At 39.9% G+C, this 72089-nt stretch overlaps 2 protein-coding genes across 2 annotated transcripts; both read right to left on the bottom strand.

Annotated features, from left to right (window-relative positions):
• Positions 1 to 18025: 18025 nt before the first annotated feature.
• Positions 18026 to 45779, bottom strand: nt5c1aa (5'-nucleotidase, cytosolic IAa). Its single transcript, XM_085346851.1, has 7 exons — positions 45147 to 45779; positions 41108 to 41152; positions 33514 to 33681; positions 33286 to 33415; positions 27374 to 27496; positions 21528 to 21712; positions 18026 to 20557 (listed from the first exon to the last, which is right to left on the bottom strand). The coding sequence occupies exons 1-7, from the start codon at positions 45300 to 45302 to the stop codon at positions 20201 to 20203; spliced, it is 1164 nt and encodes a 387-aa protein (XP_085202977.1). The 5' UTR covers positions 45303 to 45779; the 3' UTR covers positions 18026 to 20200.
• A 10713-nt stretch (positions 45780 to 56492) lies between these two features.
• Positions 56493 to 60048, bottom strand: LOC146610134 (visinin-like protein 1). The gene is made up of 3 exons (XM_085345806.1): positions 59887 to 60048; positions 56771 to 56986; positions 56493 to 56690 (listed from the first exon to the last, which is right to left on the bottom strand). Exons 1-3 carry the CDS (start codon positions 60046 to 60048, stop codon positions 56493 to 56495), a joined length of 576 nt encoding a protein of 191 aa, XP_085201932.1.
• Positions 60049 to 72089: the final 12041 nt, after the last annotated feature.

Below are 72089 nucleotides of genomic sequence, written 5' to 3'. Positions count from 1 at the left end.
TCAGAGGGTAGGGGACTGTTTCCTGCACCACTACAGTAAAACCTTTGGCATTCAACTGGCAAGACGGTGAATGGGCAAAGAATTTCACTTTCTGTCTGACAAACCAGCTGATAGTGAAAAGCATAGAGTGTAATTAGCCTGACTTATACGCCAGTGTTTTAGCACCAGATGGTATCTTGCTCTTTTTTTCTCTCAGTAAAGGAGGTGTTGATTGACTCCATACTACTGCAAGTCATTCTAACTGGTTCCCTTAAGGACTGCACATTTAGATTTTGTAGCTATAATTGCAGCTGTGGTTTGCAATCAACAGTTCCACACACAGAAGGGACCTGCATTCATTTATTATGTTTAACCTGATTAATTTGGGATGTTGTAGTGCAGGTACTGTGGGTACAACCCAGAAACCAAAGGAGTTTCTTTCACAACTTCACCTGCTTCTAAGGTGTACAGAGAAGATGATCATATCTGAACAAGTTAAAGCTGTAACATCTTGCAGTGTATAGAACGACTTTATTGCTTGACCAAGTGTTTTGGCTTGTGGCCTTCATCAGTGTCATCATAAGGCATATGAAAACATCAATCATATGACTGCACATACACTTCTACCAGTGAAGCACCATTTAGGATGGGCCGGGCATGTGAATGTGTGGTTCAGGGTCATTCATTGTCCCTGGCAATATGGAGTACTCACTTTGGTGGTAGCTTGCACAGCCTACACTGGAGGTGTGTCTGAGGTGTGTATAGTTTAAGTTTTCCCCCAACCCACACCGGAAAAAGAACATGTTGGATTTACTTAATTTAATAGTGGAAATGGGTTGCACACAAGCGTTTTTCTTTGGCAGAAACTTAAATAACTGAGTTAAATCAATCAACACAACTTATTCATGTGCAATATACCTGTGCATATTTTGTTGGTAAAACATGATGGAAACATGTTTAAATGAAGTAAGTTGAGCTCTTGGAATTTTTTAATCCTTCACGATTTTGTCACTTTATTCCAACACTATTCAATAATTTTACCTCAATACTACTTGGTCACTTAAATACTACATTTTGTCTTCATATTACATAATATTCAACAAAGTCTAGAGTCTGGTTAACATAAAAAATTTAATGGCTTTACAACTAGGGATAGTAGGCGGGCCCAGGTACATACGTTCTTTTAGAGCAGAGCTACAGATTAAAAATGCCCAAGGCCAAGCAGTCAAAAGTCTGGCTGTACTTCACAGCAAAAGATGCAAACTCAGTAATCTGCAACAAGTGCTTTAAGGTGATACTGTGCAAAGGAGATAACACCTCGAATCTGATGAAACACCTGGCGACGCATAGTGTTTTTTTAAAAGCCGAGAAATGCACGGCATTTGATAGCTTGCTGCAAGACCGAGCACCGAGTGAGGGTGTGGTGTCTGTTATCGGACTCGGAGTTAGCAACATCCCCCAAGACCCCGAAGAGTAGAGTCCTGGCCCCTAACCCTGCCAGTGTAGCAGAAATGATGATGGATGATGATGCGTGAGTAGCTTAATGTTGTTCGTGTGTAATTTATGTTGAGTAGGCTAGCCACGTTATTAAATTAATGATTTAAGATGAACTAGCAAACATCGTCGTAGTTACATGCAGCTGTCTTCTTGTTTGATGGCAGATACTCCCTTCACCCTGGCAAAAAAGGCTAAAATAACCAAAGAAAAAGTGGAAAACAGCTCAACATGAGAGGTTTTTGGACAAAGTTTGTGTTCTCCATTCTTTAAGCACCGGTTCGAGCACCATTTAAGCACCGGAGATCGCATGAGATGTCAAACTGCAGGAAAATCACTGGAGTTATAAGAGGCAGACAACTACACACACACCACGTGTATGCTATCACTATTTATTGTGGTTTAACCTGTCAAGGACAAAAACATACAAAAAATTCTGCATCAAGCCTTGAAATCATAGCTTTCCTACCTTTGTTAAGTCTGGATTGGTGGCATGGTGGTTAGTTAGTGCTGCTGCTTTACAGTAAGCAGGTCCTGGGTTCAAATCCACAATCTGGCTAGTTTGCACTGCAGTTGTTAGAGTTCGGTTAATTGGTGATTCTAAATTACCTGTCAATGTAAGTGCAAACGGTTGTTTGTGATAGGCTTGTGAGCTGTCCAGGGTGTACCCTGCCTTGTAACCTATCTTTTCAGGGTTATTTCCCAGCCACCCTGCAACCAGGATAAAGATAGGAGGGTGGCAGTTGCTGTTTCATGGTAACCAGACTTTAGACTTTGTTGAACATTATGTAATATGAAGACAACATGTACCAATACTACTTGGTATTTAAGTGACCAAGTATTATTGGGGTAAAAGTTTTTTACCCCAAGAGCTCAACTTACTTCATCTAAACATGTTTCAATCGCATTTTATGAACACAAAATGCACATGTTTATTGAATATGAAAAAGTTCTGTTGATTTAACTGTGTTGTTTAAGTTTCTGCCAAAAGCAAAACATTTGTGTGCAACCAATGTCCACTATTGAATCAAGTAAATCCAACATGGCCTTTTTTTCAGTGCACAACAACAGTCGCCTCAAGGCGCTTTATGTTGTAAGGTAAACCCTACAATAATAGATACAGAGGAAAAACCCAACAATCACATGACCCCCTGTGAGCAAGCACTTTGGCAACAGTTGGGAATAAAAACTCTCTTTTAACAGGAAGAAACCTCCAGCAGAATCAGGCTCAGGGCGCAGGGCCATCTGCCGCAACCAGTTTGGGTGAAAGAAGGAAGAGAGGATAAAAGACATGCAGAGGAAGAGAGCCAGAGATTAATAACAAGTATGATTTAATGCAGAGAGGTCTATTAACACACAGTGAGTGAGAAAGGTGACTAACAAGGGAGCTACCAGGAAGGGTAAACTGGCCAAATTTATCTTTACAACCAATCAATCCATTTTTAATTAAATTTCTAATTTCTAATCAATTTTTAAAAAAAAACACTTCTAACCAGGGGCGATTCCAGGATCAAACATGTAGAGGGGCTCAGCCCTCTACATAATGTCATCCAAACAGTTCCTTGCAATTAACATTAATAACAAGTGCTGCTTGCAGATGAAACCTTTTATAATACAATTAGTTGGATGATCTATTGTAGTGTCTAAGGCTAATTCAGAATGAATTATCTCATCGTTTTTAGGTTGGAACATTTCGTTGTCAAAGCTAAGGCAAAGGCTCATTCATGTTGACCACAGTTATCCAAAGCAAGTTAAAGAAAAATTGGGACCAAAGCAGATAAGAGCACAGCATTGTTCCAGTCTTTTAAACATCAAGCAATTAAAGCAGCATTATTCAGTGCATCACTGAATAATCGCACTGCTGCTCCGTACACCTGGACAAGAAGCAAACGGATAGAAGAGTTGCCTTAACTTTAAAGTTTTCAAGTTCATACTAACACTAATTTTATTGTGAAAACTCAACACAGGGCATCACGTACCTCAGTTTCAACAGTGGAGAACTGCTTTTGTTGATAGTTACAGCAAAGAGTGACAGGAAGGGGGAAGATAAGTGGCAAAGGACCGTAGTTCCGATTCAGATCCGGGCCAGCCTCTTTCAGCCTAACAGCATATGGTTGCCTGCTCGTCCCAGAAAACCCGGAAAACTTCAGTATAGTGACACCCCATTTAGAGTTGTATGAATCCTGTAATATGCTGTCATTCATGTCACTGAATGATTATAATGTAAGTAGTTATAAGAGGAAGTTGGGGAGAATTCACATTTGATAACAGCATAACTCTTATTTATATGAAATCATCATCAGTAAAGGTTGGAAAAGCAGAAGCTATCTTGGCATTGACACTGTGACTTTGACTACATGTCCACCTGTTTCCTTTTGCTCTTTGCCTTTTTGTGCGGTACAAATGTCACAAAACACATAAAACTTTATTCCAAATTCGGACCAAAGTTTTATTGCAGTCCAGAGCTTAAGTCTTTACCCAATTAAAGCCAATAATTGAAATATGCAGCTCTCAGATTTGTAAATGTTGCCTCTTATGGCTAATATGGTTATGGATGCTGAATGAACAGACTGTTACAGGAGGCTGGGGACATGTAATCAGCTAAGGGATGAGGGCTGACTGGTGAAAACTACGCTGCCACAGCACAATTATGAAATCAAATCAACCATAAAAGAAGATTTGGAAAAGGGCCATCTAATAGACCCAGAATGAAACAAAACCATAATTAATAGGAGAAGAATTGTCACGGCGGGGTGCGCCGGTGTGTAATGGAAACAGGACCCAAAAGCAGATGATGACGAGGAATTGTAATGATTAACAGAAAAGTGAACCTTTATTGCGATGACGGCAGGGAATGAACCAAGAGACCAAAACAAACAGGCAAAACACTAAGAAACAAAATACTAAACGGTACTGAGACCAAAACCTAAACTATGACTGTGGTGGAAAATAACAAGCAAAGACCATGACTAAGACTAATAATACATAACAGACGAAAACTAGAACTATGACTGAGGTGAGGTAAACAGGCTAAGACCATGACTATAACTGTAACTCTGGTGAGATTAAACAGTGCCAAGCCGCACATGTGTATTTGTTTGGGAAGCAACCACCGCCGTGCCAACGAGGTAATGGAGGAAATGAGTGTGCTGACTAGAGAAAAATCAACCGAGAGCGTGACCGAAGGTTACCGAAGAGAAAACAGATGATGGTTCCAATGCCGGCGAGATTGTCGAACGGAAGAGCCATAGAAGTTCCGTAGTGTAAAGGTATTTCGGCTATTTCAAGTCTGACAAAAAACAGAGTAGCGCGCACTGTAAATTGTGCCGAAAGTAAGTCTGGAAATACAATAAATCGCTTTCTGACAGGAAGCGCTAATTCATCATTCGGCTTTTGTCAGACTAAAGTAACTGTTAAAACGGTTTGAAAAGCTAAGCTATACAACAAGGAGAGATTGAGAATTTTCTTTTAGTTCTCAGTTTATTTGATATTGACAAAAGTTAGTCAATTTTGACTGTTCTTCTGTAAAACAAACTAAGATTTATTTTTAGAATAAATATTTTGTTTCTAAGTGGAATTGACAATTTAGTAGTCTGTTTTGTTTGTTCTATTTTGAAACTTAAACGATTTAGCGGCTGTCTTTTGTGTAGTTTGCAATATTTGCCTTTATTTATCTGAAAAAGTCTCATGTTCCTTAAGTACATCTACCCTGTTGAACTTATTATGGGAAATAAATATTTAAATCAAAACAAGCTGCTGATTATTTCACATTTTACTTGTGAGCAACGGCACATTTAAATCTTACAAATATAGTTATTTGGCTTATATCGTGATATATATCGTTATCGCCTGAAATGAAAAAAACATATCGTGATATGAAAAAATCTCATATCGCCCAGCTTTATTGTGCAGCCAAGATGGAAGAAAACACTGTCAGAGTATCAGAACAACCTGTGCCGGAGTGGACAGGCATTGAGTGATAAACCGCTGCATTTTCTATTCCCTTTGGTTTCTCTTCAGGTGCTGTTCTTTTGTTACTTTGGGTCTCAGTGCAGGATTTGATGACAAAAAGCCAGAATATTACCATTGAGTATAAGTTAGTCAGATCATGCACTCTCCACAATGGTTCTAGATATACAGTCGTGTGCAAAGGTCTTTAGTCACCCCTGATTTATTTACATTGTGTTTCTTTTTAGCTTCTTCTTCCTAAATGTATCTTTTGCTTTTTGTAAAAGCACTTTTCTAAAGCTAAGTGAGGTTCATGGTTTTTCATATTTTGTAGCTTAAATGGGGCAGTTTTTGGAAGTTGTGACACACACCTTTCAAAATGTTGAAAATAGCTATTTGGAAAAGAACCCACTGAATACCTCATTGTATTATATGGTGCGTGTTGAACCTGGTGCCTGATTTGTATGTTTTGCTTCAGATAGTTGTATGCATGTACATGTATGCATATATATATATGCAGGACATTGCACTGTTTCATCTTCTATGTAACAAACATGAAGCCAAAAACAGCAAAAAAACACTAATCACATGCACTTGATTAACTAATCATCAGCAACTGTGGGCACCTCTATAAAAGCAGACGTTTCAAAAGACTGCAAATCCAAAGCATTCGGGTGTGTTAACACATTTCCAAGGAAGACAGACTGATCTTGGACCGATTTCTGCTTCCTATAAGTCGGTGTGTGTTCATCTCCATCTCCGAACAATTTGAAGTCCATCATTCTACAGTGAGAAAGATTATTCTGAAATAGGGCTGCCACGATTAGTCGACTAGTCACGATTACGTCGACTATCAACATCGTCGACGACTGATTTAATAGTCGACGCGTCGTTTGAAGCTTTGTTAGATCCCAAAAGACGCAGGGATAAGTAGTAGGATTTAAGAGTATAATAACGGACTGAAACAGAAGATGGCAGCACTGCATGTAGAAGGATGCCAGCTGCCGTTATACCCCGAAGAAGAAGAAGCTGTGTCCCAGAATTCATAGCGCAGCCCAGCTCAGTTTCCAACAATGGCGGCAGCTAGTTAGTTCTAATATTACTCTTATTATTCTTTTTGGGTCGCAAAATAAACGTTGAACATACTTTCAGGCGAGAATGTAACTGTGTAAACCTCAAATATCTGCTCAGTTTATCAAGACACCACATATTTTCAAAAGCGCTCTGACATTTTCGGAGACGTCGTTACCCACTAGCTCGATAGCTAGCCGGGGGCAAGGCTCACTAGAGCCCGTGAGAACACCGGACACCCGGCAAATCGTTTTCAAACCCACTGCCGTCTTTTGCTACTCAGGTTAAACACATATAAGTCACTTAGATAACTTAGAAATGTTATTGTTTGGCTTTTTTTTAGTATTTTATTTGTTCCTGAGTAAATCGGTTTGGCTGATATTAAAGTTATAGTTTTTACACAGCTGAATAAACGTCAAGCAGACAACTAATTATCAGAAATGTGAGATGCTCGAGAATATACTCCAGTGTCCTGTTATATTTTAGATAGCAAGGAGTTTATTAAACTTCACCGAAACATTCTGCAAATGTCATTAAAATTTAATAAACTATCATCTTGTCTTTATTTTTAGTTAGCACATACCTTAAACACTTAAAGCTGTAAGCTAATGATAGATATATAAGAGAAGAGGCATGCTGGTGCAATAAGTTGTACGTCCAATGGATGCATGATCTGATTAGTCGACTAATCGCAAAAATAATCGTTTGTGGCAGCCCTATTCTGAAATGCAAAATATTCAAGACAGCTGTGAATCTTCCCATGAGTTAGCGTCCCATCAAGGTCAGACCATGCAATGCTCAGAGAAAAAACTAAGAGCTACATCTCAGAATCTACTGGCCTCAAATAGCATGTTAAATGTTAAGGTCTGTGACGGTACGATTTGAGAATGACGAAAAATGTGTGGTTTCTTTGGAAAGGTCACCAGGAGGAAGCCTTTTGTCTCTAAAAACAACATGGCAGCATAGCTTAGAATGGAAAGTCACATCTGAATCACAAAACTTCTGGAATAATGTCCTTTGGACAACATCAGGATTGGTGAATACCAAACAACATACCAGCAGAAACATCTCAGACCAACCATCAAGCATGATGGTGGGAGTGTGATGATTTGGGCTTGTTTTACAGCCACAGGACCTGAGCAACTTGCAGTCACTGAACAATGAACTGCACTCCAAAGTAAATGTGAGGCCATCTGTTTGACAGCTCAAGCTTGGCTAAAATTGGGTCATGTAACAGAACAATGATCGATGTAGGCAGTAGCATCGGTGCGCTGCAATGACTCAAAGTCTTGACCTCAACGCTGTGGTGAACCTTCCATAAATGAACACCTGCAAACCTCGATGAAGGTGTGTCGCGTCCCTTTGAGGCTACAGGTATTTGTTATTGTTTTTTCCATCTTTCTCGCGCTCTCTCTTCTCCTGGGCAGAGCTCATTGTGGGCTCCCGCTTTCGGCCAACACACCTGAAAGTGGTTACCCATCATCCTGCTACTCCTGGGCACTGTTTAAGGCAGCGGCTCAGTTCTTCTCATCGCTGGAACATTGTACTACTCATGTCAGTGTAGCCCTGATTCAACCTCATCTCGTGTTTCCCTTAGCTTTTCCTTGTTTTGATCTCTCGTCTCCTTTTGACGGTCACATCCTCAATTCCTTCCCTTCGATTTCCCGAATGTGAGTGAGTTTGCAGAGTGGACTGGAGTGAAGAGGAGTGTAGTGCGTGGCCGAAGAGGAGTGAGGAGAGTGGTCCAAAATTCCTTCCCAGCCATGTGACAGACGGATGAAGTCATAGAGAAAACAATTCCTTCAAGTTATTGCTGTTAAAAAGTGGTACAATGCTATTAAATCATGGAGAGTATTTAGTTTTTCACACGCTGTGTCTGTAGGCTTCATTTTAATACCATGACCTAAGACCTAAGAAACAGCTGACTTTTAGTATGTACTTGTAGGCAAAACCTTAGACTTGAAGGAAGGCGCACTGTCTTTTTACCAAAACTGTAAAATAAAGTCATTTCTACCATGAACTGATACAAAAGTGACCATTGTGGATTGGTTCAAGATATAGCAGTTGACTTGAGCACCTGACTATTCTGACTTCCTCTGGATGCTCGCATATCCATTTGATGTACCAAAATAAAGATAGTATAAACTCACTAAAAAAATAAAGACCAAAATCCTGTAAGTGGAATACAGTAGTATCCTGACATTATTACATTTGATCATTTCTGAATCCATGATGTTCCAAGACTTTTCATTTTAGCCACATTAGTTGAATTTCCCCCGACATAGCTACTACTAATGCAAGTCATGCAGTGCCTTAAATAGAGCTTCAGTAAAGTGGCAGCTTTTCATGGTGAATGCGTCTCACTGTGATTTATTCATATTATGTTCATTTCCCATGTATTTTGGATCTACCTTTTATCAGACTCAGTCATTTGTGTCACTCTGGTGCATTTGAGAGCGGACAGGCCAAAAAATACGACAGAAGCTCTGACTCTGGAATTTCTTTCTTTCCACAGACTTGTTTTCCCGCTGTTGCCATCACCTCTGTGACTGAGCTGCATCCAGGGTTCACGCATTAATCAGAAGACACACTTCTTAAAAAGCCAAAAATCAGCTGTGCATAATTGACGCACAATTGGAAAGTAAAGCAGATATTATAAAGCAAATACAAACAGCACTCTTTTACTCCCGGGTTGTCACATTCAGTTTCCTCTGTGCACATCAGAGAGAAACAAAGTAGGGCAGACGTGATTTGATTTCATGACATCTGCTTCACTAATTGCAGCAGTATGTGTCTACAATTAATGCTGTGCTCTTCTTATTGTCATGCAGAGTATTTGTGCTTTTAATTTAGTTTTAAATTTGGTAAAACACACTTGGTTTTTAAGTCTTTTTGCTGTGGTGATAGAGCTGCGAGTCTATATACGATTAGCTACACATACAGTTTCAAGAAAGAGAAAGAAACCCTAAATTAAGACTTCTACACTGATTTTTCATGTTCTGGCGTACATCGAGGTCTAATTACAGTCAAAAATAAAAAGTTGTAAATGTGTAAAATTTAAAATCAGGAGATTCATCAGTATAAAAATCAAGAAGTACAAATGAAGAAATATATATATATATATATATATATATATATATATATATACATACAAATACATACATATTAAGTAAGACTGGGACTAAATATTTTACGGTTGGAAGATATCCATCCATCCATCCGCTTATCCTTTTCAGGGTCACGGGGGGCGCTGGAGCCTATCCCAGCTGTCATAGGGCGAAAGGCGGGGTACACCCTGGACAGGTCGCCAGTCTGTCGCAGGGCTAACACATAGGGACAGACAACCATTCAGACTCACATTCACTCGCACATTCACACCTAGTGGCAATTTGGATTATCCAATTAACCTATCCCCACAAGCTGCATGTCTTTGGACGGTGGGAGGAAGCCGGAGTACCCGGAGAGAACCCACGCAAACACGGGGAGAACATGCAAACTCCACACAGAAAGACCCCAGCCTGATGGTGGAATTGAACTCAGGACCTTCTTGCTGTGAGGCAACAGTACTAACCACCGTGCCACCGTGCTGCCTATGGTTGGAAGATATTGGTGAGTTATTTACAGGCTATGTGTATGTAATGTATCTACCTGAGGTTTGTAATTGTGTGAAGCTGAGCAGTCAAAGCCGAGCACTTTACATGAGTTATTTTGCATATTATTAAATGTACATAAGGAAGTATGAGAGATCGAGTTCAGCAGAGTTACAGCTTTAGGGAAGCTGTGTTTCAGTAACTGCACTGGTTCTCATAAAGCTCTTTTCTACTGCTTAAGTGTTTTCTATCTAACATCCACGCACATTCATAATTCGATGGATGCATCAGAGAGATCCCTGGGCTGAGTATCTTGCAAAGGATATTTGGCATGTGGACTAGAGCAGCCAGGGATCAAACAGATGGTGTCGTAAGCTTCAAACTTTTTTTAAAATGAAGCTTATATGTGTCAGGTGAACCTACACCAATCCTTAGTTAAACTACTATAGGTTTATTGTACTTGGCTATCGGTTGCAGCAGATGGCTGCCTCTTCCTGAGTATAGTCACTTTCCTGTTAAAATAGAGTTATTCCTTCCCACTGTCACCAACTGCTTGCTTGTGAGGAACCGTGTGTTTCTCAGTTTTTAAATTTTTTTTTTTTTTTTGGTGAACACATTTGCAACTATTAAAAGACAAATTTGCTTTTATAAAATATTTAAATGGTCTAAAACCTTGAGTGTAGTTGGAAACATTTATAGAAATGTTTGTTGCGGTACTTGGCTGTAAGCTCTGCTCATATGTTCGATGAGGAAAAATCCATCTGTGTGATGAAGCGCTCTGAAATAAAACATCTCTGGCAGCCATCTACTCACGATCTCCCCCTCCAACTGTCTTCCCTCTTTCATCCCTTCAGCCCCTCTTTTCGTTCACACTTCCACTGCCTTTATCTCTGAGGGTCCGTCGGTGCTTAGCAACATGCTTCACCTCGCGATCACGAAAGTGTTCCTCACTGGTGCGCACACACTTCATGTGACACTTCTTTTTGCCTTGTTGTGTTTGAATTCCCTCAGCTGTCTGCAGACAGAGCATGTCTTTGGTGGATTTTGCATGAATGTAAGTACAAACAGTGTGTTAGTAACAGCTGTTTTTTCCTAAATACTATCTCTGCATATCTGCTATTTCTTGGCTCCCTTAGCCCTTTTATTCATCTTCACCTGCTTTCACTCTCCTTTTTCTGGTGCACAAATACATCCACTTTTCCCTCTCTTTCTCCTGGCTTCATCGACATCCCAGATATGGTAGCCATGGAAACGCATTTGAGGTGTGTTATTGAATAGATTTTGTAAAAGCAAATCCAAGCCTACCTGATGTAAGCACACACACACTAGAACTTTCTGGTTGCCATCTCTTTTGTTATCGCCACTCATGGTTAGATTTAATCAGTTTTTATAGATGTCTTCATGTCAACTATAAATCAACAATTAAGTGACTTAAGAATCATAGTGAAAGCAATTTAAAGTCAGTTCCAGTCTTCTCTGCTGCTCAGGCCAAGTGCAAAGCTGAGGGAATGGCACAAGCGGTCACATCAGAAGCACTCCCAACTTGTCACTGCTGATTGTGAAAAGGTCATCACATATTTCCAGCCAGCGGTTACCTCTCTCTTTAAGTGTTATATTTGGACATACGTGTTGCTTGATATCCAGTGATTTACTAGGATTTTTTATTTTTAATGAAACAGAACGAGGAGAAAGTGTGTGGGCTTCACAGATTGCACTGTTCCCTCAACATACCTCTGATGATTTGATATAAAATTGTGTAGCTAAGGTGATAAAACAGCTTGTTCATAAAACAAATGATCCATGAAATATTTTATTTTTGAGTTTTTAATAGATTTTATAACCAAAATGATGTTATTAACAAATCCTGTGCAGTTTTACAAAATAATTACACCAGTAGGTCTGGTCACTAAATTGCACTGTCAGTGCTTTCTTGACAGCTCTGAAACGTGATTAAAGCATATTGTGGTGTTTTTTTAAATGTATAGTTATACTGGGATTTGGCAGGTGAGTGGACCCAAAGATTAGGCATAGGGGTTGTTAAGGTTCAAAGATTGAGGAGGAGAGTACAAACAACCATTGGTCCAGAAGATCTTGGTCAAACAATTGATTTTAATGAATACACGCGTGGGAAGACCACTCTGTACGCAGACAGGGATTGATCTTCGACTTAATCAAAGCATACACAGATTTTTATAGCATCAGGGTTTGAATTAATGACGCCCCTTCATATGTCACAGACAGAATATATACACACATCAAATCAAAACCACAATGACTTTTAACACGGTTTAAAAGAACATTGTCTTCTATCTCATCTGGAACACGAGCCCCACATCCTGCCAGACGCTGTTCCTCTTTCCAGAGGCAAACATGACCAACTTCTCACCTATAAATGAGTCTAACTAATGTGTGTGTGTGTTGACCTTACATGCTCTCTCATCTCACCCGTTGCACTTCTGACCTTTTACCAGAACTGAGGCTCATCCTTAGGTACAATAACCTAACTGAAACTATATGTACTATGTTGAATAAATGTTTTAATCAAGAACCTCTACTAAAAGCTTAATAAAAGAATATAAAAGTATAACAGACAATTTGAATAACCTAGTAATTCAAATAGCCTCATCTAACCTGCTCCTCAGAATAACTTAGACTCTGCTTTCACTTCTGCTTTCACTTCTGCAAACTCTCTGCAACTTCCTGTCAACTCCTGCCTGCAACTTAGTCTTTCTGAAAGACTGCACTGTTTAAACCTCTGAATACAATATCAATACTGTAAATTATATTATTAATGCAATGGTAATGATGATGATTATTTACCAATAGCAGTAAAATAATTTCCCTGATCCACAGGGTGCAACACAAGGAAACTAATTACTTAGACATCAGTCCAGTAGCTCATTCTTTGTAAAGAGACTGAAGAACTGATTTCCAGCCCGTAGACACTACAAAGCTAAGATAAAGAGTAAAAGTCAGTGAGTAAATCTAATCATCATCTTAAAAATAACCTATCAGTAGATGTAACCATAGTGCATCACTGTAAACTTTGTCACAGTACTGCAAACTAACCAGTTTGAACTGCCCGGTGTTTTCATGCAACCTTTGAATAACTAAAGAAGTCTCTGCACGCTCATAAAAGGAAACAACAGAAAATATAACATGACCTAAAGCTGAGCTCAGTGGTATAAAACAGGCAACATTCGTTCTAAATGAAATTAAATGAAACCAAACAGCTGCAGTATCCTTAATGTCGGTCCTTGCATTAAGACGATCCATTAAAAAAGCATTAAAGTCCATACTGTCAAAAGCTGGGCTGCTGTCTAAGAGAATGCAAAATGTGGTATAATGCATACAGCATAAATTGTTCCTCCATCATGTTATGTTGTATGCAGTTTATGTCATCGATGTTGAAACAGGAGGATGTGCTTGACAATGTGGAACATTATAGAAGGTACTTTTTTGAATCAGAAGCAGTTTTTCTTCATTAATATGATACTTAATGTCAGCTGTTTTCTCATGACAGAATAAGTTGCCTTGCTGCCTCGCAGTTAGCACAGTGAAACCGGTGTTTATACTCATTACACTTTGACTGTTCAATACCTGACTGGCAACCTCTCACATTATCTTCATTCCTATCCCCAGCTGCTGCTCATGCAGGAAATAGCAGGCTCTGTGAAATGCAGCTTGCGAGTTAATGAATACTCAGTTACTGAGGCCACACAGACTCACAGACTCACATTCTGAAGCAGCAGACTATTGATTTCACCAAGGATGCTACGCATTACAAATCTGATAGAGATTTAAATAAATCAGCTTACTATCCACTGACTCCCTATTCAGTTTTATGAAGTGGCACTGTGCAATAGTGCTTGCCAAATGTGAAAGATTAAATATTTTTAATGGCTTCTTTTCCTAGTTTGATAGGAGCTGAGTCAGCCACCAAGAAATAACGATAACACCATATAAAGTCCAACACTGGAAAAAGCTTTCAACTTCTCTCTCCTACCCTGTGTAATGTTACCAAATGTAAAGTCATCCATCTCAGTGAAACTCACAAAAGTACTGAGTTCTTGCTTTAAGAAGTGCAGGGAGATGTATGCTGCAAGGACCAAACTAAAGAGGCCAGAGGAAGCCCGCAAGAATTCAGTGTAGAATCTAAGGTCTGTGGATCTTCCAGTGGTTAAGTACGTGAGACAAAGACGGATGATGTGTTGCTTAAATGTAATGAGTTGATCCAGAGTGAAGTTACAGGATAAGGTGGTGCTCCTGAACAAACTGTGTTGGAGTGTTTCAGACCAGTACCGGTCCGTGAGTCGTGTGGTACGGGCCGCGAGAGTTGAGGCTCGGTTGTGAAATTTATGGTTTTCAGGGTTTTGCTGTTAACTCGGTTTCCCTGGGTTTTCCGTGTTGTAGTTGTGTCTCTTATTTTAAAAGAAATATTTACGCATTACCATAGTGACCAGGGAGTATTAAGGGGCAGAGAGGAGGATGTTACTCTTAATGTTGTTGGCACATTTCAGGAGGACGCTGCTAATAAAGTTACACAATTACACAGTGAATTTGTGTTTGTTATTATATTTACTATATTTATAAATACCACAGTTTTTGTCTTGGTCGTATCATTTTATTTTGTTGTATTTATCCGCGACACCTTAAAGGCGCTCCGTGAAAATATTCTCTGACAATAAACCGGTCCGTGGTGCAAAAAAGGTTGGGGGCCGCTGTTTTAGAGGGTTGAGCATGGTAGGCATAATGAGAATATCGGTGACGTAGTAGCTCAACCGGCTCACGATCCATCACAGCCCGCAAGTTATCGTAAGAGTGTGAAGTACATAAAGAAAGTTTTCTTGTCATTGGTTGAATTCAAATCCACTGAGAAGTCAAAGAGGCTTGCAAGCAGTTGTATCAAATCTGACCACTAGAACTCTGGGAGGAGTGGAGATTCCATAAAACAACAAATATGACCTTTGCCTCGAGCACACTTTGGGTGAGACCCATTATGTGATGATTATGAGAAAACTTCACAAAAATCTAACACTACTCTAGGAGGAGGAGTGATTGTTGTGAACAGGCAGACACCTCACCGTTGCATAAACACACTGCTTATTCAGCCCTGTCAGCTAATAGTTGAAAGACAAGAGAGGAGACACAGGGTTGGAAAAGATAGTCACTGAGTCTACAATCTAGCAGTGAGAACAGCTTTACAAGTTGCAAGAGGTTGCAAGGGATTAGATGGCAGCAGAGTCTGACCCCTAGTGCACCTGAAACCACCTCTGTAATCAAAGGCACAGAGAAAGTGCAGGGAAGAGAGTGCTTAAATGCACTTAGGCATGGAAAAAAAGCACTTGTATGAATGTTTGTGTGAACAGGTGAATGAGGTTTGTAGTAAAGAAGTGCTTCAAGTGCTCAAATAGAGTAGAAAAATGCAATACAAGTTCTATTTGCTGCTTCAGCTTTCAGTATGTTGTGCATTTAGAGATGCTCTCCTCCATACCTTGATGGTAAAGAGTGATAATTTGACTTGCTGTTGCCTTCCTATCAGCTTGAAGCAATCTAGTTATCAACAAGGCATTTTCACCCAAATAACTTCTTTTTAATTCAGTGTAAACAGTGTAGAAGTTTCTAAAATACCCAGACCAGCCAGTCTGGTGCCAACCATGGTACATTCAAAGTCACTTAAATCATCTTTCTTTTTCATTCTGATGTTCAGTTTGAAGTTCAGCTGGCAATAAGAAGAAATGCAAGTTTAAAGACTTCTGGAGGAGGCAAAAAGTACATTCCAAAAACAGTTTCATTGCTGAGACCCAGTCTAACTAAACTGAAAATACAAACAATAACTAAACAGGAGGGAAACACAGCTGGGACAAATCAGGGCTAATGAGACAAGGAAAGCAAAACCAGATACATTAACATGAGACACAGACTTTCAAAGTAAAACAGGAAACATAACACAGAGACGCAGACTTGACACGGGGATACAGCTGACAGGAGAGACAGCAACTATGGAACACAGACAGAAACCAGAAGACTAAAAATCTAACATTAGCCACACAGAGAACCTAAACTTAGAACAATCATATAACCCATTAGACAAAGAAAGCTAGAATATAATGAAATAAACAAAGTCAAAGAACCAAAAACACAAAACACTGGATTGATGACCCAGGCACCCTAACAGGTTTGATTTTTTAGATTCATTCATCTTTTATTTACAGTCTATGGAAGTAATCTAAAAGTAGCTGGAAACATTCCAGTAATTCCCAAGGAGGGAAAATCAGTCAAATCTGAATAAAGTATGTTAAGTTTCGACACTCTTTATATTTAGAGGGCACAGTTTCACTATACAGTGAAGAGCACAATGACTCTCCTGGAAATAGCACACAGTGAAAAGAGCTTCCTGTTTTCACTTTCATTCCTATTTTAAGTATTTGCAGCACTTTTAGAAAAGTCTCTATTTTAAGAATTGAACAGAATATTTTTTTAAAGCTACAAAGACAACAGAGACATAAAGAAGCGTGTTAGAGGAGATCGAAAACACTTTATGGAGTGGTCTCTCACTGCAGACTCCCTCTGTGTCTGACCGGCATCTCAGCCAAGACAGAGTGACTCACGCATCCTTTCTCTCCATGGGTGCCTGCTCTGCTTTGTAACCAAGCAGAAGGAAAACAACACTCTTAATATCTGTGTCTTTGATGCAAGTGCTGCTTTCCACTCCATCTGTTTCTATCTTTAATGCTGAGATTTTTTTCCTGTCATTGTCATAGTTTTTTGCGTTGTTATTTGAGTATGATAAAAGCAGTCTGCACCCACCCAGGTTCCTCCTGCTCAGCCTCTCTGCAGGAGGTCACATCTGACTATAAGACAGCTTATATTTGAGCTTAAGGGCTGTTAAGCTCTACATTTGGTCACCCCTAGTAGTGAATGGTATCCCTGTTTGAAACAGCAGTCTTCTCCACTCCGATCGTTTCTTTTCCTTACATTTACATCTGCATGATTGTCCTCCCATCACTGCACTGCTGAGCATCTCAAATGAAAATATATATCCTGGCAAGTTCTCTTTACACTCAACTTGAGTGCCTCCCAGAAGTTACCTATAAGGTACAGGACGTCAGGTCGTTATGGTCATTTTAGTCCACAGCCATGATCTCAGTCAGGCACAGCAGAGCACAGAGTCATCCTCTTTCACTCGTCTCCTTCCACGCTGATGGTTATTGTCTGTTTATGAATACAGCTGGCAGCCTTACACATGTGTCATTAAATGTGCATAGACTTTGCAGTGTGTGCCAGCTGGCCAGAGAAATCTGTCTGATCTATCTGTCCCTACTATCTCACCAAAAAGGTTGCCAACAACATTGTCTCATAGCTGATTTGGAGCTTATAAAATCCATGTCGATGTCAATCCGTCAGCGTTCACCTGAGCCCATCCCTGTGGAGCTGTTAGCGATATAGTGCCAGGTAGTCCAGTGCTGGATGTTGGCTCTCTGTGGCTTTTATCACTCTGCTGGAAAGATCAAATTCAGCTGGGTATGAACCATATTGGGAATATTAGCACATTTATCATAGATATGTGGATGAAAGTGTGGGTCGTAATGTGATTCTGCTCAGTGTGAAGACTGATAAATTAGATGGAGAAAGGGAGGATTTGTCACAAAAAGATAATAATAAAGGATGCAAAGATTAAAAAACTGACATAAATTAGGATAACTTTTATGTGCATGGAGCTGTTAAATCAAAGCGAAGTGGTCGCTTCTTTCCATCTTCATCATTACGCTGAGTGAAGAGCGGTTGCTGCTGCAGCTCATCAATCATTCCACCGTGGTGCGATGCTGCCACTCCATGGTGGACTGAAGGAGTGCATGCCACTGAACAAACAGATCCATGTAATCTATATCAGTTTTCACAAACAAATGAAAATAAAGCCAATACTTCAATTGTAATCTTTATTTATTGTCCATTTACATTTTCTTAATCTTGCAAATCCTTCAATAAAGCAGTTATCAAAGTGCTGTTGAATCTGTTCAAGCTGAAACCGAATGTCACCCTGAAGCCCAGAGTTCCCTGATTAGCTTGTCGTGCTGAAACTTTATCTGCTCACAAGTCAGCAGTTGTTTTAGTTTGCCAAGAGACACATCTGTTTAATTACTGTATGTGTGTTGCCTGTGAGGTTAAACCTGCGGGTTGCTTGTCACTTTTCTGAACCCCGTGGTACTCAGAAGACTGATTGAGCGTAATGATGCGTCTCTAATTATACACTGGTTACAAGTAGAGTCATGTGAAGTAGACTGGCATTTTCTAAAGGTCACTGCAGGGATTTTGTCTATAATAGAAACATTTATATTTTTCTATCAAACATTAGCAAGATTCTCTAACTACAATTTAGAAATGGATTTATGATGGTGAAACTTTACACCATTAAACAAAGTCACCTGGGTATACAAGACAGAGAATTCAACCCAAGATTGACGGCTTATGTCTACCTATAACGTGTGTGCTCTAGTTGGAATATTAGCAAAAGATCTAGCTTTCAAAAATCTCTTAGGTTAGCAAACCTGTAAAAATATGACACTTGCTCCACTGGTTAAATATGAAGGTAAAACGCAGGTTCATTCAGTTAAGTCAGTGTTTTGTTAGACTAAGACCTCCTTAGGATCACATATTTGTGGGAACATTAGCATGCTAGCACAGTAAACTTTAGCATGCTAGCATGGTAAACTTTAGCATGCTACATATCAGCTAAAACGGATCAAAATTCCATTTAGCTATGCCATGAACTGTGAAAGCCTTAACAAGCTTAGGTTTTAACATGTAATTGCCAAGTTTTACTTTGGTTTTCTGTCGTTTATGGGATTGCATAAAACGTCATGGAAGCCATACAACATAACTGGCTGTAAGTTATACATTCATTGAAACTAAAGGCAACTTCTAGAGCATACAGCCATAGTTTGCAACTAGAAATGTAAATAACGTGGTTTCTTCGCTACAGTAATATATTTATAACACTGTGTGGTCACTATTGGTTAAGTTGCATACCACATACATTACTTGTGACCTGTCTGATTGCAAGCAGGGGAAACTTGTTGCATATCTCATCCATCTCTCTTTTCCATTGTTCTTTTCTCTCTCCAAAAAAAAAGTTTAAAAAAAAAGACACAAATCTTTAAGAAAAAAAAGAAAAGAAATCAATCAATATAGCATGCTAATTACGTACCATTTGAACCGCTCTGAGCTGCGAAGCATCATGCAAAGCCAAAGCTCCCACGAGTTTCTCGTATCACTCCACATTACAGTAGTTCAAATATTGTTATAGTTAAAATACTTCCAAATACAAAGGAGTGGAGGGTATTTTGGATAAAAACACATCACAGTGTCTAAGATCCTGTCAGGTGCCACGTGGGGTTAAAACGGTTAGAAACATATTTCACTGAAGTATAAAACAAACCGTCTGTGCCCTCCTGCCTGTGTTCACCCAAGAGAACTATAATTCCACTCCTAAGGCACCAAATGGCTTTCTATATTTGATTTGGATTTTGGAACACAAGAACAGATGGCATTGAATGCTTCAGTAATATACAACACATTTTGTACAGCTGCATCCTAATCTTTTTACATTTGTGTGTAATCAAACTATAAAATGTTTGACAAAACTTTAAATTATTACTTTCATGCTATAGTACATCACCATAATGGTTAACAATATAATATCTCTGCATTGTGCTCACAGTTCATTTATTAACATTCAGTGCACTGTTACATATATATATAAACAATTCAGTTGTTCACTCCTTGTCTTCGCTATGAAGACAAGGAGTAGTAAGAGAAATACTTAGTCAAGAACCAAAGCATGATTTAATGAAACACTTGTTTTTGGACACCTTGGTTATTGGGTCATCTCAGGTTCCAGACCTCTTGTTGACCTTTATCCAGATTTCTTATCTGACTCCTAAAGTAGTAGCACTAAGCCGAGGCAGTAGATACTGTGGTCAAGCAAACATGTACTTCCATACAGTTAAAAAATAGAAAAAGTTCATCATCTGAATTTTACTTTAACAACTTTTTGTTTTGTCCTAAGATAATATCCCCTCCCTCTACCAGGTCACCAACATCCAAAGACCTTTTGTCTACTTCCCTGCGCTGGTGTTGTGCTTGGAGTTATGTTTCTGTGCAATGCCATAGGGAACATGTGCAGCGATGGTACCCATCTCTGCCGCTCCCTCTATGTGAAACATTTGATCATCGAAGTAGATGTGTGGCCTTATCTTCTCAAGCATAGGGCCCTTTGGTGCTCCTGCAAGGAACAAGGCCTCATCGATCTCCAGCCCCCAGGCCCGAAGTGTCTTGAGAGCCCGAATCCCAGAACTTGCTGCACTACGAGCTGTGACCAGGTAGGTGCGGATAGGGCAGTCCAGACGCTGGCCTTTAGCGTAAAACTTTTTCTGGAGCTTCCCCAGTGCCTCTAGGAAGCCCTTCAGGGGACCCTGCCAAAGAGGAAAAGCTAGTGAGGACCTGCTATCTGTTTTCTTGTATATATGTTAAGATTTGACTCATCTTTGACTTGTCACGCATCAGCTTTATGTGTATGTAACACATACAAACCCTGATTGAGCTAGCACCATTTTATTGTAATGTAGCACAGCGTGAGGTATGCACTGCTAATTTCCGAAATTGCTGGTTGTCAAGGAGAATGACATGTCAACTGACAGTCTTTAGAAACAATTTATTATTTCATTTAATTTTGCATAATATATTCATAGAATAATCAGTTACTGAAATGGATTTCATGTGGAGACCATATGCACGCTCATCATTGAGGCTGCTTGGAAAAGATAATATTAGGAAGAATATAATGTTTTTAAGGATTGCTACACTCTTTGGAGTCATCTCAGTATGGGATATTGTGTGTGTAATCTGCAGTTAGTTTTTCTTTTCTTTTTCTTTGAAATTTAGCCTCAGGTATTAACCTTCTAAGCTCCAAGCTAATTGCTAATCTTATTTTAAAGAAAGGCAAAACTGAATTTTCAAGGAAGAAAATGTGAAATATTTTTTGTTGTGTCACCTGAAATTTTTTTTCTTTCTTCTCTGATTGCCTTGAAAGAACAATTTAACAAAAACAAACAACCCTATTCTGATAGGGTTATGGGTTGTGACCAATGACCTCGGAGGGTTAGGGTGCAGGATGTACTTTATGTTGTCACCAACACCACGGATCCTGTTAAGAGAAACGTATTAACAAAACACCCTGCCTGTCTTCTTGTTAAAAGGAAGTTTTTCTTTCCCTCTGTCACTAAAGTGCTAGTTTAAACTGTTGTTGATGTTTTCTCTCTGTTATTGTAGGGTCTTTACAATAGAAAGCACCTTGAGGTCACTGTTGTTGTGATTTGGTGCGCTATAAATAAAACTGAATAGAATAAAAATCAATGCAAAGAAATTCAATTAAAGAATACCAACATGGTCCAGTAGCCTGTCCTCATTTTCCTTCTCATGTTCGAAGAATTTGTCCAGCCCATGGGCCTTGAAGATGCGTTCTGACTCATCTGAGAAGAGGACAGCATCGCCATCAAATGCCACTCTTAGCTGGGACTCGGATACCTCTGTCATCTTCTCCGGCATGAACATTGTGGCTGCTGCGATGCCTGAACACAAATGCATAAGACAATAAAGGGCTCAACTATCACTTAGCTAATTACAGCTAAAGAGAAGTTGTGTTTGTACACTTCATTTGTTTTTAACATTAGTACATTATGATTAATTCCTTCACTTCCTGCACTTAATTCTGAACTGCATTCTCTGCATTTCTTCTTTAGAGGGAGTCAGGAGTTGCGTTCCCTATCAGATATTTTGCCCTGCTTCCTTTACTTCATGTTTCAGTTCATGGCTAGTCCGTTTTCCTTTCATTGCAGCAGCTCAAACTGGTACTGAATAGTGTGTATGGTCCCCACAGGCTCATGGGGGATGTTGCTAATAATATGATGGATGGTGTCCTGGAGGATCTCCCCCAAGATCTGGATCAGAGCATCAAAGAGCTCCTGGACAATTTGAGGTAAACTGGGGGCCAGTCAAGGATATCAATTTCTTAATCTTTCAGGAACCTCCTGCATACTCTCACCACATGAGAGCAGGCATTGTCATTTGCACCTTGAGGAACCCAGGACCTAGTGTACCAGTGTAGGGCCTGACAAAGATCCAAGGGTTTCATCCTAATATTAATGGCAGCCAGTCTGCAATTACCTAGCCAGTATACCTGCCATGGATATCTCTCTGCAGACCATCACTGAAAGACCAACGATGTTACAGACAGTATAACGTTTTCCACAGTTTTTCCAGACTCTTTAATGTCTGTCACATGTGCTCAGGGTGAACTTGTTCTCTCTCTGTGAAAAGCACAGGGTGCCAGCGGTAAACCTGCTAATTCTGATATTCTACAGCAAATGCCCACTGGGCTCCGCGGTGCCAGGCAATGAGCACAGGATCCACTGGCTATCAGGGCACCCTCATAAAGTCTGTTTCTGATTGTTTGGTCAGAGACATTCAAACCAGTGTCCTGCTGGAGGTCATTTTGTAGCTCTGGCAGTGCTCATCCAGTTCCTTCTTGCACACAGAAGCAAATAACAGTCTTGCTGGTGGGTTAAGGGCCCTAAAGTAACTGTCTGTCTCCAGGAATCTTCCCCATGCTCTTGAGACTGTGCTGGGAGACACAGCAAGGCATCTTAATTTAGTTGGTGCTACACTCGGATTAAAAAAAGTGTTCCTTTAATTTTTCTAAACAGTGTTTTTTCATATTGAGTGGTTGAGAATCAAGTAAACAGAGACATCACTTGTTTAGATAAAATCAGCTTTTAAACGTCACTTCAGTTCACAAATAAATCTTTAGATTTTCTAAGGTGCAAAAAAGCATCTTTCACTTCATTCAGTGCTCTCTTTCATTTCCTGCCAGAAACAGAACAAATCAGGAAGGTTTTAACTGTCACCTTCATAGCCGCAGTCCTTAAAAACATGCTCTAACACTCAGAGGAAGTATTAACAAATGGATTTACAGCTAATTAAGAGCTTTCAAGTAAAATGTCAGAACCACTTCCTTTGCTTCACTGCTTATGTGCTCTGTGTTTTTGAGGAGCTGCCTCCCACAGAGGTGCGGCATTACTGGCACGAAGCTTGTAAATGACATGAAGAAAGTCCCTGGAGATGCCTTGACAGCTACAGATGGTTGACAGTTAAAGGAAACCCTTGATCCCTTTAGGTTGTATTGTTCTGTGGCCTTCCCAGTCATCAACGTGGCATGCCCTAAGTAGCATGTGTGTGCACATGAAGAGGGTGACGTTTGCAACAAATGACCAATCACAAGCATGCACAGGTCTCCTGGGAAGCAGAGCGGATATTTTACAAACAAAACGAAAATTATAACGTGAGGTTAAACACAATACAGCTGAAAGCTCTACACCTTGTGAAAACCTGCTGTATTAATATGTGAATGTGACTGTAGTGCAAAGTGCTTCAAGAGGTCAGAAAGACTGCAAAAGTGGTGCATAAACGCAGTCCATTTACAGACAGCCCATAATTAAGTCTCAGATAAAATTCATGAATTCTTTCAGCTGTAACCCAGCAGGGTTAAAACTATGTGAGAGCAAACAAAGAGCAAAGATAAAAACAGAATTCAAACCAGTAAGTGGGTTTATCTGCAAATTTTATATAAGGTCATAAAGTGCATGGCTTAGACCGTCCTGTGTTGGGATTACATTTCTATGTTAAGGCTGATAGAAAAATAAAACTGATTTGCTACTTGAGGCCAACGGGGAAAAACAAGCTATGAGTAATGTTGCTCCTGAGCTATTATATTTCCTCTCAGTGCTTGTCGGGAAAGAAAAACGTCTCACTATCTTCCAGAAATGGTGATGCGATTTTCTGGCAAACTGATTGGTCAGTAGTAGGGATGGGTATCGTTTAGGTTTTATCCGATACCGGTGCCAAATCGGTACTTTTGAAACGGTGCCGGTGCTCAAACGGTGCTCAAACCGGTGCTTAAAGAATGGAGAACACAAAATTGGTCCAAAAACCTCTCATGTTCAGCTGTTTTTTGTAAAAATATAACAATGTTAGCCTTTTCTGCAGCTATGGGGCATATATGGTATCACTCTTGGCTGGAAGCAGTGCTTAAACAATGGAAAAAACACAAACTTTGTCCTAAACCTCTCATGTTTAACTGTTTTCCACTTTTTCTTTAGTCATTTTAGCCTTTTTAGCCAGGGTGAAGGGAGTATCTGCCATCAAACAAGAGGACAGCCGCATGTAGCTATGATGATGTTTGCTAGTTCACCTTACATGCATTAATGTAATAACGTGGTTAGCCTACTCAACGTAAATTAGCTACTCACGCAGAGAAGAACGGCTGCTGCCACCATCATCCGTCATCATTTCTGCTACACTGGCAGGGCTAGGGGCCAGGACTCTCCTCTTCGTGTTTTTGGGGGATGTTGCATAACAGGCAACCCACCCGCAGTAGATGTGCTCGGTGTGAGGTCTCGCAGCAAGCTATCAAATACGGCGCATTTCTGGGCTTTTAAAAAAAACGCTATGCGTCGCCAGGTGTTTCATCGGATTTGAGGTGTTACCTCCTTTGACAGTATCACAGTATCAGCTTAAAGCACTTGTTGCAGGCTGCTGAGTTTGCATATTTTGCTATGAAGTAAAGCCAGACTTTTGACCGCTTCGCCTTGGACATTTTTAATCTGTAGCTCTGCTCTAACAGCCCCGCCTACTATCCTCGGAAACGTAAAATGATTGGCTAGAATCTAAAGTGTATCACAGCTCAGGGAAAAAAAGCACCGAAATAAAGCACCGAAATGTGCGCTGCTTTTCGGTCTGGTTACTACCGTTTATGTCAGAACCGGTGCCATCATGGCACCGGACACCGGTACCCATCCCTAGTCAGTAGGCACTCATTTTGCACTTGTGGATTTCTTACGTGCTCCAGAGCAGGTTTACTGTGCGACAGAACTTAAACCATAGCCACTTGAAGCTTTACACAGCCAGTTAATTTTCCTTAAATTTGTCTCAAGTTTATACACCCAGTGACACAGATTGTGTCACAAAAACCTCCTCTGTGTTGGCTGCAGTAATAATGCAGCATGAAATTCGCTGCACAGAAGGGATTTAAATCGTTGGATGTGGTTGTCACCTCAAGTCCCACAAATTTTCCATCGTTGCATTTTAATGGATCTTATTTCTTTGGCAGAAAATGACCAGTGACTTCAAATTGTGACACAAATTAGCCAAAGCTACAACAAATAGGATGTTGGTAACCCCTCACGGTGCCATGGCACCATGGAAACCATCAAATAGAGTGCAAAGACTAAAGTCACAGCAGCACTGCAGAAGATGTCATTGCTACTTCTTATGCAAATACACACACATTACACAATGTACACTCCTAGCACAGTGTGTGTGTGTGTGTGTGTGTGTGTGTGTGTGTGTGTGTGTGTGTGTGTGTGTGTGCAGGCTGCTTTGTAGTTTTTCTATGTATGACATGGCATATATTTGGGGATTTATGATTTAGGGATTAGATCAGTTTTTTATTGCTATGAATTTCAAATCATACTTGAACCTGTATATTTCAAAACATTTCTATCTGTGTCTGAAAAAAAGGAAAGACTTTCAAAAACTAGTTTTTGTTATCCAGCTTGGAAAAGGTCAAGTGTGCTGAAACTACATGTAAATAAAATGCATGCAAATAGGCCAAAACAACTAGTGCGGTTACATGACGCGTGCTTTGAAAAGAATTCAAGATCAAGCTTCCTCAGAAGGACGATTTAATTAAATGTGAGGCACGAAAGCTTCCTGAAGGCATTCCTTCGGACACATTTCCCTGATCAAAATAAAGCTGAAGTAACGGAGTGTGTGAGGGCCGTGTATGACTTGATGCTACTGGTTTGCCTTTAATTTGTATGCTAAACTGCTTCTGTGAGACTTTCTAAATGTCTAAAACATATAACTGGATTACTCCATTTAAATTACTCCGATCTCTAGGAGGACACCAGGATACTAGCATGCATAAATATATTTTTTTATTGTGGCAATGCACCCCATATTTGGAGGCAAATACGAGCACGATCACTGCCATCTACTGTTCTCAGATCTGAATTCTTTTGTCTTCCACTATAGTCGGATGGTAATTATATGAACATAAACCAAATGCTGTACTAATGTAATCCTCTCTGGTGATTAGTGGTTATTCAGTAACCCATCCTCAGGAGATTCCTCAATTTTCTATTCCTGTTTTAGTTGTTCCTAGTTTTTCTGGTAAACCAATCATCCCACGCTCTACGACTGGAAAATTAGGTTAATGCTGAGGTGACAAAATCTGCAGTTAATCTAAGGACTACAAGAGGCCCCGTTCCAAAAGCCATTTAATCCCCAATAAATCCCATCTTAAAATGCAAAAATAAAAAAGCATGTTGATAGTCCTGTGTATTGGTCTCTGGTCCAATCACTGTTTATTAGACCTCATTTTACTTTAATTCGAGTTTAATTTTTGTGCTGTTTGCACTTTTTAATGGAATTTAGAATATTAATTCCAATATGATCTGCTGTGTGGTCCAGCAAGACGTTTGTGCTTTAATATTTGCAAGAGAATTTTCTAGTCTTTTCTTTATCCATCACTTACTACCAGTTAGCAGCCATCTTTGTGTGTTGCACTCGTACATTTTATGGTTTATGTTTAGGTGGTTGGTTAGGCCCTTTGCCCCTCCTGGAGCAAAGGTCAACTGTTTACTAACACTTCCACCATTTATGGATGCCGCTTGCTCACCAAGCTGACAAGCTTTAGCTGTCAAGCTGGTTCTCCGTTTCATGCAAAACTTCTGACACACACACACACACACACACACACACACACACACACACACACACACACACACACACACACACAGAGAGACACAAAAAAATGGCGGGGGAAAAAAGCTAGCATTAACGCTTCAAAATGAGCAATCCAAAACTAATAAAGTACGACACAATGGCCATCTTTTATATACAGTCAATGAAAGACAGCAGGTTTAGAACTGTGCAAAATACAGAGTTACGAGGTAACGATATACTTCAATAACACTGTGTAAACTCTTTTTTTAAAATGCTAATAAACAGATAATTATTAGCTTGTAAAAGTCCTGTGCTACAGCTTTCAATCATTATTATATAAGAGTCACATAATGCAAAAAAAAAAAATCTGGTGTGAAACATAGAAAAAGCTGTAAACTTTAGTAACTTCTAAGTATTTTTCAGCTTTGTGGCAGGACTGGCCTTACCTTCAGTCAGCGCCTCCCTAACCTTGTTGGCATCAGCAGACAAGTAGAGGTTGGTTTGCCAGGCCTTCAGGTAGCCAATAGGACTGCTCCCCCCCGTCATACAAAACCTCTCAATGAACAAGTCTGTGGATGAGAGGAACAAATAGCAACAAGGTTTTTAATTTCAGTACATCATCTGGTGTTAAATGTCAGCATTCAGTCCATCATCAGCATTACAGATCCATTACAGTGTTGATAAATGCATCTATTTGCATGTTAGCATACCAGCAAACACCGCATGACTTCAAAGAGTCGCTTATATAATCTATATTTGCACTAGAAGCTGGGGCTCTGACTGTCAGGGAGTTCACGAAAGGGTCACTTCGGGGGCCGTGGACGGCAAAAAGGAGCGAAGATGTTCTAAAGACATGGTGAGAGGATAAACTTACAAGTACTTAAAACATGGAGAGGGTCCAGAGAGGGGGTTAATAGAAGGGCGGGAAGACGGAGGCTGTGCAGATGAGAGGAGGAAGCGAAAAGACTTGGTGGGAAAGTGTCTGTTTACATTTTGGCTTGGGAGGCCTTTTAATTCGCTGCTGTCGACTGATCCACCGAGCAGTGGACAGTCGGTATGTGGAAAATGAGAAGAGACTGATATTAGGTAATTAGATCCACGAGTACAGATCTGCGGATTATATCTGTGTCCTTGGGTAAAATGAGCTGGTATTTATGAGGGAAAAGAGGATGGGGGGCTATTAGAAAGGGCACGGGAGTAAAATAGAGTAATATCTGGTGATGGATTGAGTTTGATTAGAGTTGAAGGTCATAATAGAATGAAAAGGTAGGCGACACCTAAGATATATGGAGATGAAGTAAGAGGAGGAGGTTAGTGTGGACGGGAGATTTATAAAAAGAGAAATGTGAAGGTTATTCCAATTATTTAAAGCTGCAATCGCCGAGGCATGAATTTATCTTCATCCACAATAAAGGTCCACTGGCCTTTTTTAGCACAGGGCTTCCACAACGTTTGGGAACTTAAAAGAGGCAAATAAAATATCAGAGTACATTAAAACTCCTACTCCATGTAATTTGCTTCTATATGTTGTAAAATTGTCATTTTAGAGCCTAAACTGCAGCAGCTAATGACCTTCTGAGACTGTAACGCTGCAAAGCTAACTGTTATTCCAGTCTACGCTGTACTCACTGACCTTTAGTGTAAAAAGTCAGCTGCAAGTGAAAACACACATTTGATTTGCTCTAAAGCAGATGATATGGATACAGTAATTGGACAGCTTGAATATTAACTGAGTTTGTGTTATACTCTGATTAGAGAGTTTCCCTTACTTTTTTTTTCCAAGCAGGGTATAATCTAAATGCTTATATGTTGTAACCGCTCCAAAAATAACAAAAGATGGCTTAAAATGTTCTCGGTACATGCTGCAGCAGGGAAGACCCGAACTCTTTCGTAGCAAGCATTTTTAATTTCTCTTTGCTGTTTGGGCTGATTGGGACCTCATGAATGTAAAAACAAAGAATGATGTTTTTACCTGATTTTACTCTACAAGGGCTTGATATCCACATTTGAGGACATTCGTTTTAAATTTTGATAGAACAATGGCATTATAATGTCCCCGTAAGTGCATATCAGGCCCAAGTAGAGCAAAATTTAGTAATCTGGTCTAGACAACCCAAAATGTGATGTCCACATATATGGACGCCAGGTCCTAGGAGGTTAAAGCTGTGCTAAGTCTAAGGCAGCTGTGTCCATCACCAGGTCCGGGTGCCAGAAACGTCCTATGAAGACTTGGACTTTTAATTGTATTTTCACAAGTTTTTTACCTTTTCTTACTGATAAAGACCTCCCTCTTGGATATTCATACAGCAAAGTAATTAGGTATCAATTAAACAATTTGATGACAGAAAAGTCTCTGGGTTTTTTCTCTACAAAAATTTCTATTGGTGTTTTTTGACTATCTACATGGCCCACGATGCTAAATGAGTTTGCCATCCCTGGTCTAAGGCCTCAGTCACACAGACCTACAGATCAGTTGATAACACCTGGGCAACTTCTATTTTCTAGGTAAAAACATGTATCCCCCAATAGGTTGGCAAGTGGTTGCTGGAGGTTCCTCGCTCTCAGGTGAAAATTGGGCACAAAACAGGTGGCAGATCAAAAACATTTTTGGATTTGTTATAGATGCTAGTAGACTGATGCAACACTCTCAAACTACTCTCCAAGCAGTCGTTAAACTGTGAAAAGTGCAAAGCAACGGTGAACATTCTCCCTTTCTGGTTTGCTTGTAAACCTTTCTTTTTAAATAAATTTTGCTTGGAGACTGCCAGCAACCATCAGCAACCATCTGCCAACCTGAGGTTAAAGGATATCACCGATCCATCTCCGGGCCTGTGGAACTGAGACCTTACAAAAACACAAAACAACTGACGTCCATGTACATGAGCAAATAGATGCTCTTTCTTGAGTTTTCCATTTTTTCATGAGTCCAAGCTGATAAGAAATGTCTGTTTGTTTGTTTGTTTTTTAGCTGGATATAAAAAAAACTTTGATCAAGTTTTGCCTCAATGTATTATAGGCTCAGTAAGTTTATCCCACGTCATTCCAAAGAACTGGGAAAATATGTGGGGAAATATATACCCCACTGCGAATAATTTGCAGAGCCCACTGTCGACTATAATAATGTAATATTAATATAGGAGTAAATGCTGAGGCAAACCAGGCAGGTGCAGCTCTGTGCTGAATACAGAACATACGGACAAGCAGGCGGACAAAGCGAATATTCTTCAGGCTGAAACAAGCAAAGTTCGATATTTTTGTGCAGTTTGGTGGCTACATTTGTATGTATAAACCTTGCCTGTTGCTGTTCTGGTAATCAGTTCAAAATGTGAAGTTCACTTTTAAAGACACATGAAAGAAACAAAGGCAGATAAATGTAGTGTGACTCATAATCAGGCTCTAGGCAAAACGAGCTGGACTCCAGAAGGAACAGAGGAACTGTGTTGCTTTAAGCCCCCTGAGTAATCTCCTCTCAGTTACTCAAAGAACCAACTGTCCTCTGAAGATTTTCTTAATGGTTTATTTAGCTTTGTAGTCAGACCCTGGTGAGTTTGACCCCCTCCCCTTCCCCTACGCTGTACCGCACCTCATCCTGTGTTTCAGACTGGTGCAGGAGCGTGGGAGTCACTCGAGGGAAAATATGCTTGCCATTGACGTTCTTGTATCTTTTTTCCCTGTCTATTAAGAAAAATGTTTTCATCTAGCTTCTTTGCATGATTTATTTGCTTGTTCAAAACATCTGAAACATGGTAATAAAACAGGAAATCAACATGACTGAAAAGACACTGCAGAGCACCCAGAACAAGCTACAAGCTAAGGTAGAATTCTGCCCCTGCACACGTCCATTATTCATAGGTGTATAGTGCAGGAATTTAATACTTGATTCTGCCTCGAAAAACAGTTTGGGTGCGCTGATAATCAAAAATAAACACGTCCAGTTCGCACATCCAGTTTCAAGCTAGAATAAATGATCCTCAATCTTTTTAACACGGCTTTGCTACTCAGAGAGACCCACTGCAGGAAAGATGCTCATGAAACACTTATCAATGTTATCAGAGAAGCCATGTTTCCTTTAAGTGTGCAGGAACGCTCAGAGGTCAAGCGACTGTTTGAATGCCTCACATAGAGCCACCAGAGAGGATCTAACATGGCGGCATCTGGAAGGCCGAGTGTTGCTTTGGTGGCTTCGCTCAGACTTGTTTTTGTTTCGGGCCTCTTGGATTATTCTTACATCCCAAAGGGAAATAAGCTTGAACCCACTCCCGTCATGAAGCCCCGAGGATCTGAAAACATTAGAGCAACTGAACAGGAAGTGGTCTGTGAGAGGGATGTCATCACGGGGTCTGAGAGTTTCCCTGGGAAGGATCCTGTCAGTCAGCTGTTCATACACTCCACTGTTTGTCTCTCAGCTGAGCCTGCGTCAGATTCTGGATGATGTATGGATGCTTTTGGGTGCTGGGTTTGGACGTTAGTGGGAAAGCGTGCACTTATTGGAAGCATTAAATTGAGAAAAAACCCCAGAAAAAAGCAGATGCATTTATAGACTATTTTTTTAAGTTATACAGGGATTACCTGCTTCACTTAGTAAAGTTGTGATTGATCAGCAGCAGCCCTAAACTTATATTTTGGAGGAAAACTAAGTATAATTATTTAGCTTTTTGTCACGTCAGTATTTTTTCTTTTTCTTTTTGTCCCTTGGTTGAACTAAAGATTCTAACTGACACACATCAAATGCTATTTATTTATTATTTTTCTTTTCTAAAAAACATCTTCCAGCGTACCTCTCATCATTGATAATAACTTCACCTCCCAGGAATGTTGTTAACCCTGATCATGCTCTAACATTTGCTTCTACCATCCACACCTTTTTACTTTCTCAAAGTACTCTATAAAACACACATGCACTGTCTTCTGTGCTTTTAGGTAAACGTTGCTCCATGTGTGCGCACTGCTGAGAAAAGACAGAGACAGCAACTACCATTCACACTCCGATGCAATGGAGTATGAATATGATCTTGCCCAATGATATCTGGCATGCAGACTAGGGGGAGCCAGGGATTGAACCACCAGCCTTCCGATCAGTAGATGATGCTCTACCTCCTGAGCTACTGCCACCCTGTATAAATGCCCTTGCTTATCTAACTGATTAAGAAATTTTAAGGACACATGGTTGTACATTATCCAGATTCCTTGACACACAATCCCCTCGAGGCCCTCAAATGTCAGAATGTAATCCCCTACAACCTTTCTGTCATGCCCACTTGAGGTCTTCAAAACGTGATGCAGCTTTGAAGGTAAATGTCAAAATACTCCAACATCCTCACGCCTTCTTTCCTAATTATAACTCAGTCTTAGGCCTCGGTAACAGCAGAGTAAAAATAGAGTTGCAATCTCTGTACAACTGGGACAAGCTGGTGGGTTAGCAGATGAACATTAAATGTTACTGTTCTTAAGAAAAATGTTCTTTAACTACTTGTCAGAAAGCAATGCTAAAAGCAAAGTAATGGTAAAGTGTCCTTTCAGCCTTAGCATCAATCTGGGGATTTGCTAGCTTTCGTTAGCATTGTTAGTGTGCAGATGTTTGCAAAGAGCCGAAGTTGTGTTAGCAGCATAATGTACTTGTTTCTGATGTGGACACAGTTCCCATTATTTTCCTCCTTCCTCATGCAAACTGAAAACGAAGAAAAATGGCCTGTTGTTTGACCTTTTTTTTTCTTTTCTGCAGATAACTGAAAAAGTCAAGGCATTACTGTGACTGTAATTACAGATTCTGATTGGTGCAGTAATGTGTTATATTACTCTGTTACTGAAAAATTTTATGTGATAACAGTAACATGTTGCTTTGGAACGTGTTACTGTTATTGCTAATGAGTCACACAAACATGGAGTTTGCGCGGAAACAAAAGTCAGTTTTGGTCCAAAATTCAAGGATTGCAGTTATTACCTATGATATGAAGAGAGGTGATTCCAATTCCTGTGTCAGCACTGTCATGGACATAAAGAAAAATGGCTGATAGCTACTTACTGCATACAGCAGATCTGAGCACATCATATTTTTTCTCCTGATTATAAACCAAATGAGGTCTTTAAAGACTCTGATTTCAAAGACATGATGTGGGGGGCGGTGGGCATAGTTCAGATTGGCAACATGGAGAGTGTGATAATAAGCTTGTCAAACTGATAGTGTCTGTGTGGGTGCTTGAAATTTCAGATATATAATTGACCTATCAATGGACTGTTATCCCATGACAGGAAGCTATTTAAACTGAGAACTCTGTCTGCTGCATAGCATCTTTCAATAGTGCCACGTAGGGCGAGTAATTCATTTTCAGTGGCGTACACTGACAGTTTTTAGGCTTACTGTGGTGGTTGATGGTGTTGATGAGCCGGATTCCAACGTGGGCATGGTTATATGTTACTAAAACGATGTCGAACAGTTCTTCACTTTGGGGGTACAGCTCTCGCAGACGAGCGTTAACCGCCTCCAGAGCCTGTCAAGACAGAGAAACAGTCAGCTGAGAAAAATCAAGACCAAAAAAGAATTTAAGAATTAAAAAATAACATCTGTGTGTGCTTGTGTGACTTTAACCTTGACAAAGGGGAAAGCAGGCCCAGGAGCAAAGGGTTCGTTCTCATGTTCAATTTGGTATCTCAGATATTCCTCCACACCTTGCTGCTCAAACACCTTTTGCTCCCGCTCAGTCCGGAACAGGACCCGAGAGGAAACAGCTACGGTCACTGCGTTCTCTGGCTTCGGCTGCAGAAAACCAAAGTCAAGGTGGACAATGGAAAGATAAAGATGAACAAAAAAAGAGAACACCACTGAACAGTAATGATAAGGTTAATGGGAAACACAGAGAGGAATGCGTGCCCGTTATATAAAGAGTGCGTGCTGTTTTGGTCTATTATTGTTATCTTCACATCAGTGTGTTAAATGCTATCGATGTTAACTTCTTTGAATGCCATTACATTACAGGAGTCATTTTGAGTGATAGAGAATGAAGGCTATGTATATTCAGAAACTCAACTATGTAGTCTCACAAAAATTGTTTACAGGTACAGCATTAACTGTTTATGAATTAAAACCATTTTCAGAGGCTGAAAAGTAATCAGACAATTTCATGACTATTGAATTAGAGCTGGAAGTCTTCACTTCAATCACATTGTGACTGTTTGAGTTTATGGAACTGTCTCTTTATGTTTTTTAAGAATATAGATGAAAGAATGTGCTATCTTGGGTGAATTTTAAAGCTGTTTGATATTATAATGTAATTTCATAGAATAGAGTATCTAGTTGGCAAAATCCCTTTATAATAGAAAAAGTACAAACTGCAGTTAAACTAAACATGGTGCACTCATAAAAGCAATTCTAAATTAAGAGTTACTAATAACAATATGCACATATGAAGTTAAACTTGCCAATGTAGCTTGCCATCACCAGTGTGTGAATGTGTGTGTGAATGGGTGGATGACTGGATATGTAAAGTGCTTTGGGGTCCTTAGGGACTAGTAAAGCGCTATATAAATACAGGCCATTTACCATTTACCATTTAAACTAATAATTTCAACATTTATAGAAAACAGTTTAACATTCAGATATAAAAAAGCAAGAAATTGGGCTTAAGAGCACTGAGTATATATAAAAGTGGATGTGTATAATCTCTCGTATTAAAACCTCAGACTTTGGCTGTCACCATCTTGAGCAAGAAGTGGAAATCTGAGAAATCCAATAGAGTGCATACCTACTGTAGTAGCTGTTACACAACTTCAAGGGACTGTCTTCTAAATAAGTGGGCAGGTCACATGTGAAACTTTGAAAATCTCAGCTTCGAGCCAAGCGACTGAAATGTGTACCAATGAGAACACAGGATACAGGTGATTCACATATGACATTGCAGTTAATGCATTAGGGTTAACTAGAGGCTACCAGAGCCTGGTATGTCCACCAATGACCAAACAGCTTTAATGCGAAGCCTGATGAGCGAATTACTTCCTGTGTGGCTGGAGCTTTAGAAAGCGTGTAGGTTTGAAATTCCCTTCTCTTTTCATACACAGAGAATATGTCCATCTCTCATATACAGTCCGTGATTACAGCTTGTTGTTAGCTTTCAATATCACCTCAGCCTCATGTGGCTGTAGTAATTATGAAAATATTGCAAAGATCAGATTTAGAATTGTGCAGAAGCAAGAGAAAAATACAAAACACAAAATAATAAAAATATAAAAGATATATTTACCATGGGACACAAAACCCTCAGAGGTCCTTAGGGACATTTATTGTCTTTTGCATTTTTAATTTTAAACCATTTTCACTGTGTTGAGTGGAATATAGCCAAATTTGTCAAAGAATTTTCTTTTTAATTATATTTTATAATTGTGGTGTAAATTCATTGAATTAGCCTAAAATGGCTAAGCTACAGAAATGCATCCACCTTAGTCCCTTTGGACAAAAATGTCCACATTGAAACCCATTATAAACGCTATTTTTCACGCCAGAAAAATTACGGTCAAAGGGATCGTCAGGTTTCCAGCTTAGGTTTCGTTTTGGACTACAGGCCTTAGAGTTGTAATTTTTTTATTTGTCCACCGGGTGGCGCCCTTGCTTCACATTTGACCTCTGCTGGAAAACAGCGGGCTGCTTGGACAGACCTGCCGGAAATGAAGCCTCATCTCCGGCGTGCAGCAGCGGCTTCGCCCGCTGATCGGGCGGGACCATTTTTTGGTCCCTAGGACCATGAGAGGGTGCTTTTTTTTTTTTAGTCAACAGGAAATGACGTATTTGTTGTCACGTGGTATCGGGCGTGTGTGCTGGAAAAAGGGGTCCCCGGTGATCGTGCCCCGGTAATCGTCGCGACTTACCCCGGCAAGATGCACTTATTTCGGCCTAGAGGAGGAGCATTTGCCGCCTGGAGACCATTTTCTGGTCCTGAAAAAAAAAATAAAAGGCGATCGAAATGAATGTTGGTGCCAATCTTTAGTCCATCTAAAGGCCTAATTATAATAACAATTGAATATTACCTCAAATGTTTTTTTTGGAAAATATTCAAGTTTTATGTTTTTTGGGGCAAAAAAAGCAGTGCGCTCATGTGACGAAACCGGGATATAAAGGGTTAAAATCCGCGAAATGTAATTAAAACTTGACATGAATATTTCAAGGAGAAGTAGTTTTAAAAGACTGACCAATTTAAAGTGAAAAAAAAATTAATATTTAATATTTTTATTGCACATTTTGGGGAATGGACATAGGCTTAAAGGTGGATGCATTTTTTTTTTTAATGTGCTCCTGCAAAAAAAATAATGGCAGGTCAAAATGAATTTTGGTGCCAATCTTTGGACCATCTAAAGGCCTAATTATAATAACAATCAAATATTACTTCAAATGTTTTTTTTGGAAAATATTTAGTTTTTTTGTTTTTTGGGCTAAAAAAAACAGGGCGCTCGTGTAATACAACTGGGATTTAAAGGGTTAAAACAACGAAAATATAATTAAAACTTTATATGAATATTTCAGGGAGAAGTAGTTTTAAAAGACTGACCAATTTAAAGTGGAAAAAAATATTAATACATAAGATTTTTATTGCACTTTTTGGGGAATGGACATTTATGTCCATTAGGGACCAAGGTGGATGTCTTTTTTAGGGATCTCCAAGGGTTGGAGAAGTGGTAAACACAGACCTCCTGAATTTTCATCTTACAAGTTCCATCCTGTGTTTACCCTCTAGAATTAAAAGAAACACAATTTGTCCCTGCACTGTCAACACAACGCAAGCCTGTCCTTGAGAACCTTTGTAGGGCCAAATAATCAAGCTCCAAATGGATTTTTAGGCATTTAATTTCGTAAATATATAAAAAATTCAAAATCCCCCCCCCCCCCCCCGCTCCAAAAAACCCCTTACAACATTAATTATGACCAAACCAAAGACCAATATTTGTTTCTACTGTTTGTTGTTTGTTATTTTTCCATATTTCTGTGACTCTGAGTGACATATGTTAATGTAACCATGGTGACAAAGGTCTAAATCATAAATCCTAAAGTGTTTTTTAGCCTCAAACACGTGAAAAAGTCTAACAAGAAAATTTCCCTGCTCATGAGCTCCGTGGATAAACAGGCTTTACATGCAGTGCAAAAAAGACAGTCAAACAGCGTCTTAGTAGAAGTTGAGGGAAAATGCACAAACGCACCAATTTAATTTGCTTTTGAACTAAAAAGTACGTTCTAGTACTGTTCTTAAATACAAATCCACTTGGCAAGCGGTCAGGGAAACCACATTTCTCCCTAGCAACCTATAGTTACTAGGATGTAACCTGACCCCTGACGAGTGTCTAAGCCTGTGTGAGTGGGGCTTCAGTCATCAGTTTCACAGGGACTACGAGTCCCCTCGCAACTAGCCAAGTATTACTGCTTTTACTTTTTATTTTTATTGGAAGTCACCAACTGGAGGGTAATGTTTGAGCCGCAGTAGAGTAAAAACCTTCATATGACTAGGAGAAAATAGACCAATGGCATTCAGAATTTGGAGGCTTGCAGATCATTGCTGCTTTTTAAACGTAGGCAGCAGTCTGAGCCAGTCTGCACTGATCAACACAAGTCATTTGCAATGTGTCTCCTTGCAACAGGGAGCTCGACTCAACAACTTAACTGGTTTCCAAGCTGTTGTATTCCAATCATAGTCCTATTTAATAACAGTTCCTATCAGTATCTCTATCATGCAGCAACTGTGTGACTACTTGTGGAGAGATTCCTGAAATTCTGTTGTATGAGCTTCTGGCTGGTCTGTGAATTTAACTAGTCAGTGTGAATTTCAGTTTAATGTGAATTTCTTGTATGTGGATGGCAATAGATTCCTAATTTTTTGCCAGCTTATCACAGTTAATCACCATATTATCACAAACAGTTTGCACATAACAGCCAGCTCGAGCCCATTTAAACGCAAACTGAGAGCAGAGTCACTACATTTATTGTTGTTTTATCAGCACCTTGATTTACCAAAGTCCCAGACCTAGTTCCTGTCCTCAAAGAAACCTCTTCAAAGGTAACAAGACTCCAAGTTCTTTGCACATGGTCATAAGAATTTAATTTGTGTGGAATCATACTGTTTTATATGAATGGCAAAAATGTCAAACCTTCAGAATACAATGTCAACACTCCCGTCCTGTTTCCTCATGCTTTTCAGATTCTATACATTTAAAAAAGGAAAAACAACAATTTTATATTTCACTAAATAACAGAGAGGTCCATTTTAACGAGTCAGTGTATGTAGAGCTCTTTGGAGCTTTGTCTGTACATGTGTGTTTTGTTTCCATGGTCTCAGATGAACTGCTAGATGGCGCAGTGGTGTCATATTGTGTTCATGTTGCCCAATGTGTGTGTTTACACTCAGGCCTGTGTGTTTAGGGGTTGACGGGGGGGAGCTGCATTCCTCCTGGGTTAACTGGCAATAATTGCCCACAGTGGGCAGAGGAACTCGTGCCTGTGTAGTGGGAAGAGTGGGGTGAAGGGGCAAAGTGTTTCAGCCAATGCAGAGAACACTAATGTGCATGTGAAAGTGTGAAAGTGTGTCATGTGACACTGGGTAAATGGAGTGTTGCTTATGGTTTTTTTTTTAAAATTTACTGTTCTGATGCAGTATTGATTGAATCCGATGCTAATTATTTTACTGTATATTTACTGTTGTTTATACAGTGCTGTGATCTTCAGCTGTTTTCAGTGCGTCTAAAATTGTGCTTGTGAGTCAGTATGTTTCCACATGGATGAGTGAGGGGTTGGATTCTGTGTATTGAGATGTTTGCCTGTTCTCATCTCAGCCTTGACGCTTGTGTACTTGTAAATAGGCCACAAGCCGACATGTGCGCCGTGCCATTGTTCCTGCATTTAGCCTCTTTTCCATCACAACCCTGCTGCTTGCTGACCTGTTGCCTACTTACCTGTTAACACACACGTCACCTGGCTAGGCTTAATCCCACATGGGAGTCAGATTAAAGGATAGATTTGATGAAACACTATTTAATTTTGACAGTTTCTATATTTCTGTGTCCACTGAACTGAAAAACATGTTTTCCGTGCATGCATATCATAGAAAAATATCATTGTTTTCTTCTTTTTGTTATTAGTCGTAATGCATTTCTGATCCACATATGTTTCACTATATGAAACATCAACACTGACTGCGAAGCACAATGAATGTGATAACAGATGAATTACACGACTCTAAACCTGACGCCATCTTGAAGGATTTACCTATGGCAGCGTATACAAACACAGGCATACGAGTTCACGAGTTCTGACAATTACAGCCTGTCTTAGCAAAACTAAGTAAAAAAGGAAGAGCAAGAGTGCAAGAGTGGAGTGACAGTTAAAATAAAACTGCATAAAAATAGACAAAATGTGGAGTGTTATTCTTGCTGACTTAATAAGAGAAGAAAAGTTTAAAAAGAAATCTGCTTCATGTTTTAGTCAGAGTGAAATGTATCGTTAGGAAGCAGAAGGTCTGCATCAATTTGGCAAATGTCTTAAAAAACTAGTCATTAAGAAGAAAGTTGGCTCACAGTGAGGGAGAGGAGCTGAAATGGCATGTTACACACACTAAATAGACTGAGGGGCTAAATAAAGATTCTTTTGAACTGTGAATCATGCAACACTACTCTAGTAGAGTCCAAGAATATAAAAATGAAGCTGGAAATGAAGCAGAACTGTCCGCGTGTAATAGATCAATCCTGCGTAGTCTGCACTTCAAAAGTGCAGCTTTCAGCTTGAATCCAAGGGGTTTAACAAGAGGTTTGCATTAAATAATCCTTCAATGAAAATCTTTTGCACTCTATCTGAAGTGTGGAACCCATGGACATCACCAAATGCTGTGTTTCTTCCACTGAGATGCTCTGCCAGGCCTGAATCCACCTTCGATAGCTCCATCTCTCTGGCAAAGTCTAACCTGGCCTTCGTCTTAATGTGTAACCAATGTTTTGCACCTTAGTGTAAACCCTTTGTATTTCCATTCATGAAAGTGTTTCTTGACTCTAAACTTTGTTTTTTCAGCCTAATAATGGGGTCCCTCACTTTGACCTTTTATTTAAAATTACATTGTAAAGCTATAAAATGCAAATTTAACACTTCTTTATTTATCATATGTGTGTGTGTGTGTGTGTGTGTGCGTGTGTGTGTGCGTGCGTGCGTGCGTGCGTGCGTGCGTGCGTGCGTGTGTGTGTGTGTGTGTGTATAAAACAAGGGAAAGATGGCCACAAAACTGCTTGTCAGTCAATTATCTAGGGGTTTTCAGCCTCTGAAAGTGAGGGTGAGGGACTATGTATAGAAATATTTTCTATTCTTACATAGATTTTGTTAAACTCCTTGAATCAAAGCTGAAAGTCTGCACATCAACTGCATATTGTTGGATTTAAAAATCTACGGTAGCAGTTTGCAGAGGTAATGCTGCAAAAGAAAATCATATCTTTGGCCAAATTATAGACTGTAATTTTACTCCTTAAATAGTATTGCCTATAATATATCTTTTTTTTATAATGTACATGTCTCTTTGTTTTGTTGGTTAGCGTTGGATGTAGCACAATCAGATTAGCAGTTGCCAGCTCAAGTTGTTGTCATCTCGAGAAGCTGTAAACACGAGAATCTTTCCCATCAGTACCTCTGATGTAACACGAATGCCCACTGGGAGATGGTGTTAATTAAAGGCCACAAAGAATAAATATTTAACAAACTACAATATTAGATCATTACTTCTTTTTTTCAAACAAATCCAGTTCCTAATAGTGAGCCACACATGATACTGTTGAAAAAGGCTGGATGTTTAGTTACTGGCGTAGTTACAAATGTCAGTAGGTTTGTGACTTGCTAAAACAAAGAAAAAGCTTCATATGCGCCATGAGAGTTGCTTCAGAGCCTGCAGGAGAGGATGTCATCTAAAAACTGCTATTATTTTTTCAAAGTCACCAAAACATTCAGTGTAGTGAAGGGTGAGTATGAGACTGTATATTCCTTCGGCAGCCAATACGGACGTGAAGAATGGATCGACATGACAGCACACGTGATGATGCGTTAGGTCAGCCCGTTGGTTAGTAGAGTGGGAGTATCCGTGATCATGCAAGCACATCAACAGCCATCACAGGAGGTTCAAACAGGGTGAAAGGTGTGGCACTGACTGGACACCAACTTTCAACTGGGACATACTTACGAAGAACACGCCTCCCTCCACCTTCCGGGCTCGTCTCCCTGTCACCTTAGCAGAATGACAGTTTTTATTCATCACAAAGCTTTTTTTCAGCATCACAATATTTCCTTTAAATAATGTCCTGCTATGCCTGACGCATAATTCTACATATTTCTAAAAGCTATGGAGACAAACGAGAAATGTGATCAACGTGCACAAAATCTCAGACAGTTTTGCAGGTGTACCAGACTTTTGGTACACAGTCTACTCTATGAATAACGTGTCACACAGTCTGAGAGTGATCCCAGAGCAAGACTCCGGTGCTTTGCTGTGATTTGATACCAGTAGTGTTAACTGCCTGGCCTCTCTGAGCGGGCCTCCAAACCCAGTCATATGGCTCCTCTGCACTGGGGACTCAGAGTAACTATAATCACTTCCAACCCACTGATGTCTGTGATGGCAGAGGCAACTGTATAAATAAAGTTGATGGTGATAAAAAAAAAAAGAAGGAAAAAAAGGAAAATCCTCAGTGTGATTCTGAAGTGGTGCTCAGCTTCCCCCTTTATATTTTAATCCCGTTAGAGCTTCCCAGATCATGGATACCCCGACTGGTATCCATGAGTCATGTGTTATTTACATATTACAGCCTGAGAGACATCCCTTCTACCCACGGGGAGCAGGGGTGGGGAGAGAAAAAAGGTGAAAGAGGGTGAGAGGGGGAAGCGGTGGGAAAATAAAAGCAGTGAGAGTGTGAGCAGAGACTGGCAGGGTGAGGCGATCGGGGGGGTGCAGATATTTATAGATAAGGTAAAGGCCAGTGATGATGCAGTCTGTTCCAGATATGGTAACATGGCAGAGTGACCGGACACTGCCAGAAACAGCAATGCTAACACAGGGTTTATGAGGTTTGGTCTAAGAATCAGGCCAGTATTATCACCCAACTGAAAATTATGCATCATGAAATAACGTGCACGGTATTTGGTTAGTGTTTGTGCATTTTTTATGCCACACTTTGGGTATGATAGTTGAAGGTTTGACAGTATAATTACTCATTTATGATTTATTTTGATCTTGTCTAAGATAAACGTGTAAAAGAGGCTTACAGGAAGTCACGGGAGACAGTGACACAGACCAGCCTGGCATCACTGAGTAGGGTATAAATAACACAGACGTCTTTTATGTGTCGTCACTTTGCATTTTTTGTAAGTTGTGAGTCATTTTACATCATTAACCTCACACAACCTCTCACCACAAGCCTAATTTTAGTCTTTTAATATAGGGGCAGGGGCGTAATTTCCAGACCCAACCAACATAAACCCCCCCCCCAATAAAATTATGAATTATCTTGCATAAATAGGCTGCTGATTTTCTTTACTCATTTCAGTTATTACCAGCAAAATAGTTGCATGTTTACTCATCTGCGAATTTACCCAGATGTATTTATTTATTTATTTAGACAGAGATGAATGTGAGCACAAAGTTACGCTGATGCAGGGTGTCAAACATCTCTGGGACAAGATCTGACCAACCAAAATGTCCAATTTATCTCCATTAATAGCTTTGCACAGAGCAAACATTACAAAGGAGGGAATTTTATACTATTTTGTGCATGTTGCAAATCCGTAGGAATGGATTACATCCTTAGCATAAAGTCCAAACTGCTAATTTATTCAGTTTTACAGCCTCCTTGCTGACAGATGGCACCAAACTGTGGTTGTTAAGCCCAAGAAGTTGGACTGATTTACTGCAGTAGCGTTTCTTTATACTGAATGTGGAAAACCTATGATGTGTGGTTGAACCTGAACATAATTGCCAAAAACTATTTCATTGTCAGTTTGCTAGTTTGGATTGTTTTTGTTATTTTGATTTTTTTTAATGTGAGCATTTTCAGAATGTGCTTAAACGTCTTTACAGTAAAAGGAAACAGCAACAAAAAGTTTATTAAGCTGTATTTTTCTGGTAACTAGTAAGATAAAAATTGGACTGTGTGTTTCCCACAAACTAAAATGAGTTTGACCTTGCTTTATGATCTATAATATAGAAAAACTAAAGGTATAAAAAGTGTAGAAACTGTGTGATATTTACTTGCACAGTGATACATCTTTGTGTTCATACAATACTGGAGGATTTAAAAATTGTTTGCAGCATTGCTTTAGACCTTCCTGTATTTTAAATAATGACAACAAGTTAAGATAAAACCTGTTCACCACATTTAAACTGTTTTCAAATGGATTAGGGTTGAAAAAAAAAACCCTCATTACTTGCCTTTGGACGTGTTCTGTTTCAGCATAGATATAATGAAAAGGTCTATCAGTGCTATTTGGTTACACTTGTCAGACCATTTAAATTATTTAAAGAATTATTTAATATGACACGGTAACATGGCTAAAAGTGCACGACTAAAAAGAAGTAACACCTTCCAAATATGACCCTTTATTTGTCCTCCTATATATGTTCTGCTTAAAGTTCATTTCACTGTGTTTGATTACTTATCACACCACCTGATGGAAAACGAGATCATAACCAGATGGTGATTTCTTTTGTTCAATTAGAAAGTTCATTCATTGAAATAAACTCAGTGTAATCTATTCGGTGCAGTTCCTATGATAAATAATCACATACAGTTTTCTCTAATGCTGTTATGTAGGTATGTGCTCTTTCAGATGAATGCATTACACGGTAATACGATGCGGTAATATTTAGACAGATAGCTAAGCGCTATCATTGGGACACATGGGGATGCATGTTTACAGTCCGAAAATACACCGATGTGGCCGCGTTAATCTTCGAGCAGCACAGATTACTCGGCTTTTAGACACTTTTAGCTGAGTCCTTTCACGTTAGCTTGCATTTCCTGTGAATACATAACTCAGTCTTTAATGTTTTTCTTCTTGCCCTTATTCTTCTAATCGTACGAGCTTACTAAATGCTTTGTTAGTTACATTACAGTTATGCCCTCTCAGAGTCACTCGGATTAGTTTAGCAGCCTGGTCCGTGATTCCCTGGAAATGGTACAGTATGTTCTGTTCAATATCCTGCAACGCTATAAACAGAATCAAAACCTTTGCCAGGGAGTGTGATCTGATCCCTTTTAATTGTAAGCTGAGATCCAAGCTAAACATTTACAAACTGGAGTTTTCATCTCGACAGTTTAATATAAGTCCAGGCTGTGGACCTAGCGATCAAGTATAGCTGCAGTCTGGTCAAGCAAACTTTGTAATATATTCGAATTGTTCATTAAGAGATTAAAGCATGTGACTGCTGGCTTTCTGTGTGATTTCACTACAGTACATTTGTTTAAATCTATTATATAAAACATCCTCTTGACATCTACCAGGTCATCATCAGCCCATCTATGATTTGGGTGAAAGGTGCGGTTCATAAAATCTTTGTCTGTTAGGAATTCCCAAATGGAAACGCTTTGAGCAGAACAACTCTAATTATGTGTAGGAGATTTATTTTGATAGGTCGTATCTTCTAGTTTCTTAAAATGTGCCTATGTAGCATGTGGCAACTGCAACCCTAATGTTAGACAGGTCGACTGTGACCTTAGATTTATTTGGAAATACATCATTACAAGGCATCGTGTGTATTGCTGTCATTAAATCTTGTGTAAATGAGCCTGTGCACCCACGTCCAGTGAGTGATCATCATTATCAGCTTGCCTGCCCAGCTGCTAAACTCTGGCAGACACAGAAGATATTAGTTTTTTCTTCAATTCATTCATGACCGAGGCAAAGGATGAAATAGACTCTGAACTCATAGTCTGTGGACCCCAAAACACAGCCAGACTCACAGTTTTCCTGTCGCTCCTGATTCCCAGTCCCCCCCTTTTTATAAGGTGTGCTTAAAACCGCACGTGGGCAATGTCAACAGCTGACTCGAGAGAATAAGCTGGGCGTGGGGGGGCAGCAACAGGGTGGAGAGAAGGAAGAGGAGTACAGAGGGTTGTTTGGTTCCATGTGATTGTCTCAACCGGCAAGGCCTTCGCGCTCTTGTGATCTGGAAAGATTACATAATAAAAGTGGGACACATGCAGTTCTGGGTGGAGAGTGAGACTTACTGGCTTTGGCTTGGCAGTGAGGCCCAGGTGGTCTTTGTCAAACTCTCTTTTCCCCTCCCATGATCCTGCGCTGTCGCCGTTGGACGAAGGGGCAACTTTGAGCTCGGCGACCTGTCCGCTCATCACCTGCACAGGCTCCAGACTCATTTTCACCATAGAGGATCCCTCTGTCTGCACTCCCAAAGCTATCCAGACTACTCTACCTTTGGTAAAGACACTGTCCTCCGCTCAGGCGAAAAAAACAAAGAAAAATGTTTAAAAAACACAAGCAAACACAGAATATGTCCCGCCTCAGTCTGTAGCATTTACGGAGACTCTTCTGTCACGTTCATTGGTGATTGGCTTACTAAAGTGGTTTGTTGGTGTTGCACCTGCCCTGAAAGTAGTCCGAGTGTGAAGAGCGAAAGTGTTGACTCTTCACTTGTCTGTATCCCTCGTTCCCCCCACCCCTTCAAGAGAATTACTGCTCCTTGCATCCACTTCCACACAACATGAAATACTCATTCACAACCGTGCTCCTCTGTGACAGCGTACATGCACACACGCGCTGTCACACATACAGTCTGTCCTCGGTAAGTATGTTGCGGGCTGTGCAGCAATCCATCTGCTGCTACCTCTCTGCCTGTCTCTATCCCCTTGCTCCCCTCTCCCTCCCTTTCCCCTTCCTCTCTGTCCCATTCAATCACTCTCTCGGCTCCCTGGTGTCATTCGTTCCCCTCCTGCCGACCAATCACAACCCCACTTCCTTATTCAGCGCGGCCCCTCCTCTACACCCCCCTCCCCGCCAACAACACCGTCCCTCGTGTGTTGACGATGCAGTTTGCCCCAGAGGCTCATGGGATGCTCAGGCACACGGTAAGTACACAGCAAAAAATAGCCTAAGTGATGAGCCATTTTATCCAGTGGCGAGCCAGCCTGCTTTTTTTTTTTTTTTTTAACCACGTGACTTGATTGGTGAAGGCCAATCAGGTGAAAGACTGGACAAATCATTAGAGAAAAAAGTGGAATTATCATATTATAACACCAGCTAACTCTGTGTTTTTAGAAACATGTAAATAGATTTCGACTTTTTAAACAATAACTACTGGGGTATAGCGAGTATAAGAGGCAGTGAGGGAGGGGGTGTTAAGGGAATGGGGATAGATTAGCCTAAAGGTAGCACATAATGGATGTAACCTTCATTTAAACCAAGGTTGCACACTCAGTAAAATTCAGGCCCATTAGTGGCTGTACTCCTAATAACACAGCCCAGCATCGAGCTCAGTGCTGCTGTGGTTTGTTGCTGTATTTTACACACACACACAGTTCATAAATGTTTTAGGCTAAATGTAAAAAAACAAAAAAACAAAAAAACAACCAAAGTATTACAGGTTTTAACTTGGATTTAGAAACAAATATTACTTTTTTTTTCTGAATTCACAAAAGACTAACAAAGAAAGTTCACCAAAATTTTGTCACACAGGGCCAGATTTGTGAAACCCCCAAATATGATACCTCACAGGTGACTTACAGAAGTTTCACTGTTTTTTAAACCCAGGTGCTGTCACTTCATTTCAATATCAAGCACAAAAAATAAGACTTGCTTTAAATATAACGGAAATGCATATGCAGCAGGGTCAGAATCTGAGTTCCCACCTCGTAGATGCAATCTTGTCATTGCCTTGGGTTAGATTAGGTGGGTAGGGTTTCCGTAGTCACCAATGATGAATTACAGTCATCCCTCGTTTATCGCGGGAGTTACGCTCTAAAAATAACCCACGATAGGTGAAATCCACGAAGTAGCCAACTTTATTTTTTACAATTATTATAGATGTTTTAAGGCCGTAAAACCCCTCACTACACGCTTTATACACTTTTCTCAGACAGCCATGAACATTTTCACACTTTTCTCTCTTGTTTAAACACTCAAACCTTCGTGGGAATAGAGCAGCTGCGAGAGAATTCAACATTAATCAGTCAATGGTACGGAAGTAGAGGAAGCAAGAAGAATGAGTTGAGTAAAGATTGACTTATTTGACTGTTTTGTTTCGCTTCATGTGCCTTATAATCCGAAACATACGGTAACTTCTACCTTCCTTTACCATGTCCAGAAGTCCAACTTTTTGTGCGATGGTTAGCATCTTCCTCTACCTTTTGGGTGTTACTGCAGGCGATGGGGCGGTGCAAATGTTTAATCGACATTTTTGTGTTTGTTGGGGACTTACAACTTACAAACATACAGTACAGCACTTCAGAGTCACACTGCTAGCAATGAAAGAGTCATGTAAATTTGACAAGATGAATGCCTTCCGTACTGTAAGGAGACACGGCAGGAGAGTGATTGACAATGGTCTACAGCCAATCAGAATGCAGAACACGATGCGCTGTGAAAAAGGGTTAGGGTTAGGGGTTAGAAGAAAAAGCATGCAAAGTTGCACAAAAAAATCAGTGAAACAGTGGGGCTGCCAGTATAAGAGCTTCCAGCTTCATCCAGAGGAAAGACCGAGAGTATGGAGGGACCCGGAGTATAGGTGATATAGAGCAGAGCTGTACAGTACTCACTACTGTTTCTGACTCCTCATCCTCGCCCTCTCCATTACGTCACCTCTTCAACCTCCTCATCCACTTCAAGTTCTCAACTTACCAAATGGTCATCTGCTCCTTGTGAACTCATTCTATTGTAGCCTTTCCCTTAGTGTTATTTAACCTTTGCATTAATACATTTTGATCCAAGAAATCGGTGTTGCTTACTCCTTCTTTAACACTGTATACTAGTCAACATGTGGTGGCCGGTGTTCTAGTGATACCTGGACCAGTGATCACCCTTTAACTGAATAACTGGACATATGGCTGATGGGAGACAGAGGATGGAGGGACAACAGCTGAAGGAGTTTTCTTCACAACAGTCATAATAGGGTTTTTATAAAGCTGAATACCATGTTATATTAGAAAACCCTAACAATGAGACAAGTGAGTTGAAGGGTTGATGCCAAACTCTTAAGTTTAATACGTGTGTGAATATTTCAACATGTTCATGCTCTGTCAAACTATCTAACACTTGCAGATGTTGCAGTTATACTCTGTAATGTGAGCTGGACTTATAATGCAACTTGCTGTGAATACGTATATTAAAAAAGCACCAGTGTTGCTCTGTCAGTGCTAGTATTTATGCTGAAAGGACGTAGTAGCTCTTTTTTCCTCTCCTCATCCATTCCGGTGCACTCAGGGCCATCCGTGCACAACACGACAGAAAGTTCCTTGGCAGGCCGGTCCATCTAACCGGTCTCAGGGTTGTCAAACATAAGACCTTGAGGCCAGAATCGACCCGGGAAGGACTCCAATCCAGTCCACTGGCTTTGGAAAATGTGAAATGAAACAATGACCTTTGCGTGGTCTTTGTGAGGACTTTCTTTTAAAATGTCACCGACATGCTGTTAGGACCTCAAAGCTGACTTGTCTCACAGCTCCATCTGGTGGCTGCTCAGCAAACTGCACCCCCCCTTCACCGTGACCTCTATTGCTGCAGTGTGATTCACGGTTTCTCTGCTGCTCCCAGCTTGTGTGTGTGCACATTTGGGCTGTTTGGCTTTCCACTGAGCTGAAGCCTGATGCAACAAGGCTCAGAATAGATTTATATCGATCCGTGATGGATGGCTAGGGAATGAGTGATGGAAAAAAAAGGGCCAAGTAAGTGGAGTTTAAACCGAGGAGTGAACCAAAAGCAGAGAGCTGATAATATCGCTGTGATGGGTTTCTGGGGCTTCTGTCTTTATATGTTTCCACAAATACAGAGTCCTGTAAAGATACAGGCACTAAAACAAGCGCATAAAATGTGTTGTTTTTGTGTTTCCAGGTCTTACAGAGAGCAATCCGAAGCTCAAATCTCATGAGTCATTTCATCGTGTTCCATTATTTGTCCTCGCCATCCAGCTGAGTGAATGAGAGTGTGCGGATACCGGAGGTGACATTAATTTTTGGAGTCCTAAAATTTCCACGCTTATGCATCAATACGTGGAGTGAAGTAGCGTGTTTTGTGTACTCGTATCCCTGCGCTTTGGCCTGGGCACGGTTACCATGAGAACAGCATGAATGGTGACATCACTGCAGCAGTGTGACATCACTGCTAGATGGTGACTCATGCTTATGTTGTGTGTGAGCATAAGAGAAAAATGGAAGAGAGAGAACGCTGAAATGTATGAAGATGCAGTCCGAAGGAAACACCAAAACAAGAAGTCACTCTCAACATCCACGTGTTTTATTCTATGTAACAAAAATAATGACATTGTTTTTGTTCTAGGAGTCTAACAATATTGAAAACAAAAGAAAAGCAAAAAGTTATCCAACTGGACAATCAGACATTTATGTGAACATCAAAGAGAAAGGTTGAATTTAATTAGATCACACAAAAGAGCACAAATGAGCCTCCGTCAAAATGAAGCATTTATATTCATGTCACGAGCTCGGTGTGTACGTGCCTATTACAACCGCAGCAGTCATCACAACGCAATCCTGTCCTTGGCACGGCTAGCTTTCAACGTATTTTTGAGTTGGGCATTGCATGACAAAGTAACCACAAAAACAAAAGCCTCTTGTGTCTGCAAATCTCAGGGCTGAAAGTAAAAGTGGCTCCCCAGCTTCGATGTGGGGCTAATTAGGATGGACGGTATCTAATCAGCAGCGGACATCAGCACACTGTGAAGCCACTTTGCGAGCCAATCTGTTCTAATCAAAGCATTTGACCGCATATTGGTCAATAGAAAATTGGATGATTAACCAAGCTGATGACAATAATGTAGCAAGTCAAAACAACAAAGCAATAAGCACCAAAGCAGATAGACCGTGCGGTCCTGTAGTTCCTAACTTCACTGGTTTACTTAAAAACAAGTCCAAAAACATCTTCCAGAGAAGACAGACAATCTAGTTTGAATTATTTTTGTGTATCAGCTTTCAATTTACTCTGACTGCAATTTTGATTTTGAAAAATGGGACAACTGAGTTGAAAACTGAGATTTGGTTTACTTAAATCTGCAGGTTTCATTTGCACTCGGGAGCCTTATAGTTGCAATGACAGGTTTTTTGGATGTTGGTTGCAACATCTCATTATTGCAATACTAACACGTAGTATTATCGCCAATAAAGTTGCCATGGGGAACACTGTAGGAAATACTTATTTACAAATACCCAGTGTACAGTTAGCATAAACTTAGAGCTAGTTTAGTGCTAGTATTTGAATGTTTAGATATCTCAAATACCAGCAGCAACATCCTTTAGCTGGTTAACAACACCAGTCTCTTCTCCAAAGTTCCCTTAAACAACATTGTTTACAATCTCTAACCTATGATGACTAATAAAGTTTGCAATTTGGAATGTAAACTCTGTAGGTTAGCTTGTTTCTTGACTAGCAATTAGCAACTAGCTAAAAATCTCTATATTCTGGGAGAGGGATGAGAGCTAAAGTAAAATTCACTTATAGTTTTTCCATTTTTTCCACATATACTCATTACACACACACACACACACACACACACACACACACATATATATATATATATATATATATATATATATATATATATATATATATATATATATATATATATATGCTGAAAACTTTTAAATAAAAAAGCATTTTGTCATAAAAAAGAACGTGATGTCATTTATTTGTTTTAAATATTAAAGTCCACATTGGCGCCTCTTTGCAGACTCAAACCAATGACACAAGCCGAGAGAAACATGTTCATTAATTTCAGATTTCTGCACTTCTTTTGAGAAAAACACAACTTTATCCATGTTTAGCATTTGATCTTCCGGCATGTTCATTACATCATAAACAGAGACTGTACAGTAAGGTGTGGCATTATATTTTCATCCACTGGGTGACACTGTGACACAGGACTATATTTCTTAATCATTCTTCCAATTCACACACCTCTCCTCACACCTTCAGGTTCCCCCTGCTCAACGAACTCCACATATGAGTGTAACCTGTAGAACTGCAACTGTAAGTTAACAAAACAACATGTCCCATGTTAGAGACAGCACAGTACATACTGAATATATACCAGCGGACCACAAAAGCAAATGTATTATGGGGAATAATACTCAGTGATTTTTACAAAGTTAAACTAGACTGAGGCATCTCTTTTTCCACAAATGATACAAATACAAAACACGTGAGCACTCGCGCAAACGCTGCATATACTAACCTCACTCTTTCACACACACTCTCTCTGTCTCTCTCGCTCACGCACACACACACAGTAGCTGTTTCATCATATGAAATTAGGTCTAAGCTAGTGGTACATTTACATATATTTGTTTATATTCATAAATACGATTACAGTCGTATTATAATGTACATGTAAGTTTATCGTTACAGTATCACACCACGGACGCTCTTTCTGTAGCTTTAGGGAGGGAGGATGTTGAGAAGGAGGAGGTAATCTGATTGGCTGGCAGGACAGGAACACAATATTTTTGTGCAAAAAGTGTGACTGGAAGAATCAAGACACTTCTAAAGGCTTTCAGAGGTGCTAAATTGAAAGATGCTGTCATGCTTTTTTTTTTAAAGACATTATTTTTGTATTTTAAAATTTAAGACACAAGGGTTTAATGATTGTTTGGATCGTGATGTTGATTAGATTGTAATTTTAGCTATTGCACTTTGTTTGATCCTCTGGTTTCCAACCATTTTTTTAACAAATAAAAAGGCCACTGTAGTATTTACTTCCTTCAATAAATGCAGCTCGATTTCAAGACTGATGAATCAGCCACTTAAACTGATTCACAGTTAAACTGTGACAATAACAGTTTTTAATTTTAATGGGGGAACATTTATTGTCTCACTGAGATTTAAATAAGACTGATACCACTCTCATGTCTGTGCACCACTGCAAACACGAGTTATCTACAGTAATTCCCCTCCTGGCTACCTGCTTTCATTCATATTCACTTCTGCGTTTTGCTCTCTTTCACATTGATTTTAGATCTAAGCTGAGTTCAGAAAAGTTCCTCCCCCCTCCACCTATTATCAAAGCGTTTCCTCCCTGACATTTAAAGAGGAAGAAGACAAAAACGGGGGGAGAGCAGGAGAGGGGATGCCTGTTTCAGCTTTTAATGTGAAACAACAGTGAATCGTGGAGGCAGCTTTGGCCTTTCTGAGAAATACCGTTTGTGTCATAAGGTCTGCAATTACCGTCCTGATTATCCCGACTCCATGCTGCTACACTCGTTCCTCCTGCAGCTCAAATTGCTGGTCTCAGAAAAGGATGTTTTATATCAAGATGCATGTTTTTTTTTTATTTCAGTCAGGACTATTTTAAAAAAAGATTATTCCCAAATAGAGTGATTTATATTTAGCAGTTGGGCTCTTTTCTCAGGATCTCCTATCCTTCCTCGCGCATTAGTGGAGAGGAGCAACAAGACCCTTGGTACAGAACAAAGCACACAACATTGACATGGCACTAGTGTTGGGCTAGAGGTGGGTTGCAACTTGCTGATGTAGCAGCAACAGTAAGCAAGCTAAAGGTACTTTAACAGCCAACAGAACATGCTAGATATTGTAGTTTCTGTCCAGACAAAACAGTGCTCACAAACCAGACTTAACAAAATCTAACAGTGTTAAAATTAAACTTGTTAATGAAATAATGAATGAAAGAGCAGCTGAATCTTACAGCTGTTTTTCTCAGGGTGCTCTGACCCCATGTTTCCAAACTATTATTTATATCAAAGCAGACCCAAAAAGGTCCTGATTAAACAGGTAAGCAAAGATTTGGGATTTTTTTACTCTAAAAAACAAAAAAATACCAGAGGAAGTTCTTTTCTACAATGATTGTAGCCATTAAGAGTGATAATTACAGAGAAATATGCACCAAAAAAGAGCACATGCATATTTCTGACAGTAAAAAACCCTTGCCATCAGAGAGCTAATAGAAACCATAAAAATATCTTATATTTCTACACATGGTAGCAAATGGCAGGCTGATGTAACTGTCAGCTGTCAAGACATTATTGCATAAAATAATTATAAAGCAGGCCACGAAGGGAGCACCTGCTCAAAAAAGGTCTGATTATATTATCTGGAAGATAAAATTAAGTTTAACTTGATTATTAACCTTTTATGAAAACATAATGTATGTTAACCTTTCTGATTACATATTGATTTTTTAAATCGAATGTGGAAAACTTTTAGACGCAGCCACAAGTCACTGAGCAGTACATCAGTATGCCTCACCATGCTGAGACTCAAATCACCTCCCTGCCTCATATTTAAAGAGTAAAGCTTGTGGACACTGTGCTCTAATGTGTTACAACTGCCATATAACTGGCTGTGTGTTTGGCTGTCAAAGGACTAATGATTGCTGCGGCACATTCATGCACAAACACCTGCAGACAGGGTGGTTTGACCTGGCTTTATGAAGTGTGTTTACTCTGAACAAACATATACTAGAATTCATATACACACGTAGAGACATCACAAAAGACAAACAACGGAGTACCTTTCATTTACACAACTCTCTCTCCCTCTAGCAACACATTACATCTTTCTTAATGTTCAACTGGTCCTTGTTGGTCTAATATAAGACAAAACAGCCCATAGAGTATATCATCTAAACATGGGCTGTTGAGCTGTTGGCAGAGCTTATACTTGGATCTAATTAGATATTAAAGCAACATTTTAATTTTTTCACCCACTTTCTTAACCACTTATCCAACTGAGGTTCGTGGGAGGACTAGAGTCTATTCCAGTTATCTTAGGGCACACCCTGCACATGTTGTTAGACTATTACGGAGCAAAAACATAGAGACAGACAACCAGTGACACTCACATTTGCACCTATGACCAACACAGAACAACCACTGACTGTGGGAGGAAGTCAGAGTACCTTAAGAGAAGCCACACAGGATGGCCCCAACAGGAGCGATGTGAAGTGCTAAGTACTGCATCACTATTCACACTGTGCTCATTTAATACCCTTCTAATGTCTCTAGGGTAAGCTGGGGCCATGCAACACTTAGCATAGCATAGCAAAAAGACTCAGGGGCAGTGTTGCCAACTTAGCGACTTTGTTGCTATATTTAGCGAGTTTTCAGACCCCCTTAGCGACTTTTTTCCAAAAAGCGACTAGCGACAAATCTGGCAACTTTTTCTGGTGTTATTGGAGACTTATGACGACTTTTCCACGTGAAAGAACGTATCGCTCTTACTCTCAACAAGCAGCGGGTGCTGCCGTGGGCACCTCGCCTTTGGCGGCAGGTAGTCCTCACGCAGTAGTCCCCCTCAGCTGATGTCAGAGCAGGAGATATTCACCCCTACGCTACAAACTACAAATGAATCGCGCATGAGTGAAGCCGCTGCTTCCCCCCTGCCCCCTTCCCAGAGCGGCGGTAACTGTACATTTTTCTTAGGAATGATGTTTTGTAGTTCATTGATTTAAGAATCAATGCACTACAATAAATCCTTCCAATCATTGCAAACTTAGAATTCGAATGTCCTTGCAGAGCCTTAAGTCCATCTTGTACATCCATACAAGTAACACTTGGAAACCAAAGCTAGGTAGCCAGCTAACCACCTCTGTGTTAACCATTACTGCAGATTAAGTTATTCATGTTGTGTATTTGTGCTTGGGACCCAGCTAGTTAACTGTAGTTTGCTTGCTTACTAATATTGCCACTAGCAAAATAAGACACTTTAGTTTTTTGTTATCCTAATATGGAGTTTGTGTTGTATTCTATTTCGTTCTAAGAGTTGGTCATAAAACTGCAACCAGGCTAGCTGTTTCCCTGGTTATCAGTTTATATGCTATGCTAAGCTAGCATCTCTTGACTCTATAAGAGGTCGTGTCCAAATTCATGGACTGCATCCTCCTGAGGCCGCATTTGTAGGCCGATTACGTCACAGCGACACGACGAAGGCTGTCCAAAATCGTAGACTCCTCCGAATGCAGCTGACCAATGCGTCCACATTTTCCCCGAATTTGAAGGATGGGTCGGGTGTGTCCTTCGTGGCCCACCATATCCCAGAATTCATAGCAGCCAATTCGAGTTTTCAACAATGGCGGCCAGTACTAAGTTTTTAATCTTATTACTCTTTCTGGGTCACAAAATAAACTTTTAACATATTTTCAGGCGAGAATGTAGCTGTGTAAAACTTCAACTATCTGCTCGGTTTATCAGGATATCACATGTTTGCAAAAGTGCTCTGACGTTTTCGGAGACGTCTGTTACCCACCACCTCGATAGCTAGCCGGGAACTCGAGGGTCACTGAAGCCGCCGAGAACGACAAAATCCCGGCACATCATTTTCAGATCACCGCGGTCTTTTGCTACTCAGGTTAAACGTAATATATAAGTCACTTAGACAACCTAAAAATTTTATTGTTTGCCTTTTTTCAGTGTTTTATTTGTTCGTGAGTAAATCGGTTTGTCTGAGATTAACGTTATTAGATTAGATTAGATAAGAAAAAACTTTTTTTAATCCCCCGGGTGGTTTTCACACAGCTGAATAAACGTCAAACAGAAAACCGATTAAACAGAAGTGTGAGAAGGTCGAGAATTTACACCAGTGTCCTGTTATATTTTAGATAGGAAGGAGCAGACAGCTGAGTTTATTAAACTCCACCGAGACAGCGGTGACGCAAATCTGAAGGCTAGACCGTCCAATTTTACGTTTACTTCCGGCCTACCTGACCTTCTGAGGACCCGGCCCACGTAGACTGTGAAGGCCGGGTCCTCAGGAGGATGCAGCCCATGAATTTGGACACATCTATAGTGATGTCAATATTATTAGTTAGCTTACATAATTTGGAAGTAAGCTACTTTACATTTACATGTTGTAAGTCTTGAAAACAGTGTACATGTTACACAAATAAAAAAGCAGATTAAAAAAAGATGTGATCTTTATACTTCAGTTGTGTTGCAGCCTTGTAATATCGCACACTAGGCACAGAGCCTGACAGCATGAACATCTGAGTGAGACTATTTCCTATGTAAATCTGTATTTTATTTCTTTGATCTGCGCTAAACAGAGCTGGAGGGATTTCCACTTTCCACAGATCGGGCTGAATTTATAAAGACGCTCAGCTGGACTGAAGCAGAAGTGCTTCAGGAGAGCTGCACAGCAGGGCAGCCCGGATAAAAGAATGGCATCAATCAGGGGGTCCGTGTTCCAAACATGGCTTATTTCCAGACATCACTACCTCAGAGAAAGGGAGAAAGAAAGATTCCCTGCCTCTCTCCTTCTCCTCCTCCTCTCTCTAGCAGCATCCCTCCCTTTCTCCTCCTGCTTCACTGTTCTCTCAGCCTCCTTCCTTCTCTAAATTCAGTTCAACTCTATTACCCTTGCTCTGTTTCTCCACCCCTCCCAGTCTACTTCTGCATGTCACACTGCAGCAGTAGGACAATGGAAGGGTCGGATTTGGCTGCCTCTTTAAACTCTTCCAAGGTGATCTCATCGTTCTGGTCCTTGTCCATCTTGGAGAAGATCTTGTCTACACGCTGCTGAGGGGTAAGCCCGTCCTCGTTCATACGCATCATGATCACTGTGCCTACCATCTTGTAGATGGCCTGCAGAGGGCAAAAAAGGGGAAATAATGCTCGATTTTGCCTTAAATACAATTAACAGTTTATTTTTAACACAGACACACCTCGATGATCTCCAGCATCTCCATGCGTGTGATCTTTCCATCTCCATCTAGATCGTACATGTTGAAGGCCCAGTTGAGTTTCTGCTCAAAGCTACCCCTGGAGGTGATGGACAGGGCGCAAATGAACTCTCTGAAGTCGATGGTCCCATCGCCATTTTTGTCAAACGTCCGAAACGCATGTTGAGCAAACTTGGAAGCATCACCATATGGGAAAAACTGCAGTTTAAAAATGAGAAAAACAAAAGTTTGCAATGAGACATTTGTGGCATTGGCCACTTTAGGTTCAACTGTTGACTGTTGAAGTATATACTATCCTTGATGAATAAACAAATGCAGTACAGCATGGGTGCTGAAGATCATTAATGTTACTTTAGGGTAGAGTAGCATTCATCTCTCAACCAGTACTGGTACTGGTATATTCTCTTCGGTACCAGTACCAAATGATACCCCTTTTTTTCTACACTGTACTTGCTCTAAAACAACGGTGACAGTGTCAGGTGACAAAAGCTTACCCATCATGTAATTTGCAATTGACTGATTTAATCTCACTGTTTACTTGGTAGAACCAATATGTTCAGTACCCTAAAAAATACCTAAAGGTTTAACCAACCCTACATTCCTCACTTTAGTTTTACATTATTTTAATGTTTAAAATCATGCATTTTTTTTTTTAAATTTCAATAAATAAATTTGCTGTAAAATTTTGTATTTGTGTATATTTTTGGACACAGACTCATCTTTTTGAGCTTTAGCCAGTGCTGTGTATAAAACATTAAAAGTACTAGCATGTTACTTTTACGGACTAATGCCAAAGTAATGTAACAACTTTCTCCAACAAGTAAATAAGCAACATTAGGGCTGTGCGATATGACCAAAATCTCATATCCCCATATAAGAATTCTATTGTCCCAATAACGATATAAATCACAAAAATGCAACATTTTCTGTAAATTATGTGAATATCGGGCAGCTCGACTTGCGGGAAGTGTTTCCAGCTGCGCGTCGTGTACCTGGAGTCGAGTGTTTTAACCGATGCATGAAACTATACATTTTTAGACATAAGTTGTAACGGCTGCCGTTTTCTTTGTGAGTATTTATTACACGGCGTGCTGCAGGGAAAAGCCTGTTCTAACGTTTGAGTCTAAGGTTTATTTTTTAGCACCTGGCGGCTCTTTTTTACTTATCATCCGTAAATAATCTGTTCTTTCACGTGATTCTGTTTATTTTGAAAAGTCTCAACAGGATCTTGAGCTTTATTGTGAAAGGTTTATGTGGAACATAAACAAGCGGACACACGATGCTGTTACCGTCGTTGTTGCTAACCACAATGCATAAAACAGGCGCTTGTCCGTCAGTAGTGTGGTTATATTAAATATAAGAGAAAGAGAGAAAGAATAAATTAATATAGCCACTACAGTGACCATCAAAAGGATGAAAAAATGTTGCCGTAAACCGTTTATTTTGCGACACCACGAAACAAACGATAACATTAAATGAAACGATAGACATTTTTATATCGTCATCCGATATATATCGTTATATCAAACAGCCCTAAGCAACATACTGCATTACCTTTGAGAAAAGTAATAAGTCACATCAAATACATGACTTTTTTTGGGTAACAAGGCCAACATTGTTTTAGCTATATACCGAAACCTATTTAAGTTAAAGGTAGATCATGAATGTGGGCTTAAAAGCACATCTCAATGAGTAAACTCATTCAAAGTCTGTTACATAGACAGATTTGGGCTATGATGATAGTGTAGTACTTTTGTCTGGACGCCACTGCTGTAATCAAATGCACTCTCAGCATAAGTAAAACAGACATCCCTAAAGCTCCATAACAAGACAAGTCCATCAGAGAGACAGCAGGGACATTAGGAGTGGGTAAATCTCTAGTGTGGAGTATCCTGGGTGCAGTAAAACCACCATGATAAAATAATGTAAAGTGCAAGTGCTGGACATCCACAGAAGACAAACTTTATGGAGAGCCACAGGATCCTTCCAAGTGAAGAAAAGTATATTTTGTTCACTTCTTGTTTTTTTCAGTCGTGTTCATTTAAGTTAGGAGGTTGATGTGGTACAATCTGTAAGTGCCAATACCAAAGCTAAAATTCAGCCAAATGCAGCAGAATTAATAAGGTGTCACCTCACAGTAATGACCCTTTGACAGCGATTCAAACAAACTGGATGAAACCCACGAGTGTTTGAAGGTAAAGGAGTTGAATATTTTGCAGCGGTCAAAAGAGTCACCTAAACTCAACCTGATCTCAGCCATAAATTTAAATTACTGAAGACAAAAGTCACAGAGCCCCAAATATACAGTTAATGCAATACTTCTGTTCAACAGCTCAAACCTGAAGTCTGCACTCAACCCCTCATATACATAAAACTCTTAATATGTTTCACTAAACTGCTAAAATAACAACTGTCAGTGTGTAAATACATAGACTAAACTGTACATCAAACTAACATACTGAGCAGCAATTACAGCTCTGCTTTTAAGCATTAATTGCTTGAAAATTAGCCTCATTTCTTTTTTTTTTCTTTGGCCACGTACACACAAAGTGCAATTTGCAAATACAGCATTTACCTTTCCAGCACTGACTAAGAACAAAATATTTTTTAAAGGATGTCGGTAGCTGGCTGTAAGAGACCCACGGAAGACCTGTTAGCAATGACACGCTGCTTATTAAAGGATTTTTTTCCTCCTTCTGCCAGCAGAACTTTGGAGAGATTATCCGTACAAACTGCAGTTGTTTTCTGTGCCCTTTAAAACCGAGTGGGAGTGAATGAGCCTGAGAGGATATGCAAAATTGATTTAAAAATATATTTTCCCCATCCAACCAATGAAAAATCAGCAGGCCTCTTTGCGGCACTGTGGCATTTTGAAAGCTCCAAATATTTTTGGAGGCAGTTTTAGGCAGCAACAGAGGCATTAATACAGGCTCCTCCTCCTTTATGTGCACTCAACAATTGATTAGTCAGCCTCAGTAACAAAGGCTTTCTATGTAACAGCACAACAATGCTATGAGTCATCTCAGATGTAACTTTTTTTCTTTATATAACTATGGGGAGAGAATGAGGAGGCAATGCTTGAGACGGCTTACTCTCACCTTGACATAGAGCTGCTGAAACTCCTCCAGGTTCAGAATGCCAGAAGGACAGTCTTTAAGGAAGCCCTTGTACCACTGCTTGAGCTCTGCCTCATTGAATTCAGTGCTCTTGGTCAGGTCATCCAGGACCTCTGGAGCCAGCTTGCTGTTGTGTTTCCCCATGATGCCTCACCTCTGTTGAAGAGAAGCAGAGAGAAAGAGAGAGCGGGAGGGTGACCACACAGGTGATGCAGAAACAACAGCAATAGCAGTGATGCCCCTGAGCACTTGCAACAAGCTCGGTCTCTGAGGATGGATGCAAACGAGGAATTACTTACACACAGCCAAACTCAGAGAAAGCCCTGCTGCCTTCCTGTGGCTTTGCCTGTCAACATAAATCATCTTAGCATGGCGCTCTGTCACACAGTAATCGTTTATTTATATTCCTCTTGCTTAAAAAGTTTATCATTATTTTTTAAGACAATTTGATCCCATTCATCTTAGTGTGTCTTACTATCTAAATATTTATATTATTCCTGTTTGGTTTTAGATTTAATGCTTTGGAACTTCTGCTTTTAGTTTATATCAATGACGTTTAATACTCTGACTTAAGTTTAGATCAGAAGCCCTGTGAAGACAGATTTTGGCTTATCCAGATAACTTTACAGTTAATCCTACGAAGGTGGTTCAGTTCTAATCAGGATAATTTGCCATGGTAATTTATGCTGTGAACCTAACCTGCTCTAGAGCAGATCTAGATTAGGGATCAACATGTATGAAATCACTGACTGATGACCAATCAATTCTCCAGAAAATAGCGTCACCATTCCTGGTAGACTCCTCAGACCTTTATGCATGAACGGTAAGAAGGTCTAAAGTTCTTAATATCGTGTTTCCCTCATAAGCATCAGAAATAAATGTTGGCACCAAACAATTTTACAACAATTTTAATGTTATATAAGCCTTAATATCTGATCCTAAAACAGAACACCTACACTATATTTGCTCACCTTATATGAAATTTGTATTATCAGTTAATCACCAGATTAACTGAAGAACTGTGGCATTTATTTCATCCTTTTTACACCCGTCTTGCATTTTACTTGAATATTTGAGCTGATAACCAGCTTCGTGCGACCACTTGATCACACGACTCCCGACTCCTGATCACCAGTGTTAGGTTAAGTAAATCTAGATAACAGAAATGTACCCTGAATAAAATCACTGCATAGTATAGGGCACATGTACTGAAGTAATAAGGCAATTCAGTGTTGTACAGGCGGTAAATCAACAAAAAAAGCCCCAAGGCTCTGCTTTGGGACCACTGCAGTTTACTGTTAATTAGTGCTCTCCCAATATTACTATTACAACCCAATATTGCGGTAAAGCATGTAATACACATGGCAGTCCATAGTGTCCACACTTTGCCTATCCAAAGTGTTACATGTACCCGCATGCAGAAGTTGCAGGAAGCTGCAGTAACAGCAGAGGGATTTACAAGTATATGCATTTAAGCACCTTCTTGGCTTTAACCTCCTAAGACCCGAACTCTTCCACGGCATGCATCTTTTATTTCTCTTTGATATGAATGTAAAAACAAAGAATGACCAGATTGACCAGATTTTTTTTTTTACCTGATTTTTGTTTTTTAGAAAAATGAGAGCCACATATGAGGATAGTCGTTTAAAATTTCGATAGAACAGTAGCAGTATATTGTCCTCGTAAGTGGATATCAGGCCCTTGTAGAGCAAAATTGAGTATTTTGGTCTAAATAACCCAAAATGTGATGTCCACATATGTGGACACCATGTCCTAGGAGGTTAAATATATTATCTCCCCCTGATGGTAATCCAAGTTCTTCATGCAGTAATGCAAGTTCTGCATGCATGTCTATTACCTGTTCTGCAGTGATACTGGGTTGGCTATTATGTTTATATCCTGAATTAAAAAGAAGATTTTATTAAATTTGTAGTCAATCTAACCACTTGCAGCTGTCATTTATTCTAGCCTCAATTGAGCTGCTGAAATTTAATGCTAACAATAAAGCAACAGAGATTTGCACAATATATGTGTGTATATGTGACTTTAGCACTTAGTTCTAGCACTCTTAGGAAACATGCAGCAGATGGACTCGTTTATATGCCGCTATAAAGAGTTCAAAGAGGTTGCAGACCAAACAAGGACTACCAGCAGCAGTCCAAGTGTGGAGTTAAAATCCGTGGAGACCCACTTAAGAGGTAGCTAATTATGTTGCTGTTTAATCTATTTGTCGCAAAGTACTTGGCATGACAGCATCTCCACTATATTGGCCATAAAATGGCCCATTACTCCCATCACCGAGCACATATTCACACCACAGAGGACCACTGCAGTGCCTTCATGACGCCATTCCTGACTCATGGCCCTGTCTGACAGTTTTCACACTCTGGCACCAGGACACAGCCAATACTGCCACAGCCAAGTGGCCACAAAATCCTCAGAGTGTGAGGTCAGTGTAATGGCTGAAATATCATCCTGTCTTACTTTATAGCAGTGAGTCATACAGGAAGAGGCCGCTGAACCCCAAATCACTGCAAACTGCAGAAATATTTTAGACTCTGCATAGCTGTGACAAGGTGAAAGTGCTGTAGTGCAGAGAAAAAGTAATTAGGGACTTCAATAGGTGACAGGTTGTTTTAGCATTACCCCGCTTTGAAAAGGGTGGCTGTCATCTTAGCAGGTTAAAAAGCAAAAAGGAATTCTCTTAACAGCTGTCAAAGAGAAAAGGAAGGCTGTAAAAAGGATTCATTATTGTAGGAGCAATTGAAGACACTGAGGTGTTATCACAACCTTTTACTGCTCCTCTCTACATATACTCAGCAATGCAGACACCTTTGACTTTTTTAGTTTAGAGTTGCTTTAACCTTTAGACTACAATGCCAATTTCACCAAAATTGGGACAGTGTATGAAATGTAAACTCTCATAAACCTGTGTTTCATTTACACAGAATGTAGAAAACATACTGAAAAAAGACTTTTAAAGAAAGTATGAGGTCATTTTGAGTTTGAATGGAGCAACGTGTCTAAGGGCCACCATGTAGCATTCTCTCTTTTATTAACAGTACATAAACATCTGGGAACCGAGGACAGCAGCTGCTGGACTTTTGAAATTTTGCTCTGTCCTGATTTCTAGCTGCTCCACAGTCCTGGGTCACATTTTAACTTATTTTGCATTTCGCAATTCTCAAATTGTTTTCAATCTGAAACCTCTGGACTGCAGGCAGTTCAGCACCACTGCCTGCAGTCTCAGTGGCTCTTCTACTATAATGCCATGCTGTTGTAAGTGATGCAGTATGCAGTTCAGCATTGTGTTGCTGAAATATACAAGGCCTTCTCTGAAAAAAGGGTCATCTCAGTGAGAGCATGTTTCTCTAAAACCCCGTGTATACCTATCAGCATTGATGATAGCTTTTCAGAAGTGCAAGCCCACAGATTCCTCCAGATTCTTTGAATCTTTTGATTATAATAAGTACTGTACATGATGATATATTCACAAGAGATACTGAAGTCTTCACAATGTTGTGCTAACGAACATTATTCTGAAACTGTTCCATGATTTGTAGGTGCAGGTTTTTGCTGACTTTTAGATGTGTTGATGAGCAAATATTTTTTTTCTTGAAACAGCACAATATTTCAGCTTAAACACATTGATATGTCCACTTCCATAATTTTCCATTCAAATGGACGCTCTGCACACTCTGGTCATATATCACTGTAGGAGTGCAGTGGTGTTTATTTATCTATAACACAAAACAGGCTGTCTGGCGTTACCATCAGCTTGCGTTGCTGTTACCAAGCTGGCAGTTGGCTGTTACTCTGAGCTCATTTGCATCAGCCAGTAAAACTTGAGTAAGCACAACAACTAAGAATAGCAGCGATAAGCAATGCACAACATAAAATGTGAAGACTGTTAACTGACAAAAACCAGCAACAAAAAAACAAATTAGCTAGATTATTTCAGTCCCGTATCTCAAATCGGCAAAACGTTGCAGTAACACTCTGCAGCTAGCATGCTCAGCATGCCCACGTTCTCTATTAAAAGCTAGCTCAAGCTATCTGTTTCCTTTTATAACATTAAAAATGTTGCAGCTAAAACAAGCATAAAACATGGTACTGCAACTGAGATACAGCTTAGCATGAATAATAGGTGGTGCTTGTGCACTGCTCTCACCTGAAACACCTGAAAGTAACGTCTGGGCTGCTCAGTCATAAGTGATCCACGCTCCTACTGCCATCTAAAATTCAGTACTTCCTTGCCATTACATTCATGTGAGAACAGGTGAGTTTTTCCACTGTGTGCAGTGATGCAAAGCACTTTAAATAACAAAAACAAGTATTAACAATAATAATATTAATTATGTAGGGAGCACTGAGTAATGCAAACCAACTGACAGAGATCTCTGCAACTTATAATAACCTTCAAAATATCCAGGTCAGCACACACACAAACCTTTAATTAGCTTCAGAAAAGTAAGGTATAGTCAGTTTGGTGTTCATTAAATGAATATGCACACTTTTTCTTAACGGTCTGAGTCTAAATGACTCAGTGTTTAATTGAGCAAATGTGTACATCACTGACTAAGGTAGCAAAGACAACAAAAAACAAGTTATGCCACAAGCAATTTATTTTGGATTGTACGCTCCAAGGCGCGCACACACACACACACACAATCCACAGAGTTGGAGTGTTGTTTCTCAGGTCCTACTGGGGAAGATGAGCTTTTATCCCTCTGTTAGTGAAGCAAATGTAGCAGATAATAGAGTTTCCAGAGAAAGACGGCAAGAAGCAAAAACTAGTCAGTCGAGCTGGATTCTTATTCCGTCTAGAAGAATCAGAATATATATGGCTGACAACTCACAAAAACAAACAACTTTAGGGTTCACTGTAATCATTTCGAGGTCGGGTTCTCGTGTTCTGAGCTCATCCTACAGAAGCAGAGATCTAATGGGGCAGAGATTTCGGGAATGGGCGTTATGGAGAGCTACAGTGTTTCTTTTTTCTTAGGCCGTCTTTCATTGCAAATAAGTCAGATTTCTGCAGAGCCAATGTGAAAGACTGAGAACACAGATTAATAGGCGTCCATGTCCTTTTTTTGTTTAGTCTGCCTTAGTTAGGCTTATGTGAGGGCTTAAGGCTGTGCCATTTGTACTTGAAGAAAGAAAAATGCGATCATAAGAATGCATGAAATACAGACTCCACACCCCGGACTCACTTCCCCCTTAAGTGATTTAAAAAGGTCTGCTGCTGCGGTCAGCTGCTCTACTAACTACAAAATAACTGATCAATCAAAGATCGGTGCCTGGCCCAAAACAACACCTGTGCCCATCAAACACAGAGACAGAAACACTGCCGCAAAAATGGTACCAAATGTGGATTAGGATGACACAGCTGCACACTGAGACAGAAATCGTTACTCTTCATCAGCATGTTAAACAGGAATTACGGTGTTTCCTAGACAACTAGTTTGTGATTGTGGCGGGTAGCAGGGACGGGGGGAGTGTGCATGTGCATATGTGCGCCTGAAAAAAGGTACAACAACATTTCCTTAAATAAATTAATAAAAATTTATAATTTGTGACAATAAATAACAATAAAGTATTCAGCTGCCTCTCCAGTCAGTTCCTCATCTTGTAATCTGGCCAGCCAAAACTTTCTCAAAATATCATTAGAATATAATTATATTATACTAATTACAATAATAATACGCAGTGTTGTCTGATGTCTCCTGCATCTTTCCAATCCATGCAGTTTCCTTTGTTGTTACTGATCTGAGGTTAACAGACATACAAAGGCCACATTAGGAAGTTGGAGGTGTGGCAGTTGGAGAATCTTTAGGTTTGGACTTTAATTTTCTGCACTTTGTTTGGGCTTTTTTTTTGCTGAGTGGCTCCTAGACGTTGTGGCTGTGTCACAGAGGTGATGCACCAAAAAATATTTTGTGATTTGTTTAGTTGCCAGCTGATTAATGCACTCCTTAAAAGTCTGCAAGGGAGACACCCACTTTTCAGGAAACCCTTGCCACTTACTCTCCAAGCTGTAACCAGTACCGAACAATGTTCACCTTCACAGTTGCGACTGAGCTCCAATCGACACATTTCAAAACCTGCAACTTTTACTTTGAAGTGGAACAGTCTGGGTTTGTGGTTTGCATCATTGTTTCACTGCAGTTTGCAGTTTCCATCCTAGTTTCCAGAGAGATGGAGATAAGTCAGCATCTTCCATGCAAACTACTGGTTACTGTGGTGACCTGCTAGTAACCAAAGCAATTGCAAGGACGATTTCACCAATTTCACACTAGTGACTGCCAGCAACCTGCAGGAACCACTCACTAACTTGTAGTGGAATATACTTTTTATCTAGCAACCGCTGGTTACCAGGGAGTCACTTAAAGAAAAAGCATCATCTGCAGACACAAGGTGAACCAAACAACCAAATAATTTTCCTCAACGTGCTAAACCCCCATGGAGAATGTCATTCGCAAGCAAAGACAATGCTCTTTCTAAATTTTCAAGTCAGATCAATTAGTGAATCCTGAATCCAAGATTACCAGTTTCCAGAGGGACATAATAAATCCTTAACAACCTAAGAAAGGATCCTATTCAATGAGAAATCAGCATCACCTCCTAATGTACTAATATGAGTATGTTTTAATGCCTAAATGCTGCTGTTTCCCTCTAGTGTACAGCCCAGAAAGTCAGCTCTGTAGCTCTTAGCTAAAAGATCAGTTGGTGTGGCAACATGCTGTTGTTCTGCATGATGACGTCTTCGACATTCCATTCACGTCAACACACAGTGCAAACGCACACGCAAACAGACACGCAAACATGTCGGCTTCAACCACAGACCTATTAGGTCTATCACACACTGACAATCTTACCCTTACAGACACTCACACGCTGACACGAAAATGACAGAAGAGAAAAAGGAGAAGAAGAAAAATGAAGAGGCTCCATATAGAAAAGACTGGAGCGGATGACTCAATCTGGATTCACACTTCTCAGAGAGAAGACAACAGACAGAGAGAAGGAGAACCACGGGGAGAGAAAAGGTGATAAAGATGGGAGGATGGAGAGAGATGTGAGATGTCAGGCAGATAAGAAGAGCTTGTAGAAAATTGTCCCAACAGCCATTCAAGAGAGAAAGACGTGTTTCTTATTGAGTCTGAAGGGGCCTTAATGCATGTTCATTCCAGCTGTCAGACTGATACTAAACACTAAGTAAATGCAGGGGACACTCAGTGTGTGTGTGTGTGTGTGTGTGTGTGTGTGTGTGTGTGTGTGTGTGTGTGTGTGTGTGTGTGTGTGTGTGTGTGTGTGTGCATGATGGCATGATCTATCTGACTGGATAAACTGTTAAACCATGCAAGAGTCCACAGTACCTCTTTTTCCCAAATTCACAGCACTATGGGAGACTGATGTATGACTGAAGCGCTACACTCCAAGTTTCTCAGAGTGAGATCAGATGGCAGTAAGAAACTGTACACCCAAGAAAACCAACAGGGTTAGCTGTTTGAGCAAGTGCCCTGAAATAAGCTTTTCTTATTTGACAAGGCCTTCCTGTAGTAGTGACAGTGATGGGATTACAAGTCAGTTTTAGTGTTTGGGTCAACATTACACTGAGAGAATTATTCTTTAATGCATATCAACCAAACTCTTTTCTTTTGGGGGGGGTTCAACCTCGACTGAGAACATTAACCTCAGCTTCTGTTTAATGACAGTGATTCATCTTTTCTGCAGTATAATCTAGATCAGAATATCAGAATGTGACACAGCAGGCCAAATCCTGAAAAGGTATCCATCCATGTTTGTTATTTTTTTTAAATAATTTGCCTGAGTTTGCATTTAACCGATGCGTGAAGCTATACATTTTTAGACATAAGTTTTAATGGCCGCCGTTTTCTTTGTCAGTATTTATTACACGGCGTGCTGCAGGGAAAAGCCTGTTCTAACGTTAGAGTCTAAGGTTTATTTTTTAGCACCTGATGGCTCTTTTTTGCTTCTCATCTGTCAATACTTTGCATACTATTTCACGTGATTCAGTTTATTTTGAAAAGTCTCAACAGGATCTTGAGCTTTATTGTGAAAGGTTTATGTGGAAAATAAACAAGCGGACACGCGATGGTTTTACCGTCGTTGTTGCTAACGTCAACGCATAAAAACAGGCGCTTGGCCGTCCGTAGTGTGGTTATATTAAATATAAGAGAAAGAGAGAACTTTAAGAAATGAATATAGCCTCTACAGTGACCATCAAAACAGTGAAAAAATATTGCTGTAAACAGTTTAAAAGATCGTAAACAAACGATAACATAAAATGAAACGATAGATGTTTTTATATCGTCATCCGATATATATCGTTATATCGAACAGCCCTATGTCAGAGTAGTTGTTTTATGCAACTAAACTGGTGTACACCTCAGATTTACCACTAGTCAAGTTAGAAGTGTCTGATGTTGCCCCAAACAGGATGGCGCTGTCACAGTTCTGGGTCATTTGTGTGTGTTTTGATAATATTTTGTATTATGGTTTATTTTCAGGTTCATTTATAGTCATAGTTATTCTATTTTGGAGTTTCTTACAGACCCTGTTTAGTTTTTGGATTATTAGGTTCCCCCTTGTGTCTTTGCCCTGTGTCTCTCTGTGTTTATGTGACCGCTGTGTCCCCCGGCCCATCATGTCCCCTCTCATCTGCTGTTCCTCCACTCCTCTCTCAGTCTTGCGTTCTTTCATTTCCCGTTTTATTGTGAAGGTCATATGTTCCATGTTCAGTGCGTTTAGTTTATCATCCCTGGTCTCGTCATGTCTAACTTGTGTCAACTGTGTTCCCCATGTGTTTTCTGTTCCCTCATCATTGTACTGTGTATTTAATCCTCTGCCTCCCTCCGTTCAGTGTTGCGTTCTCCCTCACAGTTGTGTGTTTCCCCGTGTTCTTCCCCATGTTTTTGTTATTATTTTCCATTCTCAGCAAATAAAGCTGTGTTTTGAGTTCATGTTCCGCCTATGAGTCTGCGTTTGGGTCGTACACTGCCTGCTGCGCACAGCCGATTCGTGACAGGTGCTGCTATGCAAGGCAAAATGCCCAGATTTATTTATTCATTTACATTTACATATAAATGTTTTTTTCTAATTCTCTTTTGTGTTTTGATCGCTCTCTTGCTTCACTTAAATAAAGGCAGAGGAACCTTCAGTGCCTGCATTGACCATATCATATGGGGATGCTGTTTATCGTGCCACTGCAATACTTTATTTGAATTCACACAGTTCTTCGATGGAGTCCAAATATTTTTCTTCACAGACACTCAAGAGACTACACACAAGGAACAAAACAAGGGTGAATACACAGTCATTATGATGAGGCTCATGCGGGCTGGCTTTAACCAAACACATCCCAGAGGGGACAATGTGTTGGTGTCCCAGCGACTGAAAATGATTAGCTGGCAAAAGCTGTAATTGAGTTGGAAAGGAAGCAAAAATGGCAAGCTGGGCTCTCTTACAGTCTTTAGTTTTGTCTGTGTGTGTGTCTGTGTGTGTGCTCAGTGTTTGCAGTGGCAATAACCTTTGTGAGAGTGGAAAAAGTACGATGGACCGTAGCAGCAATAGAGGAACAATCAATCACATACCAGTCCAATACCAGCCTCCCTATGAACTGCACGGTCCAGTGTGTGTGTGTGTGTGTGTGTGTGTGTGTGTGTGTGTGTGTGTGTGTGTGTCTTTTCAATAGAGAAAGCAAAGGAAGTGAATAAAAGAAGACAGAGATGTCTGATGAGACATGGACTGCCTTCCTATTGATATGTGAATGAGAAACCCCAACCAGAATGGTCTTTATGGCAGCAGACCAAGTCATCAAAAATGAAATTGAACAATATGTCGCCTTGACAACAGCTGCCCAGCTCACTGCCAAGCCACCATCCGGGATGGAGAATGAGGCTTTCGGCCAATCGAAATAGTCCCTCTGCCAACTGGACCTGACGAAATGGCTGACAGATATATGAGCTGGATCTGTGATTTTATTGAAAATCTAAATATGTACCAGAGTCTTCCACATCCCGCGTGACGCTGATGTGTTTTGATTAGATATTGCTGAAGTGAAGAGAGGGCCATTACACTGTGGAAAACATCCAAACTGATTCAATTCTCATGCAGTCATATGATGAAATGTTAGAGGAGGGGGGAAAAGGCTAATCGTCCTCTATGTGAAAAGTTGACAAGTTATTTGTGCTTTCTGCTGCCCTTTTTGACATAAGCTTCAGAATAACGACATGGTTGTGTTTAAACTTTTCAAGCATATTAGTCGTCCTTCCAATCAGAGTGGTATCTTTTTCCTTGCAGCAGCCTTTTTGCACTTACCTGTATTGCATTCTCTTTTTTTTCTTTATCAGCTCTTCATCCAGAGCCTCAGATGATATTTTCCTGGTTTTAGCTCTATTCCTTAAAATGAGCTATGAACTAAAACCATGCACCCAACATTTGAGGTATGAACCCAGACCATGATCTTTGAGAGTCATTACATAGCTAAATCTTAGAAGAACTATTAGTAAGCAGGATTTTCCAGAAAAGTTATTAACCCTGGGACCTTCAAGTGGCATCAGAAATGACTATTTCATCTTGCACTTAGTTAATGTAGTGGTATTAATCCCATTTAATGCAAATTCTGAGGCACAGACGAACGCGGAGGTGTATTGGCCTTGGTACATCTCCGTCTCTGGAGAGAAACTGAGGGAGAGACAGCCCACAACAGCAGGATTGCAGAGGTTAATGTCTCTTATATAAGGCACAAAATGACTTCTTACAATTATAAAAGGACATGTTGTTTCCTACAAATATAGTCTCATATTTAATCTCCATATCAGGTTATATCATAGCATGGTACGTGCTGCAGTAAGGACAGATTGCTATAGAAACACAGCTCACCTCAACACTGTTCAAATGCTAATTTAGGACTAGGAAAGCCTGGGGAGAAACACAGGGGACAAAACAGCTGTGTGCATGTACCCTTATGAATCATTTTCTCATCTAACCTTTAACCATCATATCTAAAAGATCAGTATTTTATTTATTGCCACAATTGCTGCACATTTTCTGAAGTCTGGATGATTCATTTCTGACTGCTGCACTAATTGTTGTCTATTTCTATAATTGTTGTCTTAAGTATTCCAGCAACTTATAAATATTGGGGATAAATATTGTGGTTTGTACTCTCTCTTCTCTCTCTGTCTATATGGAAACTGTTGTTTACTTTTGGGCCACATGTCACCAGTGGCTAATATTTCCCCCTTTGTCTGTCTTTATAACCTGATAGTATGTGATGGTGTTTTTGCCTCAAGTGATGAAATATGTTTGTTCTTGTCATGTTTCGATGGAACCACTTTCTTGCGTATTTTGCAACTGGACTTTGTTGGAGGTTCTTGAGGCAGCTCTCTTTTTAGGTACCAAAATTCTCACTGGAAGCTGACATAGGACACTGCCATCTTGTGTTCAAAAAAACAAGCAAGATGAAGAAGATTAAGAATAATATCTCTGAGAAATAACTGTGTGTGTTAAACTATGTTTAACTACCTACTTTGCTAATAAATCACATAAAATTTTAATTTTAATTCATATTTAACTATTAAAAGCTGTTTGCTTTTTTTAGATGTGTGGTCATCAGAGAACAGCTCCTACAAACATGCGGTTTTATAAATTATCAGAAAATAAAGTGTTTAAAATTAGCTCAGCCTGAAACATCTGCATAGACCTTAACCACATAGAACAAACTAAACTGAATGGCTGTCCACTATTAAAGGTAGACACTTTCTAAGTTTGGATACAAGAAATAATTCATAGTGGATAACTGTATGGAAATCATACTTGGTGAACACATTTCAGCCTGTCACTTTTAGGGGTACACCACTGAATCAGATGGATGTCAGCATCAACTGATATTAGCATTGTTGACTGGTATCAGCAAATATCAACAGATACATTTTCTGATATGTCGGACTTTTGCTGAATGTGTTTACATTTAGTTAACTGTTTCAAAACAGTGTGATGAATAACTTGTAATACTCAAGATGTATCTGTTTTCTTGTTTTAGCAAAAGATATAAAAAAAACCCCTCATAATTAAATTATATAAAATATTGGCATTACTGTACCCGGTGGCCAAATTATTGTTTAAAAGATTGTCGCTAGGTCGATAGGTTCATATAA

This window comes from Diplotaxodon limnothrissa, linkage group LG22 (genome assembly GCF_057381915.1).
Source record: "Diplotaxodon limnothrissa isolate DT_005_m linkage group LG22, D_limnothrissa_male_GT1.1, whole genome shotgun sequence".
Lineage (NCBI taxonomy): Eukaryota > Metazoa > Chordata > Actinopteri > Cichliformes > Cichlidae > Diplotaxodon > Diplotaxodon limnothrissa.
This window is presented reverse-complemented; position numbering and strand designations above follow the sequence as displayed.

What these genes read in the sequence shown, in the direction of transcription:
- nt5c1aa (XM_085346851.1), bottom strand. Translation starts at nt 45,302, where the DNA reads ATGGTGAAAATGAGTCTGGAGCCTGTGCAGGTGATGAGCGGACAGGTC. An exon ending in TGGAGGGAGGCGTGTTCTTC is followed by an intron (nt 33,682 to 41,107) that starts GTAAGTATGTCC and finishes GGTTTTCTGCAG; the next exon opens with CCGAAGCCAGAGAACGCAGT. An exon ending in TAGGGAGGCGCTGACTGAAG is followed by an intron (nt 21,713 to 27,373) that starts GTAAGGCCAGTC and finishes ATTTGTGTTCAG; the next exon opens with GCATCGCAGCAGCCACAATG.
- LOC146610134 (XM_085345806.1), bottom strand. Translation starts at nt 60,048, where the DNA reads ATGGGGAAACACAACAGCAAGCTGGCTCCAGAGGTCCTGGATGACCTG. An exon ending in TTCAGCAGCTCTATGTCAAG is followed by an intron (nt 56,987 to 59,886) that starts GTGAGAGTAAGC and finishes TTTAAACTGCAG; the next exon opens with TTTTTCCCATATGGTGATGC. An exon ending in AGATGCTGGAGATCATCGAG is followed by an intron (nt 56,691 to 56,770) that starts GTGTGTCTGTGT and finishes TGCCCTCTGCAG; the next exon opens with GCCATCTACAAGATGGTAGG.